Source organism: Coregonus lavaretus (assembly GCF_964263955.1).
Source record: "Coregonus lavaretus genome assembly, chromosome: 30".
In the NCBI taxonomy this organism is placed as follows: Eukaryota; Metazoa; Chordata; class Actinopteri; order Salmoniformes; family Salmonidae; genus Coregonus; species Coregonus lavaretus.
In genome coordinates, this window is record NC_140017.1 from 5,850,919 (window position 1) to 5,923,007 (window position 72,089).

The window sequence follows — 72,089 nt, forward strand, 5'->3', positions numbered from 1 at the left end:
AATGTCAGTGATTGCATCTGATTGCGTCTAGACTCACCTTTGGGCAACTGTCCTCATGGCTGCTTTATGCAAAAGTATAAGAGTGAATTCGTACTCAAAAAAAGTTTCCAAACTATGTATTAGGTCTCATAGCCTATACATGAATGTGTGTCTCGTTAATATATGTATATGCATAATATGATGTATCTTATTATTATTTAATTTCTGTATATGTCTTGAAAGAATGCTTTGGGCAATTTCATTCAATGCATATTTTAAGTAATTGGTTCATGACAAATTCAATTTTTATCTATATACATTTTGTCAATAAATAAATCATCAGAAGGCCTACAGGAAAGCACCAGCAGGTTGAGCACAGTTACAGTTAGTGTAATTCAAGATTGTGGTATCCCTCCCAGGTCTCAGGTAGGGCTAAACATATCCCAGTGATTTATCATGTCGCTAACAGCCAGGTGTTCATTTCACTAACAATGGAGCTACGACGTCACTCAGAGCCGACGCCAGCTCGATTCTCTAATCACGCATGATAAAGCAGCCCCAGCCATTGATTCACTGTGGATGCTGACATGTTAATGCTATTTTTATTTAAGGCATCCCTTTGTGCACATAATCAAAGATGTTTTGTGTTTGAAGTGCAGGTGAATGAAATGGTGGGGAGTAGAAAGTAAATATGGGTGGACAGCCTTTGGTTAATTCATATCTCCAATTTTTGTATGGGGAGAGATGATAGTGAGTCGGTACAGTATGGTGGCCCTAAGGGGCAAACCAGATGTTTAAATGATAGGCAGATATCCCTATTTTGATTATATCTTGTTGGAATTAATCAGTCAAAATATCAGAATAGACCAAATAAAATGTTTCAACTTTAATTTCATGCTCAATCTTGTTCTTTTGAACAGGGATCTCTATATCTCCTGTCTTTGAAGGCAAACAGAAAGAACACAAGGACATGATATTTCACAAAGGATAAGGGAACACCTACAGTATTTCTGTGTTTTTCACCACATAAAATTTTTTCTGTGTAGGTGTAGAGAAAAACCTGCCACAATATTGTGTATTTACAAGACTTATAGGGAAGTACAATAGTGTTTAGTCAAGACGTCTGCATGTGAGAAACATGATGCAACGCAACCTCGGAAACATGATAGGAGCATGACAAATGGCAAATTCCTCCCAAATGGGTTGTGGGCTCGTAGCTGAATATATCATTCATCCAGCCTTACAAAATGAAATGTTATGGCCTCAGCATGTTTGTAAGAATGTAGGAAGTTGTGGAAGTGTCAAACAGCCAGGTGATGAACAAATAAGGTAATTACTTTTGCTCAATTTCAGTGCTCTCCAACCAAGTTGCATGAATTGAGGAGCAAATTGAAGTGAAGAGAAAATTCAGCAACTCTTGGAGGACAATGGAAGTTGCTAAAACCGCTTCATTATTGTTAATTAAGGTCCAATGCAGCCGTATTTATCTCAATATTAAATCCTTTCTGGGTAACAATTAAGTACCTTACTGTGTTTTTTTTTCTCAATTAAAATGGTGAAAAATATAAAAAAGAATGCTTCTTAGCAAAGAGCATTTCTCAAGCAAGAATTTTGCTAGGACTGAGTGGTCTGAGTGAGGAGGGGGAAACTGAAAACTAGCTGTTATTGGTCTATTCAATAATTGACCGCCTGGTGATGTCACCAGGCAGGCCAAAACTCCATCCCACCAAAACCAGTTTTTACACTAAAAGTGCATTATCATAATTTTCACAATTTCACAGTATTATTCAAACCTCGTTGGATGGAAATATATATAAAACACAGGAAAATCAAGTTTTGACTGCACTGGGCCTTTAAAAGTAAAAAATTGATTTTGGCCCTTAGCCTTCGTTTGGGTTTTTGCTCATTTTCACTCAGTTTTGCTTATACAGTACTTGTAGAGCGTAGTACACAGTGGCATTGACTCATAAGAACTCATAATAAGTACTGGATATTCCAAAGGTGTCCCAGACCTAATTAATTTACTTTATACCTGTCAAAACCATGGACCCCCTCACACTCAGAACTGCTTAAGACGTCCTTTTGACTTATTAGTCAATGATAAGTTTGATCAAATTATGGCAATAACAAGTTTGATCAAATTAACTTAAGCCCTCACCTGACTCACCTTTGAAAATGCAGTAATTTGCATTCTTTCAAATCAGACTGACTGTGTGGATTTGAGAAGAGCTTCTGTGGGTGCTCTGTTGACTACTTCAGCATAATTTAGTGTTGTGCTGCAGACAGATAGTGCTTACTTGAACATGTTGGCATTTTGCCTGTGGGTTTCTCACGCTGACACTTTGAAGATGTCCAGGCCAGGGAAGATGTGATGAGGAAGAACGTCAACGTGTCTGTTGTCTATTTTATGGAGTACTGGCAGTCTGAGAGAGTCAAGGAGATTCATGAAAACATTTTCAAGCATCAAAATGGAGTTGAAAGCATTCCTAGTTGAAAGCCCACATCTGCTGAGATGATTTGAGGGAGGAAAGTCATTTCTTATTTACTGACGCAAGATGTAAAAGAGAGACTAAAAAACTAATGTCACCATGACATAAGAGGCTGCAAATTCTCTCTAGGCAAAAATGTCATTTTGTGTTCCCTCCCAACTTCAGGCAGTTAATTAACTTTAGATTATATGTTTTTTTGTTGCAGTTGCATGCATTATTTATCTTCAATTAACATTTTAGCATTCTGTTGTGTAATTGGTAAAGTGTGAATGGATCACTCCTTGTGGATGTCTTGCACTCAGATGTAATCCTAATTCTCACTAGGCTTGAAATTCCCTTCACATATATTTCCAAAATGTCGATTTGTATCAAACCTTTAAGATGAGTATCATTGTTTACACAGTATCAAACTTTGGCTTAGATAGGGGTACATACACACACACACCACACACACACACACACACACACACACACACACACACACACACACACACACACACACACACACACACACACACACACACACACACACACAGACACAGGGTGGGGTGAATACTCCAATCAATAACATCAAATCAGCAAACACGATGAGATCATAAGGTAGAGTAAGGTTTAAACCAGTTGTCTTCTCTCAACCTGCCACCCATACAAAATCACAGCACCTTCAGTAAACAGGTACACTGCCCTCCTATGGCCCTAGAACCATATTGCACTCTCATCTTATAACTAACATAAACTCAGACAGAACTAATGCGCTCAAATATTCTAGGCCTGAATGGAGACCATAGGAGCAAAATATATTATTTTGTCTTCCCAGTTTTTGTCAATGATGTATCAAGACATTTTTTCTCCATGGAGATACTTCTTGAATAGAGATCAATAAATGAATTTTGGGGGAGAGGAAAAGAGGAATTGTCCCTGCAGTCTCTGAGCTGAGTCAGATGTGAGGAGTCAAGTTTGGCTCATTAAGCGACTTAACAACTTAATACAGTGTGAAATAGGCTACTTTATATTCTCGAAAAATCAGACTAAATAAAAATTTTTATTCAAGTAGGCTAATCTACAATAGTGATAAGACGAACTATAAAAACAGCTGTACTTACCATTGTTAATTACTTCATTATCCATAAAGTGATTAAATGACAATAGTATTTTATAGGCGTAAGGCACACCCTAACTGCGTCATATTAGGTTTTATAACTTGGTGTTTTATTATATATACACACTACCAGTCAAAGGTTTAGACACACCTACTCATTCAAGGGTTTTTCTTTATTTTTTACTATTTTCTACATTGTAGAATAATAGTGAAGACATCAAAACTATGAAATAACACATGTGGAATCATGTAGTAACCAAAAAAGTGTTTGACTTTAGATTCTTCAAAGTAGCCACCATTTGCCTTGATGACACACTCTTGGCATACTCTCAACCAGCTTCATGAATGCTTTTCCAACGTTCTTGAAAGAGTTCCCATATGCTGAGCACTTGTTGGCTGCTTTTCCTTCACTCTGCCGTCCAACTCATCCCAAACTATCTCAATTGGGTTGAGGTTGGGTGATTGTGGAGGCCAGGTTCTCTGATGCAGCACTCCAACACTCTCCATCTTGGTCAAATAGCCCTTACACAGCCTGGAGGTGTGTTTTGGGTCATCGTCCTGTTGAAAAACAAATTATAGTCTCACTTAGTGCAAACCAGATGGGATGGTGTATCGCTGCAGAATGCTGTGGTAGTCATGCTGGTTAAGTGTGCCTTGAAATCTAAATAAATCACAGACAGTGTCACCAACAAAGCACCCCCACACCATAACACCTCCTCCTCCATATCTCACGGTGGGAACCACACATGCGGAGATCATCCGTTCACCTACTCTGCGTCTCACAAAGACACGGCGGTTGGAACCAAAAATCTCAAATTTGGACTCACCAAAGGACAGATTTCCACCCGTCTAATGTTCATTGCTCAGGTTTCTTGGCTCAAGCAAGTCTCTTCTTCAAATTGGTGTCCTTTAGTAGTGGTTTCTTTGCAGCAATTCGACCATGAAGGCCTGATTCACGCAGTCTCCTCTGAACAGTTGATGTTGAGATGTGTCTGTTACTTGAACTCTGTGAAGCATTTATTTGGGCTGCAATCTGAGGTGCAGTTAACTCTAATGAACTTATCCTCTGCAGCATAGGTAACTCCGGGTCTTCCTTTCCTGTGGCGGTCCTCATGAGAGCCAGTTTCATCATAGGGCTTGATGGTTTTTGCGACTGAACTTGAAGAAACGTTCAAAGTTTACATTTTCCAGATTGACTGACCTTCATGTCTTCAAGAAATGACAGACTGTCATTTCTCTTTGCTTATTTGAGCTGTTATTGCCATAATATGGAGTTGGTCTTTTACCAAATAGGGCTATCCTTTGTATACCACCCCTACCTTGTCACAACACAACTGACTGACTCAAACGCATTAAGAAGGAAAGAAATTCCACAAATTAACTTTTAAGAAGGCACACCTGTTAATTGAAATGCATTCCAGGTGACTACCTCATGAAGCTGGTTGAGAGAATGCCAAGAGTGTGCAAAGCTGTCATCAAGTCAAAGGGTTAAATATATTTTGATTTGTTTAACACTTTTTTGATTACTACATGATTCCATATGTGTTATTTCATAGTTTTGATATCTTCACTATTATTCTACAATGTAGAAAATAGTAAAATAAAGAAGAACCCTGGAATGAGTAGGTGTGTCCAAACTTTTGGCTGGTACTGTATATATATATATATATATATATATCCAGGCTCTGTCGTAGCCGGCCGCGACCGGGAGACCCATGGGGCGGCGCACAATTGGCCCAGCATCATCCAGGGTAGGGGCGGGAATCACCGGCAGGGATGTAGCTCAGTTGGTAGAGCATGGCGTTTGCAACGCCAGGGTTGTGGGTTCGATTCCCACGGGGGGCCAGTATAAAAAATGATGTATGCACTCACTAACTGTAAGTCGCTCTGGATAAGAGCGTCTGCTAAATGACTAAAATGTAAATGTAAAATTTATATATATTTGTTTTACACTAGAGGGAGACAAAGACCTTTCGTAGATGTTATAATTGACGTTATGTCATCTTGTTTTCTAAGATGTTAAGTCCCATTCTGTAACTAAATTGAGAGTAAACTGATAGTAAATTGAGAGTAAAAGTGATAGGAAGTAGCATTGGCAGAGCACACAATGACACATTTGTTATGTTATTGCGAAGTTCTGTTGTTGCTGTTATCAAATTAAATCAAATTGTATTGGTCGCTTACACATATTTGGCTAATGTTATCGTTGGTGTAGCGAAATTCTTATGTTCCTAGCTACAACAGTACAGTAATACCTAACAATACAAAACAATACACGCAAATCCCAAGACATTTAAATAAAGGAATTAAGAAATATAGAAATATTAGAATGAGCATTGTCAGAGTCCAGAATATAAATATATATGTATATGATGGTGTGTATAGACATTATGGACAGTATATGAATAGAAAAGGAGTGTACAGCAGTAGTTATATAGGATGAGCCTTGACTAGAATACAGTATATACAGTTGAAGTCAGAAGTTTACATACATTTAGGTTGGAGTCATTAAAACTCGTTTTTCAACCACTCCACAAATTCCTTGTTAACAAACTATAGTTTTAGCAAGTCGGTTAGGACATCTACTTTGTGCATGACACAAGTAATCTTTCCAACAATTGTTTACAGACAGATTATTTCATTTATAATTCACTGTATCACAATTCCAGTGGGTCAGAAGTTTACATACACTAAGTTGACGGTGCCTTTAAACAGCTTGGAAAATTCCAGAAAATGATGTCATGGCTTTAGAAGCTTCTGATAGGCTAATTGACATCATTTGAGTCAATTGGAGGTGTACCTGTGGATGTATTTCAAGGCCTACCTTCAAACTCAGTGCCTCTTTGCTAAGACCTCAGAAAAAAATGGTAGTCCTCCACAAGTCTGGTTCATCCTTGGGAGCAATTTCCAAACGCCTGAAGGTACCACGTTCGTCTGTACAAACAATAGTATGCAAGTATAAACACCATGGGACCACACAGTCATCATACCGCTCAGGAAGGAGACGTGTTCTGTCTCCTAGAGATTAATGTACTTTGGTGTGAAAAGTGCAAATCAATCACAGAACAACAGCAAAGGACCTTGTGAAGATGCTGGAGGAAACAGGTACAAAAGTAAGTAAAACGAGTCCTATATCGACATAACCTGAAAGGCCGCTCAGCAAGGAAGAAGCCACTGCTCCAAAACCGCCATAAAAAAAGCCAGACTAAGGTTTGTTACTGCACATGGGGAAAAAAATCGTATTTTTTGAGAAATTTCCTCTGGTCTGATGAAACAAAAATAGAACTGTTTGGCCATAATGACCATCGTTATGTTGGGAGGAAAAAGGAGGTTCTTGTAAGCCGAAGAACACCATCCCAACCGTGAAGCACAGGGGTGGCAGCATCATGCTGTTGGGTTGCCTTGCTGCAGGAGGGACTGGTGCACTTCACAAAATATATGCATCATGAGGAAGGAAAATGATGTGGATATATTGAAGCAACATCTCAAGACATCAGTCAGGAAGTTAAAGCTTGGTCGCAAATGGTCTTCCAAATGGACAATGACCCCAAGTATACTTCCAAAGTTGTGGCAAAATGGCTTAAGGACAACAAAGTCAAGGCATTGGAGTGGCCATCACAATGCCCTGACCTCAATCCTATAGAAAATGTGTGGGCAGAACTGAAAAAGCGTGTGCGAGCAAGGAGACCTACAAACCTGACTCAGTTACACGAGCTCAAGTTAAACAATTTAAAGGCAATGCTACCAAATACTAATTGAGTGTATGTAAACTTCTGACCCACTGGGAATGTGATGAAAGAAAAAAAGCTGAAATAAATCATTCTCTCTACTATTATTCTGACATTTCACATTCTTAATATAAAGTGGTGATCCTAACTGACCTAAAACAGGGAATTTGTACTAGGATTAAATGTCAGGAATTGTGAAAAAAATTAGTTGAAATGTATTTGGCTAAGGTGTATGTAAGCTTCCGACTTCAACTGTCCATATAAAGTGGGTAAACAGTATGTAAACATTATTAAAGTGACCAGTGTTCAATGACTATCTACATTGGGCAGCAGTCTCTAAAGTTCAGGGCAGGGTACTGGGCAGATGTCGGCTAGTGGTGACTATTTAACAGTCTGATGGCCTGGAGAAGAGGTGTTTTTCAGTCTCTCGGTCCCAGCTTTGATGCACCAGTACCGTCTCCGCCTTCAAATGAAAATATATTTTTTCGGGCACATGCGCCGAATACAACAGGTGTAGACTTTATCGTGAAATGCTTACTTACGAGCCCTTTCCCAACAATGCAGAGTTAAAAAGTACACATTTTTTTAATTAAAAAGTACAATATTTTGGGGGGTTGTTGTAACAATAACAAGGCTATATACATTTACATTTTAGTCATTTAGCAGACGCTCTTATCCAGAGCAACTTACAGTTAGTGAGTGCATAAATTTTTTCATACTGGTCCCCCGTGGGAATCGAACCCACAACACTGGCGTTGCAAGCACCATGCTCTACCAACTGAGCTACACGGGGCCCTATATACAAGTAGTACTGGTACCAACTCAGTATGCAGGGGAATGAGGTAGTTGAGGTAATTTAGGTAATATGTACATGTAAGTAAGTGTAAAAGTGACTAGGCAATCAGGATGGATAATTTAAAAAATTACATTTACAGGGGTCAATGTAAATAGTCTGGGTAGCCATTTGCTTAACTTTTAAGCTGACTTATTGCTTGGGGGTAGAAGCTGTTCAGGAGCCTTTTGGTCCTAGACTTGGCACTCCGGTACCACTTACCGTGCGGTAGCAGAGAGAACAGTCTATGACTTGGGTGGCTGGAGTCTTTGACAATTTTTAGGGCCTTCCTCTGACACCGCCTGGTATAGAGGTCCTGGATGGCTGGGAGCTTGGCCCCAGTGATGTACTAGGCCATACGCACTGCCCTCTGTAGAGCCTTGCGGTGGATGCAGTCAGTCAAGATGCTATCAATGGTGCAGCTGTATAACTTTTTGAGGATCTGAGGGCCTATGACAAATCTTTTCAGCCTCGAGGAGACATTGTCATGCCCTCTTCCCGACTGTGTTGGTGTGTCTGGACCATGTTAGGTCCTTAGTGATGTGGACACTGAGGAACTTGAAGCTCTCGACCCGCTCGACTACAGACCTGTCGATGTGAATGGGGGCGTGCTCGGCCCTCCATTTCCTGTAATCCACGATCAGCTCCTTTGTCTTGTAGACATTGAGGGAGGTCTCTGATCTCCTCCCTATAGGCTGTCTCATCATCGTCGGTGATCAGGCCTGCCACCATCGTGTCGTCAGCAAACTTAATGAAGGTGTTGGAGTTGTGCGCGGTCATGGGTGAACAGGGAGTACAGGAGGGGACTAAGCACGCACCCCTGAGGGGCTCCCGTGTTGAGGGTCAGCATGGCGAATGTGTTGTTCCCTACCCTCACCACCTTGGGGCGGCCCATCAGGAAGTCCAGGATCCAGTTGCAGAAGGAGGTGTTCAGTCCTAGGGTGCTTAGCTTAGTGATGAGCTTGGAAGGCACTATGGTGTTGAATGCTGAGCTGTAGTAAATGAACAGCATTCTCACGTAGGTGTTCCTTTTGTCCAGGTGGGAAAGGGCAGTGTGGAGTGCGATGGCGATTGCGCCATCCGTGGATCTGTTGGGGCGGTATGCAAATTGTAGTTGGGCCTAGGGTGACGGTTAAGGTGGAGGTTATATGATCCTTAACTAGCCTCTCAAAGTTAATGAGTGCTATGGGGTACAGGGACAATGGTGGACATCTTGAAGCAAGTGGGGACAACAGACTGGGATATAGAGAGATTGAATATGTTGTTGTTGTTGTGTAAAATGTTAATGAATTGTTGTGATGGATTGGCAATATTCCAGCTCCAATAGAACATCTAGCATGATTGAATTAATGTCTGTGATAAATGAATGTATTTCAGAGCAGTAACAGCCTGGTATAATTATAAAGTATTGAATGTGGGTCACAATTGTGGGTTGTACCCTTTGGGAGATAGGAAACTGTACCGTACTCCATAGATACGCTTGTTAAACGGAAGAGGAGGAAAAATAATTACTGGCTGAATCAGTAGCAGCATACAGATAATGAAATGTTGAACTTTCATATCAATGATGTAGGCCTATGCTTTGGGTGCATTACAAGCTAGGGTTGTGATAACCCTTGTGCCCTGTACTATGTAGTCATTATCTTCATGTCTGGCTAGTGCATGACCCGCACAACTCTGTCATCATGGCATGGTTAAGTCGAAGCCAACCAATCTGTTCCCTGCTCGGGGCTTGCCTGAGTTGCTATAACGACAGATGCTATATCTGTCACCGGTGGCCCCAGAACAAGAACATGGCGGTGGTGAGATTGCTCTCCGAGGACTGCCCCCCATCCTAAGGTGCTTAACACCAGCTGTGCACTGCGGAGGTGGATGGATATTACAGATGGATGGTTAAACCCACCTAGACTTGGCCTAATTCATTCACACTCTACCTCCTCAGTCTCAATCAGCTTGGTGCCACCACCCCCAGTCCATCACCACCCCCAGTCCCCAGTCAAGACATGTCGTCAAAACCTTGTGGGTGGACTAGTCACATTGCATCTATGGCAAATGGGATGATGCTCCTTTTCCCTGTGGTATTCACTATTCAGGCAATAACTAAATAGTTATATTTTATCTGTTATGTTTTTGAGGTATCTAAAAACCGTTACAATGCCTTCCTCTGTTATTAGTCACACAATCAGTAAGGAGGCTGACAGACAGCTTTGCACAAATTCTTATTGAGTGTTGATTTATTTTGAGCATTTCAATGAAACGCGACCTGCTTGTCTCGTCTCTGTGGCAACTGTGTAATTATATAGATTTTCAAGATCAATGAAGAACGACTTTACAAATGAGATAAGTATGGAGAAGGGTTCGGATACATTTGGAATGCATTGTCCTTTAATAGCTCAATACAGAGATAGTGTATAAGAGATACAGTGACATACATTTACATTTACATTTTAGTCATTTAGCAGACGCTCTTATCCAGAGCGACTTACAGTTAGACATACAGTATATGGTATGATTGTACACAATAGATACACTAATTGTAACTATAGAAGTAGGCACATATTTGAGTCTCAATAGCAATGCTACTGTAGATTAAAAAACAACAACCTAAACAGACAGCATATGGTTTAGCATGATCAAGTATTTGGCTATTGGGGCATACAGTAGTTGTATTATGCAGCATCATTGTTTTGAATTTCTTCAGATGCCATTGAATAAACTTCATAGCTCACAACACGCTGAGTAAAAAAGCCATATTGATGATGTAAGTAAAAGATGGAGGAATCTCTGGGACCAATTACTGTGACTTTGTACCATCTTTTTTCTTCTTCTTTTGTAAAATAGCCTAGTCACTCTCTAAGATCCAAATACACAACATCTTCTCATACCAGGCTCTTTCTGTGGAAGAGAATTGAACTTAAAAAGGAGATTCTGACATAGTTGGCTAAATGGAGCCTTGGAGTCACACTAAGAACCAGCGTGAGGACTGAGTGTTCATATCATAAACCACAGTCATACTGTGCATTAAACATATCATTTCACCAAACAACTTAAGTGAAGTAAACTTGAAAAGCTATGCAATCCAATTTCTGTAAAAAGATAATGAAGAGACACCGGTCGTATAAGAGCAAAATCTTGACCCGTAATCTCGCCAATGATGTGCAGTGCAGTATAATTGTTAGCATTTTAACAACATTTGACACATTTAAAAGTAATTTGCTTTGAAGTAATTCCTTGGTCCTCTGCAAGAGTAGGTTCAGTTTTTTTCTGTGGGTGACATTCAAATGGCATAAACAACTTCTTAATCATCAAATCCCTGCTGTCTGGCACAGAGTGGTTCAGAGTGAAATAAGAAGGGAGAGTATAACTTGAGCGTTCAAGTATTTGGCTAGCTCACACCACAAGACCAAGACAAAGGGGACTCCACTTGGCAGGTTTCCTGGTTGCTGAGGGGCGCTGTGACATCATCACTGAATGTTCCCTTCAAAGAGTTCAGTCTGTATCGTCAGGTGACTACGAACTGCTTGGTACACCATTGGTCAGTACCTGAAACAGAGGACAGACTAAGTAGCTTGATGTGTTGAAAAATTCATTTTAGGTACAACAATAACAGATATTCTAATACAGATTCAGAAATGTAAAACAATAAACTTTCTTCCACTTAAAAAAAACAGAAAGTACCACTCTAAAAACATGTACTGTGCCTCACACAGCCCCTTAGCAATACTAAGAAAACATGTCTCCGTCCACTGTTCTGAGAACTCAGCAGGGGGTATGTTCAGAGTGTTCAAAGGCCTCATTTCTATTACTGATGTAATCGGGCCACTCTCCCTTTGAAAACAACACTTCAAATCAGGTACCACAGAATCTCATGTGGAGAGTGGATTTCTTATTTAACTATTGTTTTCACCTCTCATTATTTTCACTATTAGGTAGACTTTTAATATTAGTACTAGTACGATGAGTGAGAAAGAGCTGATGGTAAATGGAGATAAAGCCCAGAGATGAGTGGTTGAGGAAGGGAACGTTATTACTATGGTGTGAGTGAGTAAAGTCTTATGGAAGAAAATGGCGGATGCGGGTGCAACAGAAAGAGACTCGGTTAGTTACATACGATGAGTTGAAGGGGAGAGTGATTATCTGATCGAGATCAGATTGAGAGGCACATTCAAAATACCGTATTGTTGTGAGACAATCACTTTTATTCTGTAACTGGAACACCCAGGTTCTCTTTATTTTCTGAGGGAATGGCTAGGTAGTCTGTCCTGTAGATGGGTAGAAAGAGAGGCAAATCTAAGACCCTGTGGTGCATCAGACTGTGTACATTTCAGTGGGGCTTTCTTATTGAACTCCGTCAATGCAAAACAATTGAGACAACTGCAAAACAATTGAGACAATTGGGATACGTTTTCATTGGGAATGTTCCAGTTTATTCGTGACAATATGGCAACAGCAATATCGAACATAAGCCTGGATACTGACTTAGAAACTATGACACATTTGCTAATAGGATTCCCACAACCCATGAGTTAGCCTATTTCCTAACTATCCAAGTAAGAGGACCATGTAAAATGAAAGTGGGAAAACGGTAGGAAATCGGTTAATCACAGGTGCAACTGGTGGAGATCATCCTGTCTCCACAGTCCACAATTGATGTGATTTAGGATCAGTAATGCATGCTACAGATCCTTTTAAATGGATGCATTATCCTGTACTGTTGAACAGCCAGTCACATATTATGGCTGGCTGCCATCAATGTGCCTCTAGTGTTTATCTGCTCAAACAGCTCAATACCATAGCTATGTCCCAAATGGCACCCTATTCCCATAGTGCACTATTATTTACCAGAGCCCTAAGTCCTGTCAGCACTAGAACGGATGGAGGTCACGCCTCGCAACACACCACTGGTGGTTAAACTTACTGTGGTATTCCTGGGCATAGGGTCATTAGGCATTGCCTCTAGACTGATGCAAAGTGCAAAGTGATCTCTATTTAAAAAGCATTTGTGGAACAACTGTCATGAACCATGTAATGTAGCAGCGTACTCTCTTCATTTGTTCAGAAGTGCATTATTTTAACCCATTTCTCAATCGATGCCTTCAGGCATTCTCTCAATTTCCTAAGTACATTCTGTGTACATCTATCCTGCACTATTGGTACTTCCAGTGTAAGGTACAGGAAATAGCGTCATTGGATTCAAACATGCACTGTATATTACCCAATATCGTATTGCAAGGTTGAAATTTGATGGCCACAATCCACTGTACCGACTTCCATCTACCGCTCAGCACCATCACCAATCATTGGGAGCTGACAGCACAGGAATATATTTAAGCCTTGGCCACAGAACAAGTCAATTTCAGATCCGGCTGCAAATCCACAGAGCACTGAATTGGTTGTTTGAAAATGGCAGAACAGGATTCAGCAGAGCGCTCCAAACAATCCAGGGACCTCAGCAGAAAGACGACTTACTGAAACAGCTGACCGACTACTATTGACCGACTACTGATAGCAGGTGCCTTCAGACCATTACACCTCCATTACACTCTTTCACAAACCTCACAACCTATACATTGGATACTGCATGGCCTAACAGTAAATGTAAACTATTCACTACCCCCAAGTTATTGAAGGGGTCATAAAATCCGCAAGGGAAATTGTACGCCACATTGTCAGTAATGCCTACTGTGGGTAAGGCCAAAACTCCACATGCAGTATGAGATACTTAGCATCGTATCTATACTGTATATGCTGAAGCCAACTCTAGTCGTCAATCATTGCCCTGCACCATACATCTAGATACATGGTGCAGGGCAATGATAGACGACTAGAGTTGGCCTTGGTACATACAGTATGGAGACGAGGCCATGATATATGAGGCTACGAGATACAAGCCTACGGGATTCGAAGCTACGAGATACAAAGCTACGAGATACAAGACAAGCCTATGAGATAAACAGCCATGAGACACATGGCTAAGAGCTACTCACGCGGTGTCCTGGGCCTGCTCGTCTGACTTGGAGATCTTCCTGTAGCAGTAGACCATCTCCACCAAGAGCCAGCAGGTGAGGAAGACCAGCAGGACGTACATCATGATCTCTGAGTACAGGGCAGTGGTGTTGTCACTGGCTGCCAGATAGACACACACAACCCATAGAGATGGATATAGGGCACACTTGCTACAAAGTCGGTTTTAGCATTGGCAGCGCCATCAAAGGCTTTCACCATTTTAAAGTAGTCAACTGGGTGGGACTACCTATGGGTTAAGGAAGGATAACAGAATTCCATCCAAGTCAGCAGAAGGGATTAGCCAAGTACTCCTGAGCAAAGATTCAAGCACCACAGGTGGCAGTTAAATCATTAACTTTAGCTTTATGCCTGTTCAGACTATACACACTCTAACACAGTAGGTGGAGCTATACACCTTTTTAGTTCGATTACAAACCGACAATAAACTCATAGAACTAAAAGAAGAAGACATTGACTACTTTGAAATTGATATAGCCCTCAATGGTTCTGCCCATGCTGTCACAGAAGTGATGAATGGCAAAGATAGGTGTGCCCTCTTTCCATCTCTATGACACAACCCACACCGCATCTGTTTGGATAGAACACTGCAAGACAACAGAAATAGACAATGTATTTAAACTGCATTGGTTTGATAGGGACTTACTGTAAATTTTGCACAGACTGTTCTGCAATTATGTAATTTGTGAATAAGGCATAGAGCAGTAAAGATAACTATGTGTTAGTTAGATAACCATTTAGGCCTATTTGTTTGTATGGGACGGTGAACAGATTCTCAATGTGTTTTGAGACCCAGGCCTATTTGTTTGTATGGGACGGTGAACAGATTCTCAATGTGTTTTGAGACCCAGGCCTATTTGTTTGTATGGGACGGTGAACAGATTCTCAATGTGTTTTGAGACCCAGGCCTATTTGTTTGTATGGGACGGTGAACAGATTCTCAATGTGTTTTGAGACCCAGCATATCAGCCATAATGAATAACTGTCCTGTCGCCACTAGCAATGAAATGACAATTCTAATTAAAATGGCTTCAGTATGCAGCAATCTATTTCTGATTGGTCCATTCACTCATAATCAAAATGACAGAACAGTCCCATATGTGGGCATTACGGCTTGTTCTGTTAGCCAGGTGAAGTCAATCTCATTCAGTATAGGAGGCAGTTAAGCATGCTTTGTCTGTACATATGAGAGTTTCTTTGGTACATATTGAGAATATACATTTGATTGGATAATGGTCCAATCATAAAGATGGTAAAATCAAATTATTGCTAGTATAATCAAATGTGTAAAGTATACAGGATAGTGTTTCACGTAACCTTATTGGGAATAGCCAAAAAGTCCTCACATGATGCTTTAGTGTTTTCCTGCATGCATCTTACATTCTCTACCACTCTTGTCCAGGCAATTTATTGCCAGCTAATAGTTAGTGTAGCTCTATGCAAAACACATTAGATATTGTAGCTCATATTGATAGGTCAAATTCCCTCAGTTAAAATGTTTTCGTATTAAACAACGATTATGCAATTGCTTCCACCTGTTTTCTTAAATACACATGAGGTCTTAATTGAACTACACATTTAATTGACCCATTGTCATCCCTCTTGCAACAGTACTACCAGCCTTAAACTGGAGCGTTTAGGCTTCATATTTGTAACATAAAAGTGTAAACCATGCTATATCAAAACGTCTTGCTACAATACATAGAGAAAGAAAACAGCAAAAACATGTACGATAATAGCGATTCTCAATGTTATTTTTGTGTCTTTGTCAGTTTCAGATGTTATTGCTGATTTTTTTTACTGTGGCAATAAGGAAGTCCAATATACCACAATATATTGGTACAAGATTATCAAATGAATAGAGCAGATTAGATGTATACATTTAAAAAAAAACTGTTTATAAGTGGAAAGATTTTCCTTCGATTTAAATAAGGTATTTTGGAGTTGGATCTGATGAGAACCACTGTCTCAATGAATTGATGCCAAACTCCAAGAAGCCTGAGGCACAGCATTTTCTGTGTGAAACTTCCAAATAGCTGCAGAAAGATATCAATATCGTAAATCCCTTCGTATATTGGAATGAAAAATGGATCGCTGACCCACAGCTTTTTGCAATAGGACACTACTATGGCATGAGATGCAAAAGAAAAGTTGTACATTTGACGTAATGTATACAAGGGCAAACTAAAATATAGTTGGTAATGACTATTGTCAAATGTAGATGTATGCAGATATGAACCAGCCAGCAGTCCACAATAGACAGGCAGATAGAGGTATTGTAAAGTGAATGTAGGAATAATTATATACAAATATACCTATTAAATAGTATTTTTGAGTGAGGTGAACATCCAGAAAGCATCCAGTAAATAGAAACCAAATGATGTATATTACCCCTTATAATAGATAGTAAAATAGTTGGTTAGAAAAACCAACTGAGCTTTGATAATAATAAAAACAGAACAAAAAAAACACAATTACTCATACAATACAACTATTAAAAACATTTAAAGAAAATTGTAAATTAGATTAATATACCTAATAGCACCTAAGACCAAATAATACATTTTAATTTTAAGTTTTGTCAAAACACATGGCCACAACCAAGAAGAATAGGGTATACGGGCAGAGCATGAATAAATACGCAAACCACAGATAGTTAAGCCTCCAGCTAGGAGCTTGAAAGCACAGGAAGTACAATTACAAAACAAGAAGGAACAGGAAGTACCCTTACCTTCTTCTCTGACCACCAGGTTGATTACCAGGCTGTTGGTAACCGAAGGAGAGTAGCAGTCAAACTCAAACTGTCGGAATACCACACACTTATAGGTGCCCGTGTCGTTCATTGTGACGTTGAGGATACTGATGGAGAGTTCCTGCAGATCTTTACTTCCATTCCACACCAGGCGACCCCTCCAAGGCCCGTCCAGCTCCCTGGGTTGTCCATCAAACAGGTAGATCTGAGGGGGTAATGTAGCAGGCACACACACACAAAAACACACACACACTAATCGTTGTTAGCTAACTTTGCCTGATTTTTCCCTCATAGTTCAAAGTATTTGTGGGCCATACAGCCTGACCAGGAAAAGCCTCCATGCCCTAGTTATAGGCAATCATTCCTGGTCAGGTCACATGGTCATGAAAAACTGCTGGTCCTATCATCAGGTGAAATAATTGTAATGAAAATGTAGAAGTTGGTGTTTGTGAAAATGGATGTTAGATGGAGGAGACCTACAGGCATGGGTTCTTCGTCAGGTGGGATGTAGTACCAGTCCACGCGTGTCTCTGCGCTGACCTCCTCTCTCTTCATACAGGAGATGCAGGTCAGTTTCATGGGGTTCCCAACGACTGCCTCTGTTTCCGAGGGCACATCCACGCATACTGGCCTGCTCACCTGCACTGGTGATAGTAACACACAGAGCGGCATCACCCAAGCACCACATTGTAGCATGTACAGTACACATCACCCAGAGATACATAATCGTGTGTGTGTGTGTGTGTGTGTGTGTGTGTGTGAGTGAGTGAGTGAGTGTGTGTGTGTGTGTGTGTGTGTGTGTGTGTGTGTGTGTGTGTGTGTGTGTGTGTGTGTGTGTGTGTGTGTGTGTGTGTGTGTGTGTGTGTGTGTATGTGAGAGAGAGAGGCAGGTTCGCGTTTTTTGTCATGAATCTTGTTCTGCAGGCAGCTCTGCAGAGTGGTCACAAAGACATACAATCAGATTTTAAACCTAACCCTAACCTTAACCCTGACCTTAACCACACTGTTAAACCTAATGTCTAACCCTAACCATAAATTAATATAGCCAATTTTGACTTTGCAGCTGGCCTAAGGGAAAATCACTCAGTTCTGCCTCCAGGATAACACTCATGTGAGAGCAGGTGGGAATAAAAGACAGCAAAAACACAAATGTATGATTGTATTCTATTCAATCACACCCTCAACCCATCACCCCCTGGTCTGTTGTCAGAGTGTGGTGTTCTATCGGATAACCCTGTGACCTAATTTGCTGCCCTCTTAATGATGTCATGTGCGCCAGCCTTGGATGAGCTCCCTGTTGTGCCAGTCAGACTGGCATAATGCAGTGCCATAGACACCACTGTTCTCAAATCACAACTCACTCACCACATAATACACTCTCACACCCCGTACCAAAATATATTTCACACTGGACTGACAACCGTGGACACATGCAGTGAGCGTAGTATCATCCACCCCACTACACAAGGGCTGATTCCCAAACAGCACCATATTCCATATATAGTGCACTACTTTAGACCAGGGCCCGGGTCAAAAGTAGTGCACTATGTGGTCAAAAGTAGTGCACTATGTGTTCAAAAGTAGTGCACTATGTGGTCAAAAGTAGTGCACTATATATGGATTAGGGTGCCATTTGGGACACAACAACCCCAGTTAGGTTGCTATAGTGATTGAGGGATGAAAATATGTGGTTTTCTGCATGGAGTCTTTGTGTGACTGACTGATGAAACACAGGGTTAGTATTATGTAACCCAGAGCCCCGGGCTGTCTGTCAACATCGATCACATCTCCAGCTCATTCTGAAGGGTCATACATGCAGCCACATGGAAACCGGGACAGTCACAGTAGTGAAAGTGACACAGAAACATACTGGGAAAGAGGACCAGGTAGAAACCCAGTCTAAATTATATGTCAGTAGCCTAATGTTATGTATGAATTCATGTATTTCTTATTTCTGAACGGCAGCACAGACAGGGCTCATCTGAGGCTTTAACTTACTGAGAAGTGAGAAGAGGATCTACTGTATGCTCCCTATTTAAGTACCTCTATTAGTTTGTTCATGTTTTTAAATGTTGGAATAACTGGTGAAATATTTAGAATATTTTATATAAAAGTGAATGTTATTATAGGCTTACTATGTCACTTGACCGTGTCAAATCATGCCATACTAGCCTTAGTCAGACCTCTCAAAGTGGTCAGTTGAAAAAAAGGTCACGTAAATGATGACGGAACATAAAGGCCTAAGTGTTGGGATTTCAACTTGTTTGATTGTGATGTGTCAATTAATGTCAATAACCGTCGGATCACAAGTCTAAATTAGGTGTGATTTTAAACTATTAGAGACAAATACATAATGTAAGTGCAAACACTTACCTACTAAAACCAAATGTAATAGGGAATGCAATATAACCCTGGTTCGAGTTCTCATATTCAGTGTTCTCTGGGATAGCTGTCTTGGGCACTCTCCCTGTTCACGATCAAAGAAAGAAAAAACACTTTAAGCCTCGAATAATCTCATATTTCATCTACAGTATTTCTATGGCGTGGTGGCGAATTGCCCTAGTTTGATTAGGCTATTTGAAGAGCGTAATTTCAGGACAATGGACAGCGCACCGCTACCCAGGAGATCAATCGTCGATAATTATAACACATTCTCTGTAGAGATTTCACGAAGTGTGAGAAAAATCCTGCTTTAGGCTATATGCTGGTCTATCGATTTTGCGTAAAGTTTGAAAGTCGAATAGGTTACACAATAGGCAACGATTGGTTATTTGCCAGTGTCTGAAGATACCATTAATTATATATTATCATTGACTGGCCTGTTGCCTAAGATTCATCATTTATCTTTTCGTAAACTTTTCCCACATTATTCCAGTCGTAGTATCTTTGTGGTGAGAAAAGAAAATAACTCACACACTCACAGTCATTCACTAGATATTCCTCGCAGCTTCGGCATGAACAAAACCCAAAAGAGACCTGTAGATTCCACACTCCGCTTAGGCCACTTTCTATTGCGGGATCTGGGTGAGCGTCTATAAATCCTCAATCATACAATGACAATGGATTGTAAAAAGTTTCATATGAATAGCAAATAATAAATTGGTTTGATGAAAATGGGCTACTCCTTTGTCAGAATCTTCATAAAAGGAGGAGCAATCCGAAAATGACGTTTCTTGTTCCGCTGTTCACTGCCTTTGTTTTTCGCAGTTATCGGCCTCTTAGCACTCCGATAACATATCCCTTGATGCGCATGCGTAAAAGTCACTCCCTATTTACAGTAGCTCCTCTTGTTCCCAGACACATGGACAAAAATATTTAAATCGACCATTAAACTCTGAGAATGGCTTGCCAAGAAAAACTTCCAAAAGGACTAATTCGCGGTCAAAATTAGTTGGAGCACTCCAGGAAAAAGCTGAGAATTATTTATTTTTCACTTTAATCTATTGTACAGGCTGCGAACAGATGACTTACGTTTAGACGTTTTTTTTCTGGAGTGCTCCAACTCCTTTTTACCGCGAATTAGTCCCTTTGGAAGTTTTTCTTGGTAAGCCATTCTCATGATTTGTGTCATTGTTGTTGAGCAACCCTCCTTTCCTTTGTTGGCTGAATCTCAAAGGCCTACCTGAACTCCGACCATTAAACTATTTGCTTTCCTATTTTTAACAATTTGACCTTTCACTCTAAATAAATAATACATTTCAAAATGGCTATTTACATGAAACATGAGTGCCCTTAAATTGTGCACACTATTAAATTATACTTATAGGCTATCACAATTATCTTCAAATGAATAATGTTTTTATTTTTTAAAGTATTCAAACAAGTAATCCAATTCATAGTTAGCCTAAGTAGCGGAATTTGAATGAATACAGTAGTAATCACTGCTCTTAAGTTCACACAGAACTGGACTACAAAAAAAGATAAGCCATCTAACAAAGATGGAGGACTGTTTTTAATTTAATACAAAGACATTTTCAGTGCAGGTTGTTCCTTAATCTTCATACATTTCTTTCAAGTTAGTTTTAGTTTAATTCATCCACACAAAGGAAGACAAACGAAATACCAAACAGTGCACGTAAAAACAAGGTAAAAAAGGTGTGCAGATGAGGTTTGAAACCCAAGAGAGCATATATGAAAACCACATCAAAAGAAAAACGATTATTTATATATATATATATATATATATATATATATATATATATATATATAATCGTTTTTCTTTTGATGTATATGTATATATGTATATATATATACATACACTACCAGTCAAAAGTTTGGACACCCCTACTCATTCAAGGGTTTTTCTTTATTTTTACTATTTTTTACATTGTACAATAATAGTGAATACATCAAAACTATAAAATAACACATATGCAATCATGTAGTAACCAAAAAAGTGTTAAACAAATCAAAATATATTTTATATTTGAGATTCTTCAAATAGCCACTCTTTGCCTTGATGACAGCTTTGCACACCCTTGGCATTCGCTCAACCAGCTTCATGAGATAGTCACCTAGAATGCATTTCAATTAACAGGTGTGCCTTCTTAAAAGTTAATTTGTGGAATTTATTTCCTTCTTAATGCGTTTGAGCCAATCAGTTGTATTGTGACAAGGTAGGGGGGTATAGAGAAGATAGCCCTATTTGGTAAAAGACCAAGTCCATGTTATGGCAAGAACAGCTCAAATAAGCAAAGAGAAACAACAGTCAATCATTACTTTAAGACATGAAGGTCAGTCAATACGGAACATTTCAAGAAAGTTTCTTCAAGTGCAGTCGCAGAAACCAGCACTATGATGAATTACCAGCCTCAGAAATTGCATCCTAAATAAATGCTTCACAGAGTTCAAGTAACAGACAGATCTCAACATCAACTGTTCAGAGGAGACTGTGTGACTCAGGCCTTCATGGACGAATTGCTGCAAAGAAACCACTACTAAAGGACACCAATAATAAGGAGAGACTTGCTTGGGCCAAGAAACACGAGCAATGGACATTAGACCGGTGGAAATGTGTCCTTTGGTCTGGAGTCCAAATTGGAGATTTTTGGTTCCAACCGCCGTGGCTTTGTGAGACGCAGTGTGGGTGAACGGATGATCTGTGGCATTGTGTTGTGTGACAAAACAGAACATTTTAAAGTGGTCTTTTATTGTCCCCAGCACAAGGTGCATCTGTGTAATGATCATGCTTTTTAATAAGCTTCATGATATGCCACACCTGTCAGGTGTATGGATTAATTTAGCACAGGAGAAATGCTCACTTACAGGGATGTAAACACATTTCGGAGAAAAAAGCTTTTTGTGCATATGGAACATTTCTGGGATCTTTTATTTCAGCTCATGAAACATGGGACCAACACTTTACATGTTGCGTTTATGTTTTTGTTTAGTATATTTGTAATTGGCAGAATTCAAGGGGGTTGGGATTTTTTTGAAACTTTTTTTACTGAGGATTTCTGGAGACCGGTTGTAAACCATGGTTTCCAGAACCCATCTGCTGCTCACTTACAAGGTCTGAATAAGAGAAAGTAATGGTGAAATACAGAATTGAAGGATGTGAGAAAAGTCTGGTAAGCAGACTCCACATCAGCATGATTATAAAAAATGTCCCATTAAATATCCTCAATCAACATCTTAAAGTGCTCGGTATTACTTTTGTTAAATATTCTACATTTAATGCTACTATCCATTCCCACCTGTTCATTTCCAGCTGACGAAGAGAAGTGGAATATTGGAAATTGGTTATAAATGTCAGTATAAAGTGTACCTGTTTTTGCCACATTATTCAATTAAATCAGTAAAAATATTATCAATAAGGATAACTGATGAACTGGTCACTTTTGTGGGCTTGTAGATGAGGGGGATATAGATAGCTGGTGTATAAAGTATTCAAAAAGTCAGATGTCAGTAAATGGTTCTCACTTTTAAATAAATTCATGTTGTAGTCACCTAATAGAGAACACATTTTATCTTCTTTATTAATCAAATCCAAGGTTGATGCAAGGACAACGTTAAAACTACCAATGTTAGTATCGGGTGGCCTATAAACACATCCAATTATAACTTTTTTTACCATGAAGAGCGATTCAACGTCAATGTTATGAGATGCAAGTGCGAGGTCCTCTTTTACAAAGAATGTAAGACTTTTATGAACAAAAATGACAACAGACATCCAATGTACCACCACAGCCACACAAATGTTATATAACGTTGTTCAGCATCTGGAAGGAGAGTGCTTGCTCATAGCCACGCATTTAATACAGATCAGTGAAGCACAAATGTGTTTCTTCACCCCCTCAGGCATCTCTTCAAAGAACCACACAGCAGTGACAGAGCTCAAAGATCACCCTGGAGTAGAATCTCTCTCTCTTGATTTAATGTATACACTGACCTCAATGTGTACAGTATGTGTGTACGGTATATGTAGGGCTTTAAACTAGGGCATGTGTAGGCCATTGAAAAACACATAATTCTGAGCAAACCAAGAAAACCTATAAGCCTACAAAGCTTCTAATGCAACATTACAACCCCTGTGATTATCTCTCATATTTGGTGCTTATAGCAGGATGCTGCAATGACCTTTCATCTACATCTTCATCTACACATGATCCCATGTAGCTCAGTTGGTAGAGCATGGCGCTTGCAACGCCAGGGTTGTGGGTTCGATTCCCACGGGGGACCAGTATGAAAAAAAAATGCATGCACTCACTAACTGTAAGTCACTCTGGATAAGAGTGTCTGCTAAATGTAAATAAAACTTAATCTGCATTTGACACAAACCGATGAGCTGTTCGATTACATTTTGCTCCACTGCTTCTCTCTGCCATTACCTCTGAGAGCAGTCATTATCCCCCCCCACACACCAGTGTGAAAGAAGCCTGGGTTGCATCTCAAATGTCACCCTATTCCCAATATAGTGCATGACTTTTGACCAGAGGACACTATGGGCCCTGGTCAAAAGTAGTGCACTATAGAGGGAATAGCGTACCTTTTCAGACTCAGCCCTAAAGTACTGATGAAGAATCAGCATGACATCAACCATACCCATTATTCTCCATGAGTCACATTGAGTATGAATAATGTTTGCCTTCATAGACATTTATTTAGTAAAGACTAAGCTGTTTAATGAATTGTTAGTCATTGACATATGGAATATGATAAATCCGATTAGCACTTTAATGGATGGTACTGTGTGTGTGAGTATTCCATACATTGCAGAAATATAGTACATTCTAAACCCAGCATCTAAAGTAAAGCTATCTTCTTACGAGTAGTTCTACATTTCTCTGTGGCACTTCGACCTCTTAAACTCTCGACTGTTCTTCAATTTTCCTAATCTGGAAAGAATTCAAAGGTTTATCCAGTGAAGACATCTTAAAGCTCCATTCAACTTCATAAAGCAGATACAGTGTATATGTAGTGCTGCGATTTGAAGATCCAGTGTAATCTAACAATGAGATCACTGTGGTTAATATAGAGGAATAAGAAAGGCTTACCTGAAAGGATAATGTAGGTTGAAGGATTTAAGCTTACTACCATGGATTACAAATGTAATTTGAAGTACGTTGTCATTCTATTTCTATGGATGTTGTATGTGATACATTTTTCCAATGTTTATATATCAGAGCACATGGCTGATTAACCCAAATCATTATATCCAAGTCATAAAGCAAGTAGGCAGAAATCATCATTTGAATGACTAATTCCACAGCATATTACTTCTAATGAAAACACCTAAATAACAATGAAAATGGCAGTGTGTTGTTGCCAGCAGGCTGGGTGAGTCTCAGACACAGACTAAATATGGCAGGCCTGGTGGCTGCCACTGCCACATCCCAGAGATACGGGAACCATGGCAACAGTGATGCACAAGGGCCGGATGATGGGAACAAGGCAGAGAAAAGGAAAAACCCTTCGACTAACACAGGAGCAGCTCACCTCTGAGAAAGAGGAACCAAACTGGTTTGTTTATCATGCTCATTTCCAAGAACAAAACAAATAGATGTGTTGCTACACACTGGTTGAATCAATGTTGATTCCACGTCATTTCAATGAAATGACGCGAAACCAACGTGGAATAGACATTGAATTGACATCTTTGCCTAGTAGGTTCTGTGTAGGGTGAATATCAAGTGATCCATGTCCTTATAAAGGTACACACAACACTAAGCTTTGAGGGTGGTGGTAATGCACTCCAAGCAAATACAATCCATCACTGTTGGCCTACTTACAGTAAAGTACACTGATTAGATATAGACACCCAACCGGTAAGTGGATGCACTGGTCAGCTGACACTTTGGCTCAGCAGAAATATGAGCTTGGGATGATTGAAAATGGAAAACTAGCAGAAGTATGAGGCTCACCACAAGTGGGTGGTGTTCAGTAAGAAGAAAATGTTTTTTGTAACAGAGTGAAACAGGAAGGTACTGTACTGTGGGAAATTGTCCAACAATAAACACGTTTGATGCAAAAAAAAAAGAAAAAAAAGAAAAAAAAAGTATGTTACACACATAAAAAAATACTTGTTTTACCTCAAATGTAAAAATAAATAAAAATAAGGATTTAGTTAAACATTTTAAAAAAACATTAAAATGCTTTGTTCAAACGTTTATAAAACCCTAACTACAGGCCTGTGTTCACTACTGCATGGGGTTTGGGGCAAGTTAACCGATTTTCAGGGATTTGGAGGGATTTCAAGATTACAACATGGTTACAGCATGTGGAAACTGATGTTGGAACGTAAACGTGAAATCTGGCCAGCAACTATAGAAATGTTTTAATTAATGAAACTCAGTGCTAAATTAATGAGAAGTAGACTACATGTTTATCCCCAATGGTGTAGTTCAGACGTTCAATACAAACATGGGGGTTACACACTTCTATATGAGGAGGAGGATAGATTTTGAGGGGTCTGATCATTGTAATTGAGCATATTTTTTGTGGCATTACTGATCTACTCATCCATTTCAATATTGATGTACCACAATTTGAGATTTTAAAACTGCAACAAATATACATTTTTAATTGTACGTAACACAAAATTATCAAATGAAATCAAATAGCAACACTTACAGTGAGTCTGTATCCATGGGATCCTGAAAAAACGTCTTTATCAAATGTGTTTCCTCAAAAATGTGTGCCGCTCCAAACAAAACTGTAATGACCAAACAAGTTCAAATAACATTTCTAAAAGTATTTTGTGTTTGTATCATGGACTATGTATTGCAGCTGTCCACTGTTATGGACAGACAGTGATGGGACAGGAACAGTTGTGGGCTCCACTAGCAGCTGGAAAAAGGTAACATCATGCCAACCTGAGGACACAAACATACACAGGGCTTTACTTTCTATAAATAACACTGTTGTTGTCGTTTAAGCAACTAGGGAAGAAATAATATTGAAACATTGCAAATCCTTACATGAGAAAGATGTATGCTGGTTTACACTCTTAGAAGGAAAGGTGCTACCTAGAACCATATAGGCTTCGTCGGCTTACAAACCCGTTGGCAACCCTTTTTCTAAGAGTACAGTGCCAGCTGAGGGAGGTATGACAAGTAGTCAGATAGTGGGTGGTATGAGATATGATATTCAGTGAGACATTGTTTCTAATCTCCATGATAGGGGCTGTCAGGCAATGGAACTTTCTAAGGGGCATCACCCCATTTTAACCCGGGACTTGGCACTGAGTCATGGGCACTGATACTGATAGCCATTGACGATTGGTCCAGCTGACCTCCTCAATCTGCTCAAAGTCTAACCCCCCCGTAGGAATACTCCCTTTCTATTAGCAGAGTGCCCTGTGGATGAACTATCATGCAGCACTAATATTTTCTAGGTTACTCAGCCTGGAACGGGTCTAGGGGTTGGAGAGATGATAATACATTTACTGCTGCTCGGAGAGAGAGGGAAATGACCATTAATGGAAGAAATAATATCGTGTAATAAAATATTCATAGATACTCTTGAAAGGTTCTGGGTCACTGGTACAAAGATGTTGGGTTGAAACAAAGAGAAGCAGGCGCCAGAGCAGACTGGTCATCCAATTAAACTGTGATGTTTTGATTTGACAATGGTGGCTGAAGCCTGAAAGATATGGAGGGCAATGACCTGGAAAGTATTTATACTTGGCGACACTGTGATAAAAGCGATAGTGCACAAGCATAATTCATATCTTTAATAAATATCACTCCAATGAAAATGACCAGTTTGATTAAATCAGATGTGATAAACCTATTATACATCTATTATTCACACTATACACTAAAATGCACATAAAATCTACAAAATCACGAGAAGACAAATCATACCAAAACCACACACTTCAGTAGTGCCCCATTTTCACATGCTTCTGACTGGCTTATTCCCATACATCTAATTCTGGGTAGCCTGTTTTACCCATGCTTGTCATCTGACTGCTTGGTCCGTGGCTTTCTACTTCCTGATTGTATGGGCTCTGGTTATCTTCTAGTTTATGGTTCTTTGGTACCCTGCTGTCTAGGTCCTCATGGTCTGGAAAATGACTGTGTTCCTCCTGACCGTCTGATCTATGGTTGTCTGGCTCTGGGTGTGGGTGGTCTCTGGTCTGCTCCTCTTCCTCTGGACTGTGGCCATCTAGCTGGTGCCGGCTCATCCTGTTTAATATGATTTGCAGCTAGAAATACTTTTATCGCTGTAGTCTAAAATCAAATTAAAGAAAACAAAGGATTGTGAACATTGTTTTACCATTTTTATGAAGTCAATCTCAAAAGTGCAACACAAACCTGTCTGACAAGAGGTGCTCTGTGAACTGGCTTTCAATGGGGACACGGACATTGAGAAAGTCCTCCACTAACTTCCCAGGAGACTGGTCTGAGGTCAGTGAGGTGTCCCTCTTTGCCTGAATAACTGGGTTACAGAAACTTCAATGCTTCTTACCTTGTTTACTTCATATCTGAAAGAGGAATTAAACTACTGAAGGCCATATATAGGCCATAGAGTGTAGGAGAGTGGCAATAAACTGTCCCACACTCTCAAGCTTTGCCTCACAGAGATACAGAATCTGGTTGGTGGTGTCAAAATAAAAGTCCCCACTGCAGTGTGACACCAGGCCCTCGTAGGCTGAGACAGGAACCGTTTTGGCCAGAAGCAGCGTGATCAGGGGGAAGATTTGGGTGTTGCACAGCAGTTTCACAACATGCCAGCCGAACAGGAAGACGGCAAAGTGCTGTGCGGAGAAGTTGTCCAGGGCAACGGGGATCAGGTGCACTGCTGGGTCCTCTGTGGTCTTGTCATTACTGGCTGGAATACAAACTGTAGTGTCAGAGGACATCATTAGTGTACTATACTAGTCAGCTAAGCAGATAAACACTAAGAGAGTAATGTTGTGGCCTACTTTTCTGAGTGTCTTACTGAACAATTTCTGTATTATGAGGGCAATGACATTTTAATTGATTGGTATACCAATACTTCTTTCCGTTTTTATAGAATTTATACTGTGAATAAAAGTAATATGCAGCATTTATTGATTTACAGTACAATTGACCATAGCCCATGATGGGCACTCTAGTCAATATTGCCTTGGACTCTAGTCTGTCTCCAGTCACAGTTGTTATCTCCACCATTTCAATCAACAGTTACAGAGGATTATCTCTTATCTCAGAGAAGAGAAACATGGAGCATTCAAGAGGTTCAAGCTGTCCCTAACCTCTGTCTACACCGGGTAGGTTCTGGAGGGACTCCTGTATCTCCTGCAGGTGTCACGATCGTTATGAGATGAAGCGGACCAAGGCGCAGCGTGATAAGCGTACATTCTTTATTTAGTGTACACAACACGAACCAAAACAATAAACCAAACGATACGTGAAGTCCTAGGTTATACACAAAACCTTACGGAACAAGATCCCACAATGACTAGTGAAAACAGGCTGCCTAAGTATGGTTCCCAATCAGAGACAACGAGCTACAGCTGCCTCTGATTGGGAACCACCCTGGCCAACATAGATCTAACCGATCTAGAACGAAAACCATAGCAAACAAAACATAGAAAATCCACATTCTGGCTCAACAATTAAGAGTCCCCAGAGCCAGGGCGTGACAGTACCCACCCCAAAGGCGCGGACTGCGACCGCGCCAACCAAACACAAGAGGGAAGGGGCCGGGTGGGCATTCCGCCTCGGAGGCGGATCCGGCTCCGGGCGTGACCTCCACACTCTCTCTACCCCCCCGTTGCGCCCCTGGTCTGGTCTGGCCCCGGGAGCAGGAACGGGCCGGACCGGGCTGACAACGCGCACCACTGGCTTGGTGCGAGGAGCAGGAACGGGCCGAACCGGGCTGACGACGCGCACCACTGGCTTGGTGCGGGGAGCAGGAACGGGCCGGACCGGGCTGACGACGCGCACCACAGGCTTGGTGCGAGGGACAGGAACGGGCCGGACCGGGCTGACGACGCGCACCACAGGCTTGGTGCGAGGGACAGGAACAGGCCGGACCGGGCTGACGACGTGCACCACAGGCTTGGTGCGAGGGACAGGAACAGGCCGGACCGGGCTGTGGAGACGGACTGGAGGTCTGGAGTGGAGAGCTGACACAACCCGTCCTGGCTGAATGCCTATCTCCACACCCTGTGAGTGAGGCATCAGCACAGGACATACAGGGCTGTGCACTCGTACTGGCGCTACAGCACGTGGCACTGGCGCAGGATATCCGGGACCGAGGAGGGGTACTGGAGGCCACGAGCGTTGAGCCGGCACACTCCGTCCTGGCTGCATGCCCACCTTAGCACGACACGTGCGTGGTGCTAGCACAGGACGTACAGGACTGTGCCGGAACACTCGCGGCACAGTACGTGGCTCCGCATAACCCGGAACCTGCCCAGTCTCACGCTGCCTAGTCTGAGTACGGGGAGTTGGCTCTGCTCTACCTCTAGGCTCCGCCAACCACCCTTCCAGCCCCCCAAACCTGGTGGCCTCCTCTCCTAGATCGCCGATGCGCCCTGTAGCTGCCTCAAGCAGCCCCGTCGTCCACGCCGTGTGCCCCCCCAAAAAAATTACTTGGGGTTGCCTCTCACGTGTCCGTCGTCGGCACGGTTGGCGCCGTTTCTCCTCTCCTGCCTGGGCCTTTACTTTTGCCCATGGCCCTCTGCCCGCGAATATGTCCTCCCAAGACCACCATTCGCCCACCTGGGACATTGCCAACTTCTCCTGTTTGGCACGCTGCTTGGTCCTCTGATGGTGGGATCTTCTGTCACGATCGTCGACAGATGAAGCGGACCAAGGCGCAGCGTGATAAGCGTACATTCTTTATTTAGTGTACACAACACGAACCAAAACAATAAACCAAACGATACGTGAAGTCCTAGGTTATACACAAAACCTTACGGAACAAGATCCCACAATGACTAGTGAAAACAGGCTGCCTAAGTATGGTTCCCAATCAGAGACAACGAGCTACAGCTGCCTCTGATTGGGAACCACCCTGGCCAACATAGATCTAACCGATCTAGAACGAAAACCATAGCAAACAAAACATAGAAAATCCACACCCTGGCTCAACAATTAAGAGTCCCCAGAGCCAGGGCGTGACAGCAGGGTCCTGGACAGATGGGTCATGGCCACTAGTTTGGACAGGTGCTGATCAGGGGCTGTGCTCTGATTTCGGTGTACTAGTACAAAGAAATCAGAAGATAAGTCGGAAGTTAATACACAACACTGCAATGTCCTATATGTGTGGGAGTAGTTGCATGTCGTACTTCATAGGGTGACGCAAGTTGACCGAGTTTATAAATACTGTGTTGAAAAGCATTAAAGTCTTTCAGGTTGAATAAACAAAACCACTGTTCCTAGACGTGATCCAACTACGGTGTCCGTGTCTCCTCACTTCATAACTTAACACTATATACTGAATTTACAGTGGACCGAGGTTACATATTCTCGCAATATGCCTGGCTCTTCTAATCATTCCTATAAGAAGTTGTGTAGAAATATACTCACAGCTGGTGAATGAGTCTACAGGTGTACATGAGGGAAAAAAATGTGTACAGTGTCTGTATCCTACCTAGATCATGAGGTGGTGGTCCGGTCTCATGGCTTGATGCAGGTTTGGTCATGTTGGCTGAGGAAAACTAAAAATGGAAATACTATGACGAGTTATTAGTCGAAGAGTTAGAAACAATATCCACATCCCATATTCCTTTAGATTGTCAAAGAAAACCTTTGGATGTAAATACAGGTATGCTGGTGAATGGTGGTGGTCAAAAAGCTCAATTTTTGTCTCATCTGACCAGAGTACCTTCTTCCATATGTTTGGGGAGTCTCCCACATGCCTTTTGGCGAAGACCCAATGTGTTTTCTTTTTCTTTAAGCAATGGCTTTTTTCTGGCCACTCTTATGTAAAGCCCAGCTCTGTGGAGTGTACGGCTTAAAGTGGTCCTATGGACAGATACTCCAATCTCCGCTGTGGAGCTTTGCAGCTCCTTCAGGGTTATCTTTGGTCTCTTTATTGCCTCTCTGAGTGGTGTTGCAGACTCTGGTGCCTTTCAGAACAGGTGTATATATACTGAAATCATGTGACAGATCACGTGACACTTAGATTGCACACAGGTGGACTTTATTTAACTAATTGGTTGCACCAGATCTTATTAAGGGGCTTCATAGCAAAGGGGGTGAATACATATGCACACACCACTTTTCCAAGTTATTTTTTTCATTTCACTACACCAATTTGGACTATTTTGTGTATGTCCAAAAAAAAAATCCATTTAAATTACAGGTTGTAATGCAACAAAATAGAAAAAACGCCAAGGGGGATGAACACTTTTGCAAGGCACTGTATGTTCATGTTCTGTTACTTTGCAGATTCTAGTAGGACTATTTCTAACCTGGGTTGAAATACTACTTGAAATCATTTAAAATACTTAATCTGTGTTTAATTGAGCATGACTGTTGCAATGGAACCAATATAAAAGTCCCAAAAGTGCAAACCTTGCCCACTTGGCCCTCCAGGCAGGCCAAAGTATTTGAAAGATTTAAAATAGTAGTTGAACCCAGGTCTGTTCCTTTCTCCCGTCCTATTATGCCATATTTCTCGTACCCTCAAGGCATCTGTCTGTTGGCAGATATTTCGGTAGAACTCTTGGGTGTCCTTGCGGTGCCTGCCAGCTGGGATGCAAAATGCAGGTTCTGATCCTCCAGCTTGTCGTAGAGAGTTTTCACGTTGAATTCCTCCAGTTCAAACTTTCCAGTCAAGTATCCTTGGGTAGCATTTGTGGAGACAGTGGATAATAACAATAACTTGAAATGCCAACGCAAGACTACTGATCATGTCATTGATCTAGAGGGAAATAGCTTCACGAAATAGCGTCACTTGTACATTATCATGGCTTAGCTAGAGTTGGATTTGTGTATAAAATGGATATTCTATACCAAAATGGAAATGGCAGAGCAAAATACTCCTGAACCCATTACTCATGGTATTTCATTGTCTATGATATGTGGGTATAATCAAAAACGTAAACTATTAATCTAGTGGGGCAAATAATCTTGTACATGACTATATACTGTATGTATCATGCATGGGTGGTTGTGAAATTGCGGTGTAGATGGGGATTAACCCATCATGACTATGAACCTATCATCATTAATGCAGTAGGTAATATAACTGAGTTAGTCACCTCCTCCATGGCAGACTGCAGGCTCCTCAGCCTCGGCCCCCTCTCCCACTCCCCTGCAGCCCAGCACCCCCTGGCCATTCAGGCTGAGACACAAACCAAAGATAGAAGTCAATCATTGTAGATAGTGGCTTTTCAGAAGGAGGTTTTCAGAGAGGAGTTTCACTTGCCAACAAGGTGTCCCCTGGTCAGATGGATGGAGTTTACTTGATTTAGAAAAACAACACTCCCGTTGCATGATGACGCACCTGAAGACTTCTCAGCCATGCTCACTTTCAGAATTGAATGGGTCATGCAACAGGACTGCTGATTTTTAAGGGACATGCTTGTCACGAATTCCGCCGAGACTGCTCCTCCTCCTTGTTCGGGCAGGCTTCGGCGTTCGTCGTCCCCGGAGTACTAGCTGCTACCGCTTGATGTTCTCTATGTTTGTTTGGTTTTGTCTTGTTGGTGCACCTGTTTCGTCTTATGTATTGATTATGTCACCTATACGTTTCCTTTGGTTTTGTTTGCAGTTGTATGTTGTTGTCCGCCTGTCCGTTGGTGAATCTTTATTGTGCTCTAGTTGTTAGTGTTTTTACGCACTGTTTGCGTAATCGCTCGCCTCCTGTGTTTGAGGCCCGTTATTTTTGTTATTGTCTTTGTGACAATTAAAGTCGTTTCGACTAAGCTTCTGTGTCCTGCGCCTGACTCCAACATCGCATCCACATCAGCTTGTGACAGAACAACACACCATACTATGGAGTCAGCAGGAGCAGCGTCGGCGACCGAGTCGCTGGAGGCTCGGGTCAGCTGCCAGGACACCAGGATCCAGCAACTCGGCTCCGCCATGCAGGAGGTGATGAACACCCTGCGCCGATGGGAAAGGGGAGGCGTGCCCACACCTCCTCCTACATTACCACCACCATCGGCCAGCCCCACCAGACCAGCTCCGGAATCCAGTGGGATTCGGCTCTCGCTCCCGAGGGCGTATGATGGCACCGCAGCCGGGTGTCAGGGGTTCCTCCTTCAGGTGGAACTATACCTGGCCACCATACACCCGGCGCCCTCGGGATACGAGAGCGTTTCCGCCCTCATCTCCTGTCTCTCCGGCAAGGCGTTGGAGTGGGCCAATGCCGAATGGAGGGGAATAGATGCCGCCACCATCAGCTACGCAGAGTTCTCCCGCCGCTTCAGGGCTGTTTTCGATCACCCTCCTGAGGGTAAAGCGGCGGGGGAGCGTCTGTTCCACCTCCGACAGGGGAAGAGGAGCGCACAGGAGTTCGCCCTGGATTTCCGGACTCTAGCGGCGGATGCGGGGTGGAATGAGAGGGCCCTCATCGACCACTATCGGTGTAGCCTGCGTGAGGACGTTCGTCAAGAGCTGGCCTGCAGGGACACCAATCTGTCCTTCGACCAGCTGGTGGACATGTCCATCCGTCTGGATACCCTGCTGGCCACCCGCGGACGTCCCGAGTTGGGGCCGTCCATTCCATCCCCCAGCACCTCCGAGCCGAGCCCTATGGAGCTCAGGGGTGCTGGCGCTAGAGAGAGAAGGAGAGAACCCGAGGGGGGCCGTCCCCTGCACCAACTGTGGCCGTGGAGGACACACTGCGGCTAGGTGCTGGGGAGGGTCTCCAGGGAATCGGGGAAACAGGTCGCGCACTGGGGAGTCATTTCAGGTGAGTAGGCGCCCCACTCACCCAGAGCTCTCTGTTGTTCACTTGTGTATACCTGTGGTATTTCCTCAGGTTGCATCTCATTCCCAGCATAAGGCGCTAGTCGATTCAGACGCAGCTAGGAATTTTATTGATCGGAAATGTTGTACTAAGTTAGGGATTTCCCTCCTGCCCGTTGATGCACCCTTCCCTGTCCATGCCCTAGATAGCCGCCCATTGGGATCAGGGTTGATTAGGGAGGTCACAGCACCACTAAAGATGAAGACGCAGGGGGGTCATGAGGAGATAATTCAGTTGTACCTGATTGACTCTCCTGCGTATCCCGTGGTGCTGGGGCTTCCTTGGTTAATCACCCATGATCCCACCATTTCGTGGCAACAGAGGGCTCGCAAGGAATGATCTGACCAGTGTGTTGGGCGATGTTTAGGTGTTTCTGTTGGGGCGACCACGGTGGAGAGTCCGAACCAAGTGCCCGCAATGCACATTCCCCCTGAGTATGAGGATTTGGCACTCGTGTTCAGCAAGACGAGGGCAACGCGATTGCCACCTCATGGACAGGGAGATTGTGCGATAAAACTCCAGACAGGTGCGGCACTCCCGCGGAGCCATGTGTATCCTCGGTCTCAAGAGGAGACGGCGGCTATGGAGACATACATAGCTGAGTCCCTGAGACAAGGATACATACGGTCCTCCACTTCCCCTGCGTCCTCGAGTTTCTTTTTTGTGAAGAAGAAGGATGGAGGGTTGCGCCCATGTATTGATTACCGTAGTCTCAATCAGATCACTGTTAAATACCCTCTTCCTCTGATTGTGAGTATGACTGAATCATTGCGCGGAGCGCGTTTCTTCACAAAACTGGATCTCAGGAGCGCCTATAACTTGGTGCGCATTAGGGAGGGAGATGAATGGAAGACGGCATTTAGTACCACGTCAGGTCATTATGAGTATCTTGTCACGCCATACGGGTTAATGAATGCTCCTTCAGTCTTCCAATCATTTGTGGATGAGATCTTCCGGGACCTGCATGGGCAGGGTGTGGTAGTGTACATTGACGACATCCTAGTGTACTCTTCTACACGAGCCGAGCATGTAGCCCTGGTGCGCCGAGTGTTGGGTAGGCTGTTGGAGCATGACATGTATGTCAAGGCAGAGAAATGTCTGTTTTTCCAGGAGTTCATCTCCTTCTTGGGTCATCGGTTGTCCGCATCAGGGGTGAAGATGGAGATTGACCGTGTGTCAGCCGTGCATAACTGGCAAACCCCAACCACTGTTAAAGAGGTGCAGCAGTTTTTGGGTTTTGCCAATTACTACCGGAGGTTTATCCGGGGTTTTGGACAGGTAGCAGCTCCCATTACTTCCCTGCTGAAGGGGGGCCCGGTGCGTTTGCAGTGGTCGGCTGAAGCGGACAGGGCGTTTAGTAAACTGAAGGACCTGTTCACGTCGGCTCCGGTGCTGGCGCACCCGGACCCCGCTTTAGCGTTCCAGGTAGAGGTGGACGCGTCAGAGGCCGGTATTGGGGCAGTACTGTCGCAACGCTCCGGCACGCCTCCTAAGCTCCGTCCCTGCGCTTTTATTCTAAAAAGCTCAGCCCGGCGGAACGTAATTATGACGTAGGGGACAGGGAGCTGTTAGCCGTGGTTCAAGCCCTAAAGGTGTGGAGGCATTGGCTTGAGGGGGCTCAACACCCTTTTCTCATTCTGACTGACCATCGTAACCTGGAGTACATCCGGGCAGCTAGGAGATTGAACCCTCGTCAGGCTAGGTGGAACATGTTTCTGACCCGGTTCGTTTTTAAGATCACTTACATCCCAGGGTCCCAGAACGATAAGGCAGATGCCCTGTCCCGGCTGTACGACACAGAGGAGAGGTCCATTGAGCCCACTCCCATACTGCCGGAGTCTTGTCTGGTGGCACCGGTGGTATGGGAGGTCGATGCGGAAATTGAGCGGGCGTTACGCACCGACCCTACTCCCCCAGAGTGTCCAGTGGGTCGGACGTACGTGCCGCTCGAGGTCCGTGATAGTCTCATTTATTGGGCTCATACGTCACCCTCCTCTGGACATACAGGTATTGGCCGGACGGTGCACTGCCTTAGTGTTAAGTACTGGTGGCCAACATTGGCTAGGGACGTGAGGGTTTATGTCTCCTCCTGCTCGGTGTGCGCTCAGTGTAAGGCGCCTAGACACCTGCCCAGGGGGAAGTTACAACCCCTGCACGTTCCACAACGGCCGTGGTCTCACCTCTCGGTGGACTTTGTCACGGACCTTCCCCCCTCTCAGGGGAACACCACTATTCTGGCCATTGTGGATCGGTTCTCTAAGGCCTGTCGTCTCATCCCAATGCCGGGTCTCCCTACTGCCCCACAGACCGCTGAGGCTTTGTTCACCCACGTCTTCCGGCACTACGGGGTTCCCGAGGATATAGTGTCTGATCGGGGTCCCCAATTCACCTCTAGAGTCTGGAGGGCGTTCATGAAACGCTTGGGGGTCTCGGTTAGCCATACCTCGGGTTTCCACACTGAGAGTAATGGGCAGGTGGAGAGAGTGAACCAGGATGTGGGTAGGTTTCTGAGATCATATTGCCAGGGCCGGCAGGAGGAGTGGTCGGGGTATATCCCCTGGGCAGAGATGGCTCAGAACTCTCTTCGCCACTCCTCTACTAACCTGACCCCTTTCCAGTGCGTGTTAGGGTATCAGCCGGTTCTGGCACCATGGCATCAGAGCCAGATCGAGGCTCCTGCGGTGGATGAGTGGTTTCGGCGCTCGGAGGAGACGTGTAATGCTGCACACGTACATCTGCAGCGGGCCATCCGCAGGCAGAAGGCGAGCGCCGATCTCCACCGCAGTGAGGGTCCAGTATACGCACCTGGAGATCGAGTCTGGCTCTCGACTCGAAACCTGCCCCTTCGCCTGCCCTGCCGGAAGCTTGGCCGGCAGTTTGTGGGGCCATTTAAAGTCCTGAGGAGATTGAACGAGGTGTGTTACAAGTTGCAACTGCCTAATGACTATCACATTAACACCTCGTTCCATGTGTCTCTCCTCAGGCCGGTGGTAGCTGGTCCACTCCAGGACAGTGAGATAAGAGAGACCCCTCCGCCCCCACTGGACATCGAGGGGGCTCCGGCGTACTCAGTCCGGTCCATCGTGGATTCGAGACGTCGGATGGGGGGTCTACAATATCTCGTGGAGTGGGAGGGGTACGGTCCGGAGGAACGGTGCTGGGTGCCTAGGAGGGACATTTTAGATCCATCCCTCCTGACTGAGTTCCACCGTAGTCATCCTATGCGCCCTGCTCCACGTCCTCCTGGCCATCCCCGAGGCCGGGGTCGGCGCACGGCTGGAGCCGCGCGTCAAGGGGGGGGTACTGTCACGAATTCCGCCGAGACTGCTCCTCCTCTAGTTCGGGCAGGCTTCGGCGTTCGTCGTCCCCGGAGTACTAGCTGCTACCGCTTGATGTTCTCTATGTTTGTTTGGTTTTGTCTTGTTGGTGCACCTGTTTCGTCTTATGTATTGATTATGTCACCTATAAGTTTCCTTTGGTTTTGTTTGCAGTTGTGTGTTGTTGTCCGCCTGTCCGTTGGTGAATCTTTATTGTGCTCTAGTTGTTAGTGTTTTTACGCACTGTTTGCGTAATCGCTCACCTCCTGTGTTTGAGGCCCGTTATTTTTGTTATTGTCTTTGTGACAATTAAAGTCGTTTCGACTAAGCTTCTGTGTCCTGCGCCTGACTCCAACACCGCATCCACATCAGCTTGTGACAATGCTGCAGTGCAAATCAAATACACCTCTGAAAATACAATTCAGAGAACCCATTATCTGCCATGATTGAATTCTGACCAGAAAGCAGTTAGTAGAGCCATTAAAGATGCAACACAACGAGAAGTTTCATCCCTCTTCCCTAACCCTACCTCTAGCAATCCATATTTTCCCTTCCCATCTCCATGATCTCACACAGCCCATCCATTGTCTTTCAAGCACTTGGTTTGTATATTACTGTGATATATAAATATACCAATAATTTATACATATATTTTTTCAAACAAAACAAACAAAAATATGCGACAAACTGTTGAGGCAAGAAAGGATTTGGACGTTATCATCCTGTTTTTGTCAGAATTACTGTACAGTCACATTGTCTACTGTTGCAAACACCACTTAAATTAAAACGCCTTTAATGTAATCACTTGTTAACTCTGTTTACAGAAACATGGCCAATAACTTTTAATGCAGCTTGCCTGTTGTTACGGTAGATCTTTAAGATCTTAGACAGCATTCAATCAAAGTCAATCTGAGACAGAACTAGGCTACTGGCCTAAAGTTTAGCAGTATCAACAGTCTAGACTTCCACTGTTCCCATCTCTTAGCTCAATGTACTGATTCATATGCCCACCACTGCAGAAAAGCCCATAGGAACATAGACTAAAATATGAATCTGTAGAAAGATATAAAAGCTCAAGTTACAGTGGGGAAAAAAAGTATTTAGTCAGCCACCAATTGTGCAAGTTCTCCCACTTAAAAAGATGAGAGAGGCCTGTAATTTTCATCATAGGTACACGTCAACTATGACAGACAAATTGAGTATTTTTTTCTCCAGAAAATCACATTGTAGGATTTTTAATGAATTTATTTGCAAAATATGGTGGAAAATAAGTATTTGGTCACCTACAAACAAGCAAGATTTCTGGCTCTCACAGACCTGTAACTTCTTCTTTAAGAGGCTCCTCTGTCCTCCACTCGTTACCTGTATTAATGGCACCTGTTTGAACTTGTTATCAGTATAAAAGACACCTGTCCACAATCTCAAACCGTCACACTCCAAACTCCACTATGGCCAAGACCAAAGAGCTGTCAAAGGACACCAGAAACAAAATTGTAGACCTGCACCAGGCTGGGAAGACTGAATCTGCAATAGGTAAGCAGCTTGGTTTGAAGAAATCAACTGTGGGAGCAATTATTAGGAAATGGAAGACATACAAGACCACTGATAATCTCCCTCGATCTGGGGCTCCACGCAAGATCTCACCCCGTGGGGTCAAAATGATCACAAGCAAAAATTCCAGAACCACATGGGGGGACCTAGTGAATGACCTGCAGAGAGCTGGGACCAAAGTAACAAAGCCTACCATCAGTAACACACTACGCCGCCAGGGACTCAAATCCTGCTGTGCCAGACGTGTCCCCCTGCTTAAGCCAGTACATGTCCAGGCCCGTCTGAAGTTTGCTAGAGTGCATTTGGATGATCCAGAAGAGGATTGGGAGAATGTCATATGGTCAGATGAAACCAAAATATAACTTTTTGGTAAAAACTCAACTCGTCGTGTTTGTAGGACAAAGAATGCTGAGTTGCATCCAAAGAACACCATACCTACTGTGAAGCATGGGGGTGGAAACATCATGCTTTGGGGCTGTTTTTCTGCAAAGGGACCAGGACGACTGATCCGTGTAAAGGAAAGAATGAATGGGGCCATGTATCGTGAGATTTTGAGTGAAAACCTCCTTCCATCAGCAAGGTCATTGAAGATGAAACGTGGCTGGGTCTTCAGCATGACAATGATCCCAAACACACCGCCCGGGCAACGAAGGAGTGGCTTCGTAAGAAGCATTTCAAGGTCCTGGAGTGGCCTAGCCAGTCTCCAGTTCTCAACCCCATAGAAAATCTTTGGAGGGAGTTGAAAGTCTGTGTTGCCCAGCGACAGCCCCAAAACATCACTGCTCTAGAGGAGATCTGCATGGAGGAATGGGCCAAAATACCAGCAACAGTGTGTGAAAACCTTCTGAAGACTTACAGAAACGTTTGACCTGTGTCATTGCCAACAAAGGGTATATAACAAAGTATTGAGAAACTTTTATTATTGACCAAATACTTATTTTCCACCATAATTTGCAAATAAATTCATTAAAAGTCCTACAATGTGATTTTCTGGAATGTTTTTCCTCCTTTTGTCTGTCATACTTGACGTGTACCTATGATGAAAATTACAGGCCTCTATCATCTTTTTAAGTGGGAGAACTTGCACAATTGGTGACTGACTAAATACTTTTTTTCCCCACTGTACACATGGCTATGATATGTAGTGTAAAGTGTGTCATGCCATATGACAGAGAGGTGCACAGAGATTGGTAACCAGTTGTGCTCTATAGTACCTTTTTTGTTGTTGCCGTTCATTTTACTGGTTTTAAGAGACAAGGCACAACTTAACTTGTTCTTAGTCTATTCAGACCCTTGGATCCATTGAGCATCTTTTTGATCCATTTTGTATTTTCCACAGAATCAATGCAGCCTGTATTCTCTGTCTTTTTTCTGCTCAACAGTACCTAGTTCTCTCTTGCTGTATGACAAACTGCTTATGAATTGGAACACAGCATTTAAAACACAGAAAGGAAAATAAATTGTTAACCAATCAATTCAAAGAAAAACAGGAGGGTGATATGCACATGACCAATTGATTCACACCTAAGAATCAGTCTATGATTCTATACTATGGTACTGTGCCTTGTTTCTCTTGCTGTATTTAAGTATTGTTATTGATTACATACCCTTTCAGATATGAATGGTCAGTGGCTGTGTCTCAAATGGCACCCTATGCCCAAAGGGCTCTGGTCAAAAGTATTGCACTAATGGTCTTTTTCCATAGGTGTCACTCCAGCCTTTTTGGGATTAAAGCACTAGCGATATTTTGGGAATTATGTTTCCATCACCCAAAGTGATTATTGGGACTTGAAAAGAGACGTGTCTACAACCTCTGAATAATCAAAACAGTTGCTTTGTGAGAAGGTTACCATGGAAGAAATACACCATAAATAGGGAATAGGGTGTTATTTGAAATACACACAGTGTACCTCACCTACGATGGCGCCCCAGTCAGGCAGCAGGTTGAGCCGGTGTTGTTTGATGACCCCGTGCATGACCAGTTGGGCGGGGTTCATGGGCTGGAAAACAGCTGCAGTGGGGTCACACTCTGTCCCTCTCTCACTGACCACTGCCACTAGACTCCACTCTGGAACGGCGTTGTCCAGGAACACATACTTCCCCGTCTCCGAGAACACGTGTGCATATCTAATGGAAAAAAGAGGAGACAACTCTGAAAAGGCACGCCATTACTTACACTCTTCGAAAAAAAGGGTTCCAAAAGGGTTCTTCGGCTTTCCCAATAGGATAACCATTTTTGGTTCCAGGTAGAACCCTTTTGGGTTCCATGTAGAACCCTCTGTGGTAAGTGTTCGACAATGAACCCAAAATGGTTCTACATGTAACCAAAGGGTTTCTAACTGGAACCAAAAGGGTTTCTTCAAAGGGTTCTCCTAGGGGGACAGTCGAAGAACCTTTCAAGGTTCTAGATAGCAACTGTTTTCTAAGAGAGTATATGGTGCACTACTTTTGCACAGAGCCCATTCACATATTGTACTTCCCTGTCTCAGAGAACATGTGGGCATATACTGTATATGGTAAAAGAAGAGTCACTAATAAAATCTGAAATGGCATCTTATATCACGACAAGACCCAGATGCAGACAGTTCGAAATAGCAAAAGTTGGATTACAAAAACAAGGTACAGAAACGGCAGGCAGGCTCAGGGTTAGGGTCAGGACTCAGGACAGGCAGAATGGTCAAAACCGGGAAAAACTGGAAAACAGGGGCTAGAGCAAAACAGGAGTACGGGGAAACCGCTGGTAGGCTTGACGAGACAAGACGAACTGGCAACAGACAAACAGAGAACGCAGGTATAAATACACAGGGGATAATGGGGAAGATGGGCGATGCCTTTAGGGGGGTGGAGATAAGCACAAAGACAGGTGAAACAGATCAGGTTGTGACATCTTATTCCCTATGTATTCCCTATATAGTGCACTACTTATTCTATACAGGGAATAGGGTGCCATTTTGGATGCATCCACAAATAGAGAACAGATGCTTCAGATTGCTAATGTAAATCTAATATGACCTAACTGAAGACTAAAGCCCATAAGGTACCTTCATACCTGGTAGAGTTGAACTGTCGCAAAACAGAATAGTTAAAGGGATAGTTCCCTTTTTTGAAGTTTACCGCAAGATGATGCAATCCGTTTCCACTTGTTACTTGCTCCAAAAATGCTAGCCAGGAGATTATGGACATTGCTAAATACTCAGCAAACAAACTCAAAAGCGGATTGGATGAAACAACTACACCCTAGGTAAATCGAAAATAAGCAAAAACTTAAAACAGCTGAACTATCCCTTTAAGTTAGAGCCCCAGGGAAGGTTTGAAAGAATGACATACCAGTGTAGTTGATGGTGCGCTGTAAGATAAGCATGTCATTGGAGGATAGGCATGCTATGGGGTTGGGGATGCGAGGGAAGACATTGGAGTGTAGAAGTTCTGCCATAGATTCTAGACCCCTCCTCTTCCTTGATCCCCTATCAATACTTTTGATTGGCTCTGCTGCAGGCAAATAATGAACTATTGAAAACATACAGCTTTGCTTTGAGAAATGGCTTAGATAAATATAATAGAAACTGATGTAATTCAATCAAATCCAATTACCTGTCAGGGCCATTTCAATAAGATTTCGGTCTATCAGAATCCAACCGTATACACCTTCAGAATCAAACTAAACTAAGTGGATGTTTCCAATGTTCTTCACATGGACGTCTGGTCCCAAAACATCCATCATTTTCTACAGGAAAGAAAGGATACATGTCATTAAGGATCTAATGATAATTGGAGTAAATGGATAATCATTATTATTGTATTTGTCTGCTATATTACTGTGTAAATTTAGAATATGAATCCATACCAGCATTGGGGTCAATTCCATGTCAATTCAGGAAGTAAACTTGAAATTCAATTTCCTATTCCAATTTTCCCCAATGAGGAAGAATGTTGAATTGGAATTTCACTCTACTTCCTGAATTGACTGAATTGAAAAGGAATTGACTCCAACTCTGATCCATACTGTTTATTCACCACAAGGCTATCCCAAGGATACAACAGCTTTAATAGTTAAGTCATCACACTGCAGCTATCTTCATATCCATACTGTACAGTCATGGTCAAAAGTTTTGAGAATGACACAAATACTAATTTTCACAAAGTCTGCTGCCTCAGTTTTGATGATGGCAATTTGCATATACTCCAGAATGTCATGAAGAGTGATCAGATTAATTGCAAAGTCCCTCTTTGCCATGAAAATGAACTTGATCCCCAAAAAATATTTCCACTGCATTTCAGCCCTTGCTAGTAACAGATGACATTCATATTCTGACTATCTCTGAAACTCACTTAGATAATACCTTTGCTGATATAGTGGTAGCAATACAAGATTATAACATTTACAGAAAACACAGAAATGCCAATGGTGGAGGTGTTGCTGTTTATATTCAGAACCACATTCCTGTAAAGCTTAGAGAGGATCTCATGTTAAATAATGTTGAAGTACTATGGCTACAGGCTCATCTACCTCACCTAAAGCCCATTCTTGTGGGAAACTGCTATAGACCACCAAGTGCTAACAGTCAGTATCTGGATAACATGTGTGAAATGCTTGGTAATGTATGTGATATCAACAGAGAGGTATATTTTCTTGGTGATTTAAATATTGACTGGGTTTCATCAAGCTGCCCACTCAAGAAAAAGCTTCAAACTGTAACCATTGCCTGCAACCTGGTTCAGGTTATCAGTCAACCTACCAGGGTAGTTACAAACAGCACAGGAATGAAATCATCAACATGTATTGATCACATCTTTACTAATGCTGCGGAAATTTGCTTGAAAGCAGTATCCAGATCCATCAAATGTAGTGATCACAAAATAGTAGCCATATCTAGGAAAACCAAAGTTCCAACGGCTGGGCCTAATTAGTGTAGAAGAGGTCATACAATAAGTTTTGTAGTGATTCCTATGTTGTTGATGTAAAGAATATTTGTTGGTCCGTGGTGTGTAATGAGGAGCAAACAGACGCTGCACTTGACACATTTATGAAATTGCTAATTCCAGTAACTAATAAGCATTTACCCATTAAGAAAATGACTGTAAAAACTGTTGAATCCCCATAGATTGATGAGGAATTGAAAAATTGTATGGTTGAGAGCGATGAGGCAAAAGGAATGGCAAATAAGTCTGGCTGCACAACCGATTGGCAAACGTATTGCAAATTGAGAAATCATGTGACTAAACTGAATGCAAAGAAGAAGAAACTACAACATGAAACAAAGATAAATTACATAAAGAATGATAGTAAAATGCTTTGGAGCACCTTAAAATTAAATGTTGAATCAGATGGCTCATTCATCACAAAACCGACTGATATTGCCAACTACTTTAATGATTTTTTCATTGGCAAGATTAGCAAACTTAGGCATGACATGCCAGCAACAAACGCTGACACTACACATCCAAGTATATCTGACCAAATTCTGAAAGACAAGCATAGTAATTTTGAATTCCGTAAAGTGAGTGTGGAAGACGTGAAAACATTATTGTTGTCTATCAACAATGATAAGCCAACGGGTTCTGGCAACTTGGATGGAAAATTACTGAGGATAATAGTGGACTGTCATTATGTTTGACCAGATACAATGCTATTTTAGATTAAACAAATTGACAACAGACTTTCAGCACGCTTATAGGGAAGGACATTCAACAAGCACAGCACTTACACAAATTACTGATGATTGGCTGAGAGAAATTGATGATAAAAAGATTGTGAGGGCTGTTAGACTTCCGTGCGGCTTTTGACATTATCGATCATAGTCAGCAGCTGGAAAAACGTATGTGTTATGGCTTTACATCCCCTGCTATATTGTGGACAAAGAGTTACCTGTCTAACAGAGGGTGTTTTTTAATGGAAGCATCTCCAACATAATCCAGGTAGAATCAGCAATTCCCCAGGGCAGTTGTCTAGGCCCCTTACTTTTTTCAGTCTTTACTAATGACATGCCACTGGCTTTGAGTAAAGCCAGTGTGTCTATGTATGCAGATGACTCAACACTATACAGGTCAACTACTACAGCGACTGAAATGACTGCAACACTTAACAAGGAGCTGCAGTTAGTTTCAGAGTCGGTGGCAAGGAATAAGTTAGTCCTAAATATTTTTACACTAAAAGCATTGTATTTGGGACAAATCATTCACTAAACCACAAACCTCAACTAAATCTTGTAATAAATAATGTGGAAATTGAGCAAGTTGAGGTGACTAAACTGCTTGGAGTAACCCTGGATTGTAAACTGTCATGGTCAAAACATATTGATACAACAGTAGCTAAGATGGGCAGAAGTCTGTTCATAATAAAGTGTTACTCTACCTTCTTAACAGCACTATCAACAAGGCAGGTCCTACAGGCCCTAGTTTTGTCGCACCTGGACTACTATTCAGTCGTGTGGTCTGGTGACACAAAAAGTGACTTAGGAAAATTGCAATTGGCTCAGAACAGGGAAGCACGGCTGGCCCTTGGATGTACACAGAGAGCTATCATTAATAATAATACGCATATCGAACTCTCTCCTGGTTCAAAGTGGAGGAGAGATTGACTTCATCACTACTTGTATTTGTGCGAGGTATTGACATGTTGATTGCACCGAGCTGTCTGTTTGAACTACTGGTGCACAGCTCGGACACCCATGCATACCCCACAAGATATGCCACAAGAGGTGTCTTCACAGTCCCCAAGTCCAGAATAGACTATGCAAGGCGCACAGTACTACATAGAGCCATGACTACATGGAACTCTATTCCACATCAAGTAACTTTTAAAAAGTTTAAAAAACAGATAAAATACACCTTATGGAACAGCGGGGACTGTGAAGCAACACAAACATAGGCACAGACACATGCATACACACACACGATAACATACGCACTATACACACACGTACACATGAATTTTGTATTGTAGATATGTGGTAGTGGTGGAGTAGGGGCCTGAGGGCACACAGTGTATTGTGAAATATGTGAATGTATTGTAATGTTTTTTAAATGGTATAACTGCCTTAATGTTGCTGGAAGAGTAGGCAGCAGCTAATGGGGATCCATAATAAACACAAAAACAAATGCCATCACAACAGCAGCAGAGTTGGCTATAGCACATACAGTATGGCTTTGAGGCTACTGAAGCCATCTTGGGCAGAGTCATGTGATGGAGGTCAAGTCCCCTGAGTGTGTGACTTCTCAGAAAGTTCCAGATGGATAGGGCCATAAGGCTGTATTACTGTACATGCGGTGGTGGCTGGTGGTGGTGCTCACTCTGCTCCACACTCGGCTTTCATCTGGCTCTTTGATCCCCAGCAGCAGCTGTCCATCTGGGGAGAGCCTGGCAGAGATGTGGGGCAGTCTGGACAGACATGATGTGTTGCACAGCTCCTCTGCTGATACGTAGCGCTCACAGTGGCAGCTGATGAAGAGAGAGAGAGACTGTAAGCTCCTGAGTTGGAAGTAGGAGGGATTTATATAGGCTCCTCTACATCATGGCATATATTAATATAAAATAGATCTGCTTATACACAAATACAACTGTAATATAACTGAGCAGATGCTTTTATCCAAAGCGACTTACAGGGAGTGCCTACATAGTAAGTATATGTGATCCCTGCAGGAATTGAACCAACAACCTTGTGTTGCGAGCACCACATTCTTACCAACTGAGTCACACAGTACGGTTGGTAAAGGACACTGGATGACTGTAACATTGAACAATATTACAGTTAATTTAATAGACCAGAGATAGTTTTGAATAAGCCAACAATAAATACAACAGAAATATTGGACATGGTAAAAATTGGAAATGTGGTCCTCTGTAGCTCAGTTGGTAGAGCATGGCGCTTACAACACCAGGATGGTGGGTTCGATTCCCGGGACCCATACCTAAAGATGTATGCACACATGATTGTAAGTCGCATTGGATAAAAGTGTCTGCTAAATGGCATATATTATATTATACAGAGTACTCCACATCCAGACTCCCTCCCTGAGGTCCACAGGTGATGTTACAGGAGTGATGCGAGGGGGAGACGCACCTGTCCCGCACTGCAGCGCTTGTTCACCTACAGTCCAGAGAGGGTTCCTACTCTTATTCCCTCCATTAGTGCAGCAGGAGACAAACATGCACTCACAAGGAACAGTTCTAAAACATGACAAGTGCCATGTGTGGTTACTTCTGTATCCGAGCAGCCAAACACAGATGCATCCGCCTACACTGATTGTTGAATCTAACCTCAGACTGGCAGTCCAGTTCTCTGTCAGAGCTGGAGCTCCTGAAATCCAGATCGTTGTAGAAAATAAAGCCAGTTCGACACAGACAGGAGCCGTCTGAGTGCTGGGTCGTAGCCGGCCGCGACCGGGAGACACATGGGGCGGCGCACAATTTGCCCAGCGTCGTCCAGGGTAGGGGAGGGAATGGCCGGCAGGGATGTAGCTCAGTTGGTAGAGCATGGTGTTTGCAACGCCAGGGTAGTGGGTTCGATTCCCACAGGGGGGCCAGTAAAATATATATATATATATATATATATATAAAGTAAAATAATGTCACTAACTGTAAGTCGCTCTGGATAAGAGCGTCTGCTAAATGACTATAATGGAAATGGAAAGCCTTTGCTTTCCTGTGGTATAGTAAAAGTCAAGTTGTAATACTTTGGCTGCATTTACACAGGCAGCCCAATTCTGATATTTTGCCCAATTATTGGTAATTGATTGGTCAAAAGGCCAATTAGTGGTAAAAAAAAAAAAGATAAGAATTGGGCTGTCTGTGTAAACACAGCCTTATTGAAGCAGACTTTCAAACTGATTTGAGGCAACATCAAATGTAAGTCATACATTATATTTAGGGCCCTGTGTTTTGGACAATCATGTCACATGACCTTTACGTAAAGCTTTATTTAAAGCTTCATCAAACTGTCCCCTTTTCTTTTTATGTCAGATGGTCCAGCTCTATACTATCCTCAGACAATTACTTACATCTTTGGAGTAATTTTTCATTTCTGGAAAAGGATCAAATAAAGGTTGTCGGAGGGGTTTGGAACGTTTCAGATGCCTCGCTGCCCTAAACGAGTACCTGAAGAATCTTTGCTACGACATATCTCCTTTTGTGACAATTTTGATTTGCTGAGGGAGCAATCAGCACTTTTTAAAAGCGACAGGAATCACCCTATACACAGGGGTTCCAGGATTATTTTCAGCAACATTGCAAACTATTTTAGAGACTGATGGCCTGGTTCTGGTAGTGCTCCAGTCCTCCCTTTCATAATCAGCAACAGAGGACATGAAAAGCATATGTCCCGTAATGTGGTTAATATAAGTAACCTAATTTATGTTCCTCTAACTCCCTGTTCCTCTAACTGAATACCTCTATAAATCCTGCAGCTATCCATGTCAAGATCAGTTTATTGAATGTAAGATCTCTAAATAATAAATTGTTCTTATGCAATGATTTTATTATTTCCAATGACATTGTTATTTTCATGCTAACTGAGACTTGGCTTAAACTCAAGGATTTTAGTTCTCTAAATGAAACAACCCCTCCAGCCTTTTCTTATCTATAGAAATCAAGGCCGTCTGGCCGTGGTGGTGGGGTAGCCATCATTCATAAAGACAAGTTTATATGTATCAATCAAATCAGCACGTCACGAAGTGCTATACAGAAACCCAGCCTAAAACTCCAAACAGCAAGCAATGCAGATGTAGAAGCTAGAAAAAACTCCCTAGAAAGGCAGAAACCTAGAGAGGAACCAGGCTCTGAGGGGTGGCCAGTCCCCCTCTGTAGCCCTGTGTCATGTGGTAACTTTTCCTCATTTTGAGAGCCTTATATTTTACCTCTGTCACGATCGTTGAGAGACGGGTCAGACCAAGGTCCAGCGTGGTATGCGAACATGTTTATTAAACTTCATAAACAAAACAAGAAACAACGTAACATGAAGTCCTCAGGCTATACAAATACAAGCCTACACACAGAACAAGATCCCACAACTAAGGTAGGCAACTTAAGTATGATCCCCAATCAGAGACAACGAGCGACAGCTGTCTCTGATTGGGAATCACACCCGGCCAAACATAGAAATACAATACCTAGATCACAAACATAGAATTTCCAGCATAGATTCTCACGCCCTGACCAAACCAACTAAAGACAACAGGCCTCTCAAGGCCAGGGCGTGACAGTACCCCCCTCCAAAGGTGCATACTCCGGCCGCACCAACCTGACTCATTAGGGGAGGGTCCGGGTGGGCTTTCAGCCTCGGAGGCGGATCCGGCTCCGGGTGTGACGACCTCTTCCTCTCTGCCTCCCCGTTGCGCCCCTGGTCTGGTCTGGACCTTGGCGCAATGCTTCCCCTCTCCTTCCTCCCACGATGCACCAAGCCCTATCTGGACCCTGGTGTGGGAGACCCCAAACCTGGAGAGGGGCTGACGTCTGGGCCTGGATCGGCAATCCCCCCACGATGCACCAAGCCCTGTCTGGACCCTGGTGTGGGAGGCCCCGACCCTGGAGAGGGGCTGACGTCTGGGCCTGGATCGGAAATCCCCCCACGATGCACCAAGCCCTGTCTGGACCCTGGTGTGGGAGGGCCCGACGAGGGGCTGACTTCTGGGTCTGAAGTGGAGCTGAACTGGACCCCGGTGGAGTGGACTGCTCTGGCTCCGGAGCGGAACCGCTGACCGGAGCTGGACTGGAAACCGGTGGAGCGGAATGCTCTGACTCCGGAATGGATCCGCTGACAGGAGCTGGATCAGGCACCGGTGGAGCGGATTGCTCTGGCTCCGGAGTGGAGCCGCTGACCGGAGCTGGACTGGACCCCGGTGGAGCTGACTGCTCTGGCTCCGGAGTGGAGCCGCTGACCGGAGCTGGACTGGACACCGGTGGAGCGGACTGCTCTGGCTCCGGAGTGGAGCAGCGGACCGGAGCTGGATCAGGCACCGGTGGAGCGGATTGCTCTGGCTCCGGAGTGGGGCAACCGACCGGAGACGGATCATGTACCGGTGGAGCAGGCCGGGCCGGACTGGGGACACGCACCATTGGTCTGGTGCGAGGAGCAGGCACGGGCCGTACCGGACTGGGAACACGCACCACTGTCTTGGTGCGTGGAGCAGGTACGGGGCGTACCGGGCTGGCGACACACACAACTGGTTTGGTGCGAGGAGCAGGGACGGGCCGTACTGGACTGGGAACATGCACCACAGGTCTGGTGCGAGGAGCAGGAACGGGCCGAGCCGGACTGGGGACACGCACCACTGTCTTGGTGCGAGGAGCAGGCACAGATCTTACCGGACTGGGAGCAAGCACCATTGGCTTGGTGCGAGAAGCAGGCACGAGGCGTTCCGGACTGGGAACCGGCGCTGGAGGTCTACGACTGTACCTGTCCTTTACTCTCCGCGCCCAATCCTCCTCCAGTGAGGACTCCTCCGGGAGCCCTCACGAGTTAGGGAACAGAAACTCATCGTCGTCATCATCCGACTCCTCAGTATAAAACAGTTCCCATTCCTGTTCCCATGGTCGTATGGACTCAAACTGCAAACCCACCGGGTGCAGTGGTCGGGGCTCTTCTCTCTCGCTCCCCGACCACCCCTTTAGCCCCCCCAATTTTTTTTATTGGGGCTGCCTCTTGGGCTTCCTCCTCGGCCGAGTCCTTTTGGGTCACCGTTTCTCCTCTCCTGCCTGGGCTTCCTCCTTCGCCCAGGGTCCTTTACCCGCAAATATCTCCTCCCAAGACCACATCTTCCCCACCTGTGTCCAGGGTGTTTGCTCCTCCTGGGCACGCTGCTTGGTCCGTTGGGTGTGGGATCTTCTGTCACGATCGTTGAGAGACGGGTCAGACCAAGGTGAAGCGTGGTATGCGAACATGTTTATTAAACTTCATAAACATAAACAAAACAAGAAACAACGTAACGTGAAGTCCTCAGGCTATACAAATACAAGCCTACACACGGAACAAGATCCCACAACTAAGGTAGTCAAACAGGCTACTTAAGTATGATCCCCAATCAGAGACAATGAGCGACAGCTGTCTCTGATTGGGAATCACACCCGGCCTAGCAGGGGAGTTTCTTAACCTGTTAGAATCTTTTAACTTGTGCTACATGCCACAAGGCCTACACACAACAAAGGCCATACTGTTGATCTTGTGCTGTCCTATGGTCTGAATATTGATAACTTGGAAACTATTGATGTATGTGTCTCTGACCATCTCAGTATTGTTTTTAAAATGCTTTCTCCTCCTCCTCCTAAAATGTGTCTGTCCCCACTCGCTGTCGCATCATTAACTCCACAACTGTTAGTACATTTACAAATGCTTTTCTATTCCCTACCGCTGATCCTGTTCTTTGTCTTCACACCGATGATTTGGTGAACAGTTTGGATGACATACACTATATATACAAATGAGTGGATTTGGGTATTTCAGCCACACCCGTTGCTGACAGGAGTATAAAATAATTGAGCACACAGCCATGCAATCTCCATAGACAAACATTGGCAGTAGAATGACCTTACTGAAGAGCTCAGTGACTTCCAACGTGGCACCGTCATAGGATGCCACCTTTCCAACAAGTCAGTTCGTCATATTTCTGCCCTGCTAGAGCTGCCCCGGTCAACTGTAAGTGCTGCTATTGTGAAGTGGAAACTTCTAGGAGCAAAAACGACTCAGCCGCGAAGTGGTAGGCCACACAAGCTCACAGAACGGGACTACCGGCAACCCTCCGGTTGCTAGCCCGCTTTTCGAATCTCTAGGCTACCTGCCACCCCAATGCTACAGTAATGGCACAGTAATAGTATGGTGAGATATTGAAGTCTAAGGTGTTTCAGTCTGACCTGTAGAGTTACAGTAGAATCCAGGGGACAGGGGTCCCTCTTGCTGGCTGACCCGTGGGTGGATCTGTAGGTGAATAACGGACATTCCCTGGGTCCCTCCCTCATAGTCACTACCAGCCACCCCATCACAGTATTGACCAGCAAGACACAGGTGTAGAAGAGTTCAATGGAATTCAAAAAATGTCTGGTTCATGGACAAAATACTAAGGGTGTCTCACAGACGTGGGTTCAAATACTATCCTGAACAAAAATATAAATACAACATGCAACAATTTCAACGATTTTACTGAGTTACAGTTAATATAAGGAAATCAGTCAATTGAAATAAATTACATAGGCCCCACATGACTGGGCAGGGGTGATGCCATGGTTGGGCCTGAGAGGATATTGGCCCACCCACTGGGGAGCCAGGCCCAGCCAATCAGAATGAGTATTTCCCCACAAAAGGGCTTCATTACAGACAGACATATTCCTCTGTTTAATCAGCTGTCTGAGTGGCTGGTCTCAGACAATCCCGCAGGTGAAGAAGCCGGATGTGGAGATCCTGGTCTTACGTGGTTACACGTTGTCTGTGGTTGTGAGGCCGGTTGGACGTTTTGCCAAATTCTCTAAAATGAAATTGGAGGCGGCTTATGGTAGAGAAATGAACATTTCATTCTCTGACAACAGCTCTGGTGGACATTCCTGCAGTCACCATGTCAATTTCACGCTCCCTCAAAACTTGAGACATCTGTGGCATTGTGTTTTGTGACAAAACTGTTCATTTTAGAGTGGCCTTTTGTTGTCCCCAGCACAAGGTGCACCTGTGTAATGAACATGCTGTTTAATCAGCTTCTTGATATGCCACACCTGTCAGGTGGATGGTTTATCGTGGCAAAGGAGAAATGCTTACTAACAGGGATGTAAACAAATTTGTGCACAAAATTGGAGAGAAATAAGCTTTCTTTGCGTATGGAAAATTTCTGGGATCTTTTCTTTCAGCTCATGAAACATGGGACCAACACTTTACATGTTGCATCTATATTTTTGTTCAGTATATTTGAAATCATTAAAAAAAATGTAACTGTGCTAGATTGAGCTGCCTGTTGCAATGGAACCGATATAAAAGTCCCAAAAGTGCAAACCCCGCCCAGCCACCTGGCAGGCTAGAGCACAGTCTCAAAGTAGTTGAAAGATCTCAAATATGATTTGAACCTAGGTCTGGTGTCTCAAAGTACAATATGTCTCCAATGTTTTGATTAAAATGGGAAGAAAGAATAAGCATTATAATGCATCATTATTATTTAGTATTATAATTACCTTTTTTGCACCACTGCTGTGGTGGACATGGCAGACAATCATGGACATTGGCTGGTCCAGGTAGAACTCTGATAGTGTTGTCACAGCAGACTTCAGGCTTCTCTGAACCTTCTGGGCAGTAGAATCCTGAGACAACAAAGACTCCCAATCATTACACATTAAAATCGATTTTCAGATCTGTATGACCAAGTACTGTAACAACAAACGTCGAACACAGGAACTCCAAAATCGTAAGCAAAAATCTCTCATATCCAATAAACGGCCAATAAATTACGCCCCTGTAATGATCTTGGACTTTGAAATAATACTTTGCATGTTATCCTGTTTTTGAACAACTCATAAGAAGTGACCCATCTGCTGGACAGGGGCCGGCACACTGCATTCCCCATTCACACTGGCTCCAGTTGGAGTGAGGCCCCTGTGGTTTGAACTTAGAGCTGCCAGACATAATAGCCTACAGTAACATAAACTAATTAAAATGCTATTATGTGTTTTTTTTATTAAAGTTTACTAATGTTACCTAAGTCCTTCATAAACACCACCAAATGAGTATTCTTCTGATAACCAGTGGTGTAAAGTAACTAAGTAAAAAAAATGTTGAAGTACTACTTAAGTAGTGTTTTGGGGTATCTGTACTTTACTTTACTATTATATTTTTGACAACATTTACTTTTACTCCACTACATTCCTAAAGAAAATATGTAATTTTACTCCCATACATTTTACCATACACCCAAAAGTCCTAGTTACATTTCAAATGCTCAGGCAGGACAGCAATATGGTCCAATTCACGCACCTATCAATATAACGCGTTATCATACCTACTGCCTTTGATCTGGCGGACTTGCTAAACACAAATACTGCATTTGTAAATTATGTCTGAATGTGCCCCTGGCTGTCCGTCTGGTTTGCATAATATTAGGAATTTGATGTATAGCATTTACTTTTTACTTTTACTCAAGTATGACAATTGAGTATTTTCCCCACCACTGTACTTAAGTACATTTAAAACCAGATACTTTTAGACTTTTACTCAAGTAGTATTTTACTGGGTGACTTTCACTTTTACTTAAGCCATTTTCTATTCAGGTATCTTTACTTTACAAGTATGACAATTGAGTGCTTTTTCCACCACTGTCGATAGCATATATGAAATTAATTTACTGTATTAGACTGTTAGAACATTGACTCGTCATTGGCTCGAAGGGGGGTCCGTCAAGGCCAGGCGTATGCTAATGAGACGCCTGACAACGTTCTCTAGCGGATACTTAAAGGCCCAGTTGTTCTAGTGTTAAGCCTAGTCCTTGAATAAAAAGCGCTTTTAATGAGAATGTCCATTGAGAATGCTTTTTAGTCCAGGACTAGGCTCAATCTATGATTGGGAAACTGGCCCGAAATGTATCACAACACATAAAAAGGACACAGGGGTTACATACATTAGGCTATAGTCAACATGGACAGTTCTGTGGATGAGCTTACAGAAGAGGATGGGGGAGGGGGGGACAGAAGTGCAATGTAACTGCATTGCAATGGTCACAGTACACAAAATAAGTGATTTCAAAGGTGTTAATAATTGGCCCTCTCTTGAACCATAATCACTGAACCACACATGCTTGAGGGCCTTCATAATTTGGTAGGTAACTAAGAGTTTAGTGCGTGACTGTAGAGTGAGGTGTTAATGAGAAGAGAGTGTTCTGTTATTGTACCTGCAAAACCTCAGGTCAGCAGGGGTGAACGTACCGTTGGGGCACAGCTGGGGAACCATGGTGGCTGGTAAAGATAAAGGTGGAAACAGTATGACAGTATGATAAGGTTGCATTTCTGCAGCTGATGTTGATGTTTTTGTTCTGTGTCGGCTTACCCACCTAGATCAATTCCTAGTAACACTCGTTGCATGGTAATAATGTTTTTGGATTTGGATTCTGGTAGATATGGGCCAGATGAGTCTATATTAACTTAATATTTGTGTGTATAACTATATGCCTAGAGTCTCTCCTAGAGTGGTCCTCTGTAGCTCAATTGGTAGAGCATGGCGCTTGTAACGCCAGGGTAGTGGGTTCGATCCCCGGGACCACCCATATGTAAAAATGTGGGGGGGAAGGGCCAGGGCTCCCCAACAATGGCCTCCTCACAGTAGAAGCCAGGGTGGCAGGGGATGCAGGAGTCAGAGCCTGGGTTGGGCTGGTACTCTCCTGTAGGATAGGGCAGGGCCAGGGGAGAGCCCTCTGGACAGTAATGACGCTGGGTAGGGAGACATTTCAGTAGTCTCAGAGCCTGTCCCAAATCGCTCCCTAAACCTTCTCTTGGCCCTAACCCTTCAGTGTTTGCAAATCTGAAGGGTCTGGAAAGGTATAGTCTCACGCAGCCATACCTTCAAATCACGTTGTTGGCACGCCGCTCCTTTGGAGGTCTGGAGAATTTTGTATTAGCCGAAACGGATAGAATGGCCTGCTGGCTTCCAGCGGCTGCATTTTGATTGGATGTTACATTTCAAGTACGTACATTCCCCCCAGCAGTCTTATGTTCGTCACTGTTTTCCGACCAAAACAACTCTCTACCTGTCTAGCTACAGGCTATGAAAAAAGTTTAGTGTATCAAGTGTGGCCGACAGTCTGCGATTTCACCACAAACACGGCATATATCAACATACACTGAGTGGTGGTCATTGTACGCTGATGATTCATGTTTTCTTTTAAATCCACAACTAGAATCACTCCACAGCCTCATAGAGGATCTAGATACATTTTCTAACCTCTCTGGATTACAACCAAATTATGACAAATGTACTATATTACGTATTGGATCAATAAAAAATACAATTTTTACATTGCCATGTAGTTTACCTATAAAATGGTCTGATGGTGATGTGGATATACTCGGAATACATATCCCAAAGACAATAAATTATCTCACTTCAATAAATTATAATCGAAAGGTAGCAAAAATAGATAAGATCTTGCTACCATGGAAAGGTGAATACTTGTCAATTTGTGGAAAAATCACCCTGATTAACTCTTTAGTATTATCCCAGTTTACCTATTTGCTAATGGTCTTGCCTATGCCTAGCGAACAGTTTTTGAAATTATATGAGAAAAAAATATTCCATTTTATTTGGAACGGCAAGCCAGACAAAATTAAACGGGCCTATTTATATAATGAATATGAATTCGGAGGACAGAAATTATTAAATATTAAAGCATTAGACCTATCACTAAAAAGCTTCAGTCATACAAAAGTTATACTTAAATCCGAACTGGTTCTCTAGCAAATTAGTAAGATTGTCTCACCCAATGTTCAAGAATGGCCTTTTTCCCTTTATTCAGATTACAACCTCTCACTTTCAGTTATTTGAAAAGGAAATCATCTCCCAGATATCACTATTTCTAAAACAAGCCATAGAAAGTTGGTTGCAATTTTAATTTAATCCTCCAGAAACGACAGAACAAATAATGCAACAAATATTGTGGTTAAACTCAAATATACTAATTGACAAACAAACTTTTTTTTTTTGACAAAATGTTTAAAAAAGGTATAATCTTTGTAAGTGATTTTATCGGTAGGACTGGTGGAGTTATGTCGCACATGCAGCTTACAAAAACATATGGAAATGTCTGCTCTACCCAAAATTACAACCAAATAATTGCAGCTTTACCGCAAAAATGGAAGAGGAAAGTGGAAGGAGGAGAAAGTAAGGAACTTGTCTGTCGGCCTTGCATTAAAGAACATAATTGGTTAAGGAAAACTGTGATAAATAAAAAAGTATATCAGTTTCATTTAAGGACCAAAGGATTGACAGCCGTCCCAAATAGATTGCAAAATAGTTGGGAAGATATTTTTGACGTACCGATCCCATGGCATAGTGTTTATGAACTGATACGCAAAACGACACCAGATTCAAAACTTAGAATCTTTCAATTTAAATTATTATATAAAATTCTTGCTACCAATAGAATGTTATTTATATGGGTGATACAATCTTCCCGGCTCTGCAGATTTTGCTGCGAAGAGACAGAATCATTAGATCATTTGTTTTGGTACTGTCCATTTGTAGCTTGTTTTTGGACAAGCTTGTTTTTGGCCAAGAATGGCTAAAGGATTGCAATATTTACCTGGAGCTAACCCTGCAGATAGCACTACTGGGTGATCTGAAAAGTCTTAGTCAATCGATCAATAACATAATACTATTAGCAAAAATGTTTATTTTCAATTCACAATCTGTAGAAACAATGAGAATAGAAAGTACAGTTGAAATATATATGGCAAATAGAAATCCTATATGGATGGTGTTAAAAGATAGATGGGAGGTGTTGAATGGAATTGAAGGATGGGACTAATAACAACTAACAACAAACAATAACAAGATACCTAATAATGTAGGCACGCTGTGTCCATAATAAGTGTATGGGTTGTAGGTTGGGAGCTTTTGTGAAGGAGCACAGTTAGAAAGATATGGCATATTGAAGCAAACCGGATGGACATCATGAAAATGATCGGAGAGGTTGAGAGTAGAAGAAGTTCAGGAGAAAGAACAAACAAAATGTAATTATTGTAAAATTGACTGTGTCCATAAAATGTAGATAGTGGGTATGGGCTGGAAGTAGAGGCCTATGCATTGTTGTTCACTAGTTTACTCCAAGTGGGGAAAGGGTGGCGGGGTTGGAAAGTAATAAAGGAGAATAAAGGGGAATATATATATTTTTTATATATTATATATATGTATGTATGTATGTATGTATGTATGTATGTATGTATGTATGTACAGTGAGGGAAAAAAGTATTTGATCCCCTGCTGATTTTGTACGTTTGCCCACTGACAAAGACATGATCAGTCTATAATTTTAATGGTAGGTTTATTTGAACAGTGAGAGACAGAATAACAACAACAAAAAATCCAGAAAAACGCATGTCAAAAATGTTATAAATTGATATGCATTTTAATGAGGGAAATAAGTATTTGACCCCTCTGCAAAACATGACTTAGTACTTGGTGGCAAAACCCTTGTTGGCAATCACAGAGGTCAGACGTTTCTTGAAGTTGGCCACCAGGTTTGCACACATCTCAGGATGGATTTTGTTCCACTCCTCTTTGCAGATCTTCTCCAAGTCATTAAGGTTTTGAGGCTGACATTTGGCAACTCGAACCTTCAGCTCCCTCCACATATTTTCTATGGGATTAAGGTCTGGAGACTGGCTAGGCCACTCCAGGACCTTAATGTGCTTCTTCTTGATCTACTCCTTTGTTGCCTTGGCCGTGTGTTTTGGGTCATTGTCAGGCTGGAATACCCATCCACGACCCATTTTCAATGCCCTGGCTGAGGGAAGGAGGTTCTCACCCAAGATTTGACGGTACATGGCCCCGTCCATTGTCACCATGTCCTGTCCCCTTAGCAGAAAAACACCCCCAAAGCATAATGTTTCCACCTCCATGTTTGACGGTGGGGATGGTGTTCTTGGGGTCATAGGCAACATTCCTCCTCCTCCAAACACGGCGAGTTGAGTTGATGCCAAAGAGCTCCATTTTGGTCTCATCTGACCACAACACTTTCACCTAGTTCTCCTCTGAATCATTCAGATATTCATTGGCAAACTTCAGACGGCCCTGTACATGTGCTTTCTTGAGCAGGGGGACCTTGCGGGCGCTGCAGGATTTCAGTCCTTCACGGTGTAGTGTGTTACCAATTGTTTTCTTGGTGACTATGGTCCCAGCTTCCTTGAGATCATTGACAAGATCCTCCCGTGTAGTTCTGGGCTGATTCCTCACCATTCTCATGATCATTGCAACTCCACAAGGTTTGATCTTGCATGGAGCCCCAGGCCGAGGGAGATTGACAGTTATTTTGTGTTTCTTCCATTTGCGAATAATCGCACCAACTGTTGTCACCTTCTCACCAAGCTGCTTGGCTATGGTCTTGTACCCCATTCCAGCCTTGTGTAGGTCTACAATCTTGTCCCTGACATCCTTGGAGAGCTCTTTGGTCTTGGACATGGTGGAGAGTTTGGAATCTGATTGATTGATTGCTTCTGTGGACAGGTCTATTTTATACAGGTAACAAACTGAGATTAGGAGCACTCCCTTTAAGAGTGTGCTCCTAATCTCAGCTCGTTACCTGTATAAAAGACACCTGGGAGCCAGAAATCTTTCTGATTGAGAGGGGGTCAAATACTTATTTCCCTCATTAAAATGCAAATCAATTTATCACATTTTTGACATGCGTTTTTCTGGATTTTGTTGTTGTTATTCTGTCTCTCACTGTTCAAATAAACCTACCATTAAAATTATAGACTGATCATTTCTTTGTCAGTGGGCAAACGTACAAAATCAGCAAAGGATCAAATACTTTTTTCCCTCACTGTATGTATGTATGTGGGTGTGTATGTGTGTATATGTATATGTGAATGTATGTGTGTGTATGTGTATATATATATATGTGAATGTATGTGTGTGTATGTATATACAGTGGGGAGAACAAGTATTTGATACACTGCCGATTTTGCAGGTTTTCCTACTTACAAAGCATGTAGAGGTCTGTCATTTGTATCATAGGTACACTTCAACTGTGAGAGACGGAATCTAAAACAAAAATCCAGAAAATCACATTGTATGATTTTTAAGTAATTAATTTGCATTTTATTGCATGATATAAGTATTTGATACATCAGAAAAGCAGAACTTAATATTTGGTACAGAAACCTTTGTTTGCAATTACAGAGATCATATGTTTCCTGTAGGTCTTGACCAGGTTTGCACACACTGCAGCAGGGATTTTGGCCCACTCCTCCATACAGACTTTCTCCAGATCCTTCAGGTTTCGGGGCTGTCGCTGGGCAATACGGACTTTCAGCTCCCTCCAAAGATTTTCTATTGGGTTCAGGTCTGGAGACTGGCTAGGCCACTCCAGGACCTTGAGATGCTTCTTACGGAGCCACTCCTTAGTTGCCCTGGATGTGTGTTTCGGGTCATTGTCATGCTGGAAGACCCAGCCACGACCCATCTTCAATGCTCTTACTGAGGGAAGGAGGTTGTTGGCCAAGATCTCGTGATACATGGCCCCATCCATCCTCCCCTCAATACGATGCAGCCGTCCTGTCCCCTTTGCAGAAAAGCATCCCCAAAGAATGATGTTTCCACCTCCATGCTTCACGGTTGGGATGGTGTTCTTGGGGTTGTACTCATCCTTCTTCTTCCTCCAAACACGGCGAGTGGAGTTTAGACCAAAAAGCTCTATTTTTGTCTCATCAGACCACATTACCTTCTCTCATTCCTCCTCTGTATCATCCAGATGGTGATTGGTAAACTTCAGACGAGCCTGGACATGCGCTGGCTTGAGCAGGGGGACCTTGCGTGCGCTGCAGGATTTTAATCCATGACGGCGTAATGTGTTACTAATGGTTTTCTTTGAGACTGTGGTCCCAGCTCTCTTCAGGTCATTGACCAGGTCCTGCCGTGTAGTTCTGGGCTGATCCCTCACCTTCCTCATGATCATTGATGCCCCACGAGGTGAGATCTTGCATGGAGCCCCAGACCGAGGGTGATTGACCGTCACCTTGAACTTCTTCAATTTTCTAATAATTGCACCAACAGTTGTTGCCTTCTCACCAAGCTGCTTGCCTATTGTCCTGTAGCACATCCCAGCCTTGTGCAGGTCTACAATTTTATCCCTGATGTCCTTACACAGCTCTCTGGTCTTTGCCATTGTGGAGAGGTCAAACAAGTGTAGTTAATACAGGTAATGAGTGGAGAACAGGAGGGCTTCTTAAAGAAAAACTAACAGGTCTGTGAGAGCCGGAATTCTTACTGGTTGGTAGGTGATCAAATACTTATGTCATGCAATAAAATGCAAATTAATTACTTAAAAATCATACAATGTGATTTTCTGGATTTTTGTTTTAGATTCCGTCTCTCACAGTTGAAGTGTACCTATGATCAAAATTACTGACCTAAACATGCTTTGTAAGTAGGAAAACCTGCAAAATCGGCAGTGTATCAAATACTTGTTCTCCCCACTGTATATATACATACAGTGCTCAAAAAAATAAAGGGAACACTAAAATAACACATCCTAGATCTGAATGAATGAAATAATCTTATTAAACACTTTTTTCTTTACATAGTTGAATGTGCTGACAACAAAATCACACAAATGGAAATAAAATGTATCAACCCATGGAGGTCTGGATTTGGAGTCACCCTCAAAATTAAAGTGGAAAACCACACTACAGGCTGATCCAACTTTGATGTAATGTCCTTAAAACAAGTCAAAATGAGGCTCAGTAGTGTGTGTGGCCTCCACGTGCCTGTATGACCTCCCTACAACGCCTGGGCATGCTCCTGATGAGGTGGTGGATGGTCTCCTGAGGGATCTCCTCCCAGACCTGGACTAAAGCATCCGCCAACTCCTGGACAGTCTGTGGTGCAACGTGGCGTTGGTGGATGGAGCAATACATGATGTCCCAGATGTGCTCAATTGGATTCAGGTCTGAGGAACGGGCGGGCCAGTCCATAGCATCAATGCCTTCCTCTTGCAGGAACTGCTGACACACTCCAGCCACATGAGGTCTAGCATTGTCTTGCATTAAGAGGAACCCAGGGCCAACCGCACCAGCATATGGTCTCAGAAGGGGTCTGAGGATCTCATCTCGGTACCTAATGGCAGTCAGGCTACCTCTGGCGGCCCCCCAAAGAAATGCCACCCCACACAATGACTGACCCACCACCAAACCGGTCATGCTGGAGGATGTTGCAGGCAGCAGAACGTTCTCCACGGCGTCACGTCTGTCACATGTGCTCAGTGTGAACCTGCTTTCATCTGTGAAGAGCACAGGGCGCCAGTGGCGAATTTGCCAATCTTGGTGTTCTCTGGCAAATGCCACCTGTGGACGTCGGGCCCTCATACCACCCTCATCGAGTCTGTTTCTGACCGTTTGAGCAGACACATGCACATTTGTGGCCTGCTGGAGGTCATTTTGCAGGGCTCTGGCAGTGCTCCTCCTGCTCCTCCTTGCACAAAGGCGGAGGTAGCAGTCCTGCTGCTGGGTTGTTGCCCTCCTACGGCCTCCTCCACGTCTCCTGATGTACTGGCCTGTCTCCTGGTAGCGCCTCCATGCTCTGGACACTACGCTGACAGACACAGCAAACCTTCTTGTCACAGCTCGCATTGATGTGCCATCCTGGATGAGCTGCACTACCTGAGCCACTTGTGTGGGTTGTAGACTCCGTCTCATGCTACCACTAGAGTGAAAGCACCACCAGCATTCAAAAGTGACCAAAACATCAGCCAGGAAGCATAGGAACTGAGAAGTGGTCTGTGGTCACCACCTGCAAAACCAGTCCTTTATTGGGGGTGTCTTGCTAATTGCCTATAATTTCCACCTGTTGTCTATTCCATTTGCACAACAGCATGTGAGATGTATTGTCAATCAGTGTTGCTTCCTAAGTGGACAGTTTGATTTCACAGAAGTGTGATTGACTTGGAGTTACATTGTGTTGTTTAAGTGTTCCCTTTATTTTTTTGAGCAGTGTATATATAAACATGGGGGATTGGAAGTGATGCAGACAATTACATTGATGGAAGTTACAATCTATCTGCAATATTAAGCTGATCTACCCCCCCCCCCCAAAAAAAAATACAAAATACAACAACAACAAAAAATACACTAAGTGTACAAATCCTTAGGAACACCTGCTCTTTCCATGACATAGACTGACCAGGTGAATCCAGATGAAAGCTATGATCCCTTATTGATGTCACTTGTTAAATCCACTTCAATCAGCGTAGATGATGGTCCTCTGTAGCTCAGCTGGTAGAGCACGGCGCTTGTAACGCAAAGGTAGTGGGTTCGATCCCCGGGACCACCCATACACAAAAATGTATGCACGCACGACTGTAAGTTGCTTTGGATAAAAGCGTCTGCTAAATGGCATATTATTATTATTATGAAGGGAAAGAGACAGGTTAAAGAAGGATGTTTAAGCCTTGAGACATTTGAGACATGGATTGTGTATGTGTGCCATTCAGAGGTGAATGGGCAAGACAAAAGATTTAAGTGCCTTTGAACAAGTTATGGTAGTAGGTGCCAGCAGCACCAGTTTGAGTGTGTCAAGAACTGCAACGCTGTTGGGTTTTTCCGCGCTCAACAGTTTCCCGTGTATATCAAGAATGGTCCACCACCAAAAAGACATCCAGCCAACCTGACACAACTGTGGGAAGCATTGGAGTCAACATCGGCCAGCATTCCTGTGGAATGCTTTTGACACCTTGTAGAGTTCATGCCCCGACAAATTGAGGCTGTTCTGAGGGCAAAGCGGGTGCAACTCAATATTGGGAAGTTCCTAATGTTTTGTACACTCAGTGTATTTTGATAGGGTTTTAATCAGCGAATCACCATATTGTTACTTATAGATTTGCAAACATTGAAGGGTTAGGCCAAATGGAGGATTAGGGAGCAATTTAGGACTCTCTCTCTGGTGGCTGTTGTACATATTAAACGGATGAGCTGAGTTTGTCAAAGTGATTTCAAATCAAATCAAATCAAATTGTATTGGTCACATGCACCGAATACAACAGGTGCAGACATTACAGTGAAATGCTTACTTAGAGCCCTTAACCAACAGTGCATTTATTTTTAACAAAAAAAGTAAAAATAAAACAACAACAAAAAAAGTGTTGAGAAAGAAAAGAGCAGAAGTAAAATAAAGTAACAGTAGGGAGGCTATATATACAGGGGGGTACCGTTGCAGAGTCAATGTGCGGGGGCACCGGCTAGTTGAGGTAGTTGAGGTAATATGTACATGTGGGTAGAGTTAAAGTGACTATGCATAAATAATTAACAGAGTAGCAGCAGCGTAAAAAGGATGGGGTGGGGGGGCAGTGCAAATAGTCCGGGTAGCCATGATTAGCTGTTCAGGAGTCTTATGGCTTAGGGGTAGAAGCTGTTGAGAAGTCTTTTGGACCTAGACTTGGCACTCCGGTACCGCTTGCCGTGCGGTAGCAGAGAGAACAGTCTATGACTAGGGTGGCTGGAGTCTTTGACAATTTTGAGGGCCTTCCTCTGACACCGCCTGGTATAGAGGTCCTGGATGGCAGGAAGCTTGGCCCCAGTGATGTACTGGGCCGTACGCACTACCCTCTGTAGTGCCTTGCGGTCGGAGGCCAAGCAGTTGCCATACCAGGCGGTGATGCAACCAGTCAGGATGCTCTCGATGGTGCAGCTGTAGAATTTTTTGAGGATCTGAGGACCCATGCCAAATCTTTTCAGTCTCCTGAGGGGGAATAGGCTTTGTCGTGCCCTCTTCACGACTGTCTTGGTGTGTTTGGACCATGATAGTTCGTTGGTGATGTGGACACCAAGGAACTTGAAGCTCTCAACCTGTTCCACTACAGCCCCGTCGATGAAAATGGGGGCGTGCTCAGTCCTCTTTTTTTTCCTGTAGTCCACAATCATCTCCTTTGTCTTGGTCACGTTGAGGGAGAGGTTGTTGTCCTGGCACCACACGGCCAGGTCTCTGACCTCCTCCCTATAGGCTGTCTCATCGTTGTCGGTGATCAGGCCTACCACTGTTGTGTCGTCGGCAAACTTAATGATGGTGTTGGAGTCGTGCCTGGCCATGCAGTCATGGGTGAACAGAGAGTACAGGAGGGGACTGAGCACTCACCCCTGAGGGGCCCTCGTGTTGAGGATCAGTGTGGCAGATGTGTTGTTACCTACCCTTACCACCTGGGGGCGGCCCGTCAGGAAGTCCAGGATCTAGTTGCAGAGGGAGGTGTTTAGTCCCAGGATCCTTAGCTTAGTGATGAGCTTAGAGGGCACTATGGTGTTGAATGCTGAGCTGTAGTCAATGAATAGCATTCTCACGTAGGTGTTCCTCTTGACCAGGTGGGAAAGGGCAGTGTGGAGTGCAATAGAGATTGCATCATCTGTGGATCTGTTGGGGCGGTATGCAAATTGGAGTGGGTCTAGGGTTTCTGGGATAATGCTGTTGATGTGAGCCATGACCAGCCTTTCAAAGCACTTCATGGCTACAGACGTCAGTGCTACGGGTCGGTAGTCATTTAGGCAGGTTATCTTAGAGTCCTTGGGCACGGGGACTATGGTGATCTGCTTGAAACATGTTGGTATTACAGACTCAGTCAGGGACATGTTGAAAATGTCAGTGAAGACACTTGCCAGTTGGTCAGCACATGCTCGGAGTACACGTCCTGGTAATCCGTCTGGCCCTGCGGTCTTGTGAATGTTGACCTGCTTAAAAGTCTTACTCACATCGGCTACGGAGAGCGTGATCACATAGTAATCCGGAACAGCTGGTGCTCTCATGCATGCTTCAGTGTTGCTTGCCTCGAAGCGAGCATAGAAGTGGTTTAGCTCGTCTGGTAGGCTTGTGTCACTGGGCAGCTCGCGGCTGTGCTTTCCTTTGTAGTCTGTAATAGTTTTCAAGCCCTGCCACATCCGACGAGCGTCAGAGCCAGTGTAGTACGATGGTGCAGAGACTGGGTTTGCATCCCCGCATCCATCACTCTTACTGTCATCTCGTCATCCCTGTTTCTATAACAGTCAAAAAAAAAACATTTTAAATCCTATCGATTACCATTATTATTCATTACTATAGGACCTCAGAGATATGAACACGTCGGGAATGGTGGGGTTCAGAACGCTGCAATGTCAAAAAACACATCAAACTTCAACACAATAGAAAATATTTAATACATGTTCCGGTTTGATATTGACCATTCAGTTGACCAGTCAGTCCATACATTTCGAAGTTAAAATCTTTGAGGTTCTACTGTAGTCCAATTGGACAGGAGTGAGGCGAGCAGGATAGGGCTCACCATAGGGAGAAGTCAAATGGGCAGTAGAAGCCAGCAGCACACAGGCCACTGGGGGAGGCCCTCACTGGAACAGTAGTGTCCGGGGGGACAGGGGGAGCAGCTGTCTATGGATAACCCCCCTGTTGGATAACAGTAACAAAAGACATTCACACGCTTACATTAATTTTGCATTATTCAGATCAAATCTTTGAATAAAGGCATAGCTCCGCCTTGAGCCAGTGAGCATTCAGATCACTGTTGACTCCTGATAAATGCATGCCATTTAGCACTAAAGCAGAACATGCCGATATCAGGAGTGAGTTTAAAAAATAGGTGTGTATCTGATTTGTAACGGCACTTCGTAGTTTACACTAAACCAATGTGCAGTTATCGACTGTATCTAATACAAAAAAACAGTACTAAGTAAGGCCAGGATTCAAACCAACGCAGATTAACAACCTGCACACTGCGATAGACCTTCAAAGGCAATTCCCAGATGTTCCCCGAGATTGTGTCACCGTGGATGTCAGCTCAAGCATAAATCACCCTTAAAAGTGAATCGCAGTACACAGGTCGTTAATCTGTGTTGGCTTGAATCCCAGCAAGAATCCTTATCACGTTGATGTATCTCTAAGTACCGGTGTGGTTTCGGATGCTGCCTGCAGGACACGGCAGTGGGGAGAGGGTCCCAGACAGGCAATAGTGGCCCACGGGGCAGGGCCCGTTCCTGGGAAAGATGGCTGAGCTCTGGGGATCTGGACCTGGCGCTCCACGCTGGCAGAAATAGGCCTGGTAACAACAACCAAACACACACACAATCACACCAACCTGTTTGCTTTTATACTCTATCCAATCTGCTTCTCCTGCTTGGTTCCTTGCATAACATCTAGTCAATAGTAATCGGTGCAAGAAATTCAGATTTAATATTAAACAAGGCAACAGTAAACATGTTGTCCCCCAAGGACTGTAATTTTGTAAATGTCAGATCTCCATGGCAAGACACTTCATTCACCCAAGTGGTGTCTGAGATAACATGTGTGACTAACTTACGAACGTACAAACGTACAATATACACTACAAGTCTACACCTACTCATTCAAGGGTTTTTCTTTATTTTTACTATTTTTACATTGTACAATAATAGTGAAGACATCAAAACTATCAAATAACACATATGGAATCATGTACTAACCAAAAACAAATCAAAATGTATTTTATATTTGAGATTCTTCAAATAGCCACCCTTTGCCTTGATGACAGCTTTGTACACTCTTGGCATTCTCTCAACCAGCTTCATGAGGTAGTCACCTGGAATGCATTTCACTTAACAGGTGTGCCTTCTTAAAAGTTAATTTGTGGAATTTATTTCCTTCTTAATGCGTTTGAGCCAATCAGTTGTGTTGTGACAATGTATGGGGGTATACAGAAGATAGCCCTATTTGGTAAAAGACCAAGTCCATATTATGGCAAGAACAGCTCAAATAAGCAAAGAGAAACGACAGTACATCATTACTTTAAGACATGAAGGTCAGTCAATACGGAACATTTCAAGAACTTTGAAAGTTTCTTCAAGTGCAGTCGCAAAAACCATCAAGCACTATGATGAAACTGGCTCTCATGAGGGCCACCACAGGAATGGAAGACCCAGCGTTACCTCTGCTGCAGAGGATAAGTTCATTAGAGTTACCAGCCTCAGAAATTGCTGCCCAAATAAATGCTTCACAGAGTTCAAGTCACAGACACATCTCAACATCAACTGTTCAGAGGGGACTGTGTGAATCAGGCCTTCATGGTCGAATTGCTGCAAAGAAACCACTACTAAAGGACACCAATATGAAGAAGAGACCTGCTTGGGCCAAGAAACACGAACATTGGACATTAGACCGGTGGAAATTTGTCCTTTGGTCTGGAGTCCAAATTGGAGATTTTTGTTTCCAACCGCTGTGTCTTTGTGAGACGCGGTGTGGGTAAACGGATGATCTCTGCATGTGTAGTTCCCACTGTAAAGCATGGAAGAGGAGGTGTTATGGTGTGGGGGTGCTTTGCTGGTGACACGGTCTGTTATTTATTTAGAATTCAAGGCACCCTTAACCAGCAGGGCTACCACAGCATTCTGCAGCGATACGCCATCCCATCTGGTTTGGGTTTAGTGGGAATATAATTTGTTTTTCAACAGGTCAATGACCCAACACACCTCCAGGCTGTGTAAGGGCTATTTTACCAAGAAGGAGAGTGATGGAGTGCTGCATCAGATGACCTGGCCTACACAATCCCCCGACCTCAACCCAATTGAGATGGTTTGGGATGAGTCGGACGGCAGAGTGAAGGAAAAGCAGCCAACATGTGCTCAGCATATGTGGGAACTCCTTCAAGACTGTTGGAAAAGCATTCCAGGTGAAGCTGGTTGAGAGAATGCCAAGAGTGTGCAAAACTGTCATCAAGGCAAAGGGTGGCTATTTGAAGAATTGTTTAACACTTTTTTGGTTACTACATGATACCATATGTGTTATTTCATAGTTTTGATGTCTTAACTATTATTCTACAATGTAGAAAATAGTAAAAATAAAGAAAAACCCTTGAATGAGTAGGTGTGTCCAAACCTTTGACTGGTACTGTATATACAAAAGTATGTGGACACCCCTTCAAATTAGTGGATTCGGCTATTTCAACCACACCTGTTGCTGACAGGTTTATAAAATGCAATATCCATAGAAAATATTGGCAGTTTCTGACCTGCTAGAGCTTCCCCGGTCAACTGTAAGTGCTGTTATTGTGAAGTGGAAACATCTAGGAGCAACAACGGCTCAGCCGTGTAGTGGTAGGCCACACAAGCTCACAGAACGGGACTGCCGAGTGCTGAAGCACGTGGTGCGTCAAAATCGTCTATCCTCCATGGCCGAGTAGCCGCACACAAGTCTAAGATCACCATGCGCAATGCCAAGCTTCGGCTGGAGTGGTGTAAAGCTCGCCGCCATTGGACTCTGGAGCAGGGGAAACGCGTTTTCTGGAGTGATGAATCACGCTTCACCATCTGTCAGTCTGACGGACTAATCTGGGTTTGGCGGATGCCAGGAGAACGCTACCTGCCCCAATGCATAGTCCCTGCAGAAATGTTCCAACATCTAGTGGAAAGCCTTCCCAGAAGAATGGAGGCTGTTATAGCAGCAAAGGGGGTCCAACTCCATATTAATGGCCATGATTTTTGAATGAGATGTTCGACGAGCAGGTGTCCACATACTTTTGGTCATGTAGTGTACGTACGAACGTACGGGACAGATCCATAGTCCCCCCCCCCCCCCATTATATATATATACATAATTTTTTTAAAGACTACAGCATTACCAACATTATTAATTCTCAACTGTATCTGTATGTAATTACAGTGCCTATAGATAGTCTACATACGCTCAAAAAATGTTCACCTTTTGGGAATGAATGGAGCTTATAGAGCCTTATGGAAAATGTGTTTCTCATGAGGAGATTCATATATGTACAAAATGTCATGAATGTAGCTCAAACGGGATAAGGCGATATGCTTGTTCAAATTCTAAATTGGGGAAAATTTAATGGGCCGAGCTTATAGGTTATGAGGAGATGCATATACACTGAGTGTACAAAACATTAGGAATACCTTCCTAATATTGAGTTGCACCCCCTTTTGCCCTTAGAACAGCCTCAATTCATTGCGTCATTCACCCAAGTTTCGTCAAAATCGGGTCAGTGGTGTCTGAGATATAGTGTGTGACTAACGTACGTATTAATGTACGTACGTACGAACGGGCGGTGGAGACAGATCCATAGTCCCCCCCCCCCCAATTTCATTGTGGGGGACAATAATTATCAACCAAGCAATTGGTCATATGTTTCATCCACAATAGACAGTAGTGTCCGGAGTTGAACCCTGCGCAGTATATACACTCTTACAAAAAAGGCTTCCAAAAGGGATCTTCAGCTGTCCCCATAGGAGAACCCTTTTTGGTTCCAGATATAATCCTTTTTGGTTACAGGCAGAAGCCTTTTGGGTTCCATGTAGAACACTCAGTGGAAAGGGTTCTACATGGAATCGAAAAGGGTTCTACCTGGAACCAAAAATAGTTATTCAAAGGGTTGTCCTATAGGGAAAGCTGAAGAACCCTTTTAGGTTGTAGATCGCACCTTTTTTTTCTAAGAGTGTAGTACTGTTACTACAGATCTATTCTTTGCTATTCTAATGTCTGACTAGAGCTTGTGATAGTGAGGTGCCAGGCGAGCTGGCGTAGAGCACAGAGGGGCAGGGCCTGCATGCAGAGGGGGAGGGGGCTCCTGTCTGTTCACTGAGGGTCCAAACAGGACAGGGCCTGCATGCAGAGGGGGAGGGGGCTCCTGTCTGTTCACTGAGGGTCCAAACAGGACAGGGCCTGCATGCAGAGGGGGAGGGGGCTCCTGTCTGTTCACTGAGGGTCCAAACAGGACAGGGCAGGGGTAACACACACCCGGCAGGACAGAAATGACCTGGGTGGGAAAAGGAGAGAAGCGGAAAATGCCTGCTGTGAATAAGTGCATTCACTTACAGTACACTAGTGAATCTATGAAGTAATTAATTATATTCAAATTCATTACTTCCCATTAAGATGTAATTTCTACATTTAATTTGAGAAGTAATAGTTATATTACATTCTATAATATTATTTGTATAATCACCAGCAGGGCAGAGAGAGGGCTCTTGGGTGGCAGAGGAGGGACACATGGTGCCATTAGGGCAGATGAGGCAGTGGGCGGCGCCAGGGGCAGGACTGTAGATGCCAGGCTCACAGGGTACCTCTGAAGCTGTGCCAACAGGACAGCGATGCCCTGTGGGGCACAGGTAACCATGGAGACCATCAGAGGGGTGGGCACTGGAGCTACCCCCTAGACAAACATACCTAGATAAGGAGAGAAAGAGTCAACCACACACTGTAGTGTAGATATATACAATAGATGGACAGGAAATGCTTAGCTCAATCTGTATCTCTCGATTGGCTGATTTGAGTCTGTTTTGTTAATTTCTCTCACAGCAATGAGCACAACGATTAGAAAGTCAGTGAGCATAACAACTGCATTTTCTGAGTCGTTTCCTTCCCACTGTTTCCAGGTCAGTTGAGACAGAGACATAAACTGCAAGATTAACGACATAAATTGTATCAGTTTTAGTTGCATTTTGGTCAGGCATTAGCCGAGGGCTCCTCATTAGGAGACGAGCAGCATGTGTTTATATTACCCAGCGCTACACGGGGCGGCGTCCAAGGTCAGCACCAGCTCAGGCCTGTCACAGAAGTGCCAAGGGGGGCAACGCTGGCACTCCTCTACGCCCCTCAGTCCCGGGGAGCTGGAGAGAGAGCCCGATGGGCACAGAAGAGGGTAGCCAGTGCCAGCTGGACAGTAGTGGATTATTACTGGTAGAATTCCACTGGAAAACAACACAATGAAGAAACATGCATTCCTTGTATACTGTTTGATTTTGATCAACTCCCCATCACATTGTGGGGAGTTGTGATGTTTTATGATAAAGGTGTGGTAAAATGTCCCTTGTAGGGTACTTGTGTTTGACATGCACAGAAAGAGCAAACATATCAAAAGATGACCACAGCTGTTTGTGCCTCTTCATTCAATGTTACCACAATGGCACCTAGTATTCAGTAGCATTGGTTGTGATGGCACCAGGAGTACAGTGGTATCCTGCCTGGCAAGGACCCGTTTTCTGGGAGAGCCCAGGGAGGGCACAGAACATCCCTGTGGACATACGAGAGTACATCTCAAATGACGTCCTATACCCCCATATAGTGCACTACGTTGGCTCTGGTCAAAAGAAGTGCACTAGATACGGAAATGATGTCATTAGAAACTAAAAAAATATGTTTTACCAGAATGTTGAAACCCTAGTCGGTGGTAATGCATACAGTATATCTGTGTATATCTGAGAGCTACCCTCCTGTAGGTTTTCGCTCCAACCCTAATCTAGCGCACCTGAATCTAATAATTAGCTGGTTGATTAGCTAA

The 72,089-nt window shown here is 43.4% G+C and overlaps 1 protein-coding gene across 1 annotated transcript; it reads right to left on the reverse strand.

Moving 5' to 3' along the window:
• Nucleotides 1-12,325: 12,325 nt before the first annotated feature.
• LOC311105724 (sodium channel regulatory subunit beta-3-like) lies at nucleotides 12,326-28,210 on the reverse strand (the record flags this gene model as incomplete). The annotated part of the gene is made up of 5 exons (XM_084147933.1): nucleotides 12,326-12,389; nucleotides 14,115-14,253; nucleotides 16,883-17,108; nucleotides 17,384-17,547; nucleotides 27,928-28,210. The coding sequence occupies 5 exons, from the start codon at nucleotides 28,208-28,210 to the stop codon at nucleotides 12,326-12,328; spliced, it is 876 nt and encodes a 291-aa protein (XP_084004059.1).
• Between the last annotated feature and the right edge of the window lie 43,879 nt (nucleotides 28,211-72,089).